Below are 70,329 nucleotides of genomic sequence, written 5' to 3' on the forward strand. Positions count from 1 at the left end.
CCTCTATTTCCTTTTACTTTCCTCTTGTCCCACCATCATGCTCAGCCTTCATTTGGGTTTCAGTAATTCTTCTTGGTTACATTGCCCTTGATCAAGCCCTACCAGGCCTCCTACACTCTCCTTGCCACCGATTTTGGATCACTTTTTGTTCCCTTGTCGCTGGGGTTCTTAACACCACTTCCTTTCCTCTCCTCCACCTCTCATGTCCCCCGTCCCAGTTGTTTTCACCTCCAGATTGTGTATCCTGCCTATCTTATCTAGATAGATCTGCAGAGATAATAATATGCACAAAAATAAGACAGCAAAACAAAACGACAAAAGAAAACAAAATAACAACAATAAAAAAACCAGTGACAAAAGGAAAGCTTGTAAATAGTTCAAGGTCTGTTTGTTGACTGATTCGGTGGAGTCTGATGGGTGCTATGCCCTGGCCCCAAAGTCTATTTTTGGTATTCCCTTGGGACTTCTTTGCTCTGCTCCCCTTGCTGTTCTGTTGCATGCCCTTAGTGTTTTGCCTCAGTGTGGTGTGGTCAGATTGGGCGCAATTCCCACACTGTCTCCAGTGTTGTCCCCTGTAGGACTATGGGTCAGTGAAGAATGTCGTGTCTTGTGGTGGGGCTGGTCAAATGGTCCTCTCTGTGCATTGGCTGCTCTGAGCAGGGATATCATCCTCAAGGCTTGGTGGGCCAGGATGTGCTCCACTCTCACTTCCTCCCCCTTCATTTGCTCCTGTGTTCTCTGATCAGATATGACCCTCTCCCTGAGCTGCAGATTCAGTGCTATCCTGTGAAGTGAATTCTTCTGAGGGAGGGGCGGCTATCCACGTAGTTGGGATTGGGGCCGGCCCCTCAGACCTCTCTACTGGTTTCCTGCTTCGTGCCGGTGTGTTGCATTCACATCTTGGAGCACAGGGTTGAAATCGGGTCCCTCTTTTCCTGTGGAGATATAAGACAGGCCTTTTCTTAAGCTGTGATTGACTTGGTGTTTTATCTAGGGCTTCCCATCGACCTGGTTTTCATTTGACCCCTTGTCCCTGTGTTAATGGAAGAGAATCCTTTACAGTGGTTCTAAATAACTGTTTGCAGGAAGCATGGGGATTGTCTTTTCTGTCGGAAGCAGAATGGCTACCACTGCCTGTGCAGCAGGCCTAGGCAATCCCAGACACAGAGATCTGATGTGACCCTCCCCAGAGCATCCGTCGTTAGAAGACAGATGTAGGGAAAGCTCGTTTTCCCCATCAGCATACTTTTAAAAGCATTCTTTTGGCCTAGCTGCATCTTCATTTTCTATTGAAGTGGAAAAGAAGCAGACAAGCTTTTGGCTCTTAGCATGGCAGCCCATTGTAATGGTCTGTGGCGGTAGCTGGGCACCACCTGGACTTCTGCTCTCAGGGTAGAAGAGGTGGTCGTTCTTTGAGACTGCTTGCTTCTCTGTGCTTTTAGATATCTTCGTTCTCCTTTGTTTCTAGCCAGTTGAGACTTGGCTGCTTTCAGGCCTTTACGATCTCTGTTGCTACTTACTTCACTAGCATGCAGATCATCGTTTTTTGTGAACTAAAGCCAGTTAACTGAGTTGCCCCATGAGACTCGTATTTAGACTTCAAACCCAAAAAACTAGTGCTGAAAGGTTGTTAATTATGTCTTAGGGGTAGGTGTGTGTGTGTTAAGTAAATATATGTGCCTGCCCCCACACATTTGTGTTTACATCGACCTAAAGAGACTTCTACATGTAGCTGTTGCTTCTTGCGATGGCAGGCCAGTGATCCTTACGACAACAAGCTATTGAGTCTGAAGGGTCTATGATATTGTAGTGTATTGGCCTTTCCTTGTCATAAAAGAGGCCTTCACGTGTATGAGTATTTTAAAGAAATCTATTGCATTGTTTATTAAGTTCGCTACAGACAGCTGCTTAAGTAGTGATTTGCATCAGCGAACTAAGATTCCACCATACTAGAGTCTCATCCCATCCCTTAAAGAAATGTGGATTTCTCTTGAGGTAGCCCAATTGATCAGTCTCTTTGGCATTCCTTTTAGTGAGTCCTCTTGTTACGGGGAGCCCTGGTTTCAAAGTAGTTACACATTGTGCTGTTAACCGCAGTGTCGGCAGCTTGAAACCACAGCCACTCCCCAGGAGCAAGATGAGGCTTTCTACTCCTGTAACGAGTTACAGTCTTGAGGCAGTTTTACCCTGTCTTACAGGTGGCAAAGTTGGAACTGACTCAGTGGCAGTGAGAGCTTCTTAATGGCGGGAAGTGCCATTTTAAAAATAACCAGGGGCATGAAAAAGTTCGTGGGAAAATGTCATTCTTCTTCTATTCCACTTTTCCATGAACTTTTTGAAGCTGCCTCATACACAAAACATCTACGAGTCCGTACAGCTCCACGTATTGGAAAGCTCCATTTGGTGAAAGGAGCCCTGGTGGTACATTGGCTTAAGCACTGGGCTGCTAACCACAAGGTCAGCCTGTGGACCCACTAGCCACTCTCAGGAAGAAAGATGGGGAGACAGTCTCAGAACCCCAGGGCCCAGGTCTCTGTCCTTCGGGTTGCTTTAAGTCGGCATTGCCAGCGGCGGGGTCCAGCTGGCGAGCTTGCCTGGTGATACTTAGACACTGCACCTGTCTCTTCAGCACGGCCCGTAGAGAGAGAGACTGGGGGGATGAGCTCTCACAGGTAAAGTTGGTGTATATCGTACACCCTGCAGTAGGCATACATAGCACTATAAAAATAGACCTAACATTTCCAAGTGAAGCTTATCTGGGAGTCACTTCCACTGAGTCAGTACCGACTCATAGTGACCTCCCATCTGTGAGTTTCCAAGACAGTAACTTTACAGGAGTTGAAATCCAGTCTTTGTGGAGTTGCTGGTGCCTTTGACCTGTCGACCCTGTGGATTGCTGCCCAACAAATAACCACTGCAGTGCCAGAGCTCCTGCCTTAATTTTAAGAGTTATTTTACTCTTAATGTAAGAGCAACAAAGGTAACTGGAAGCACTTTCTGGAGACTTTATAGTGAGGATGAAGTTGCACTGTCCAGCCCCATTGTGAATCTGTCCCGAAGCAAACTGCTGCATCTTTCTCCTGGGCAATTTTTAGAACTAACTTCAGGTGTAAGAGAGGAGCTCGGGTGGATCAGTGAGCTAGGTGTTGGACAGCTAGCCCCAAGATTGGTGTTGGGACCCAGCAGCTGCTTCATAGGAGAAAGATGAGGCTGTCGGCTCCCAGATCTGCTCCCATGAAGACCCGCCTTGGGAACCCTGAAGAGCATTCTGTCTAGTCACTGTGCAGCGGAGTCAGCTCAGTGGCTATAGGGCTGGTGTGGGTGGGGTTTAGGATGAAGACTGCTTTGATGAGTCCCGTTGATGACTGTCTGCAGAACCTGGTGATGGGAAGGGCTCCCTGTTTTGATTTTTACCCATGTGCAAAGACCGCTCTAAGAATTATAGAGAGGATCGCAAACACAGAATCAAAACTTGCTTTTCATGAAGGAAAAGAAACCCTTTCTGTTTTGTAGGCCTGCCGGTGGCAATTCCCAACCTCGGCCCCTCCCTGAGCTCTCTGCCGTCTGCTTTGTCTCTGATGCTCCCAATGGGTATTGGTGACCGAGGAGTGATGTGTGGGTTGCCAGAGAGGAACTACACCCTGCCCCCATCCCCATACCCGCACCTGGAGAGCAGTTACTTCAGAACCATCCTGCCTGGTGAGTAAGTAACCTGAGCAAAAGAGCCTGCACCTTAGAGATATCTAATGTTAAAAAATTTATTTTCCTATTTGTCCCTATTATATATGTCTGAGGTGAGAGGAAAATTCCGTGTCTATTTGTATACTTTGAGAATGTGCGTTACACATGTAGTAGTTTGGCTCAGCACAATTGCTTAATGGCACAAATGTGATGCTGTTCTTCTTGACGTTCTGTAATTGTATCATTGAAATCCCCACTAACCACATCTTGCTACAGTGTCCTAGCGATTATGAAAAATTATCTTTCTTTTATAAAAGAATTACATGTACATTTCAGGAAGTTCAGCCAGTAAGAAGGGAGGGGAGCACCCCCCCTTTCTGCCTCGTTTCCCACACGTGGCTGCTTCTGTGGTAGTCGTCATTGAGATCACACTTTCTATGCAGTTATGTGTGTGTCCACAGTCCTCACTCAATGATTTTCTCTGTTGTATAGTTGTTCCATGTTGCTACATTAGTCATCATTATCCTTTTGAGTCATAATGCATTGCATTCAACTGACTGGTTAGTCCATTATTAATCAACTTTATCATTATACAATTTGCTTTTCTAGTTCTATTTTTATTAAAATAAGTTCTTTTGTGTATCCGTGCACAATACATACAGACCATCTTGAGGGTAGCATGCCATGTGACATTCTTGTGCAGGAGGATGGACACAGTTTGGGGATTTGTAATGTACACTGTCAGATTCTGCCTCATCGGGTTGTGGTAATGTGCATTCCCACGGGCAGGTCAGCCAGTTCCATTTGACCACATCTGCCGAAAAGCAGAGAGGCTACACAATGCTTTTCTGTTTTGATCGAGAAGGTAGAATTATGAATTGTTTTGAAGATAGTTTAATATATGATGATACCCTGACAAGTTTAAACTTGGTTACATGTAGCTAACTTTTATATTTCACAATGGAAGCTCTACCTTTAATTGTTTCGAGTAATCAATGGTAGCATCTTCGGACTCAGGAATTGCCATCACATAGATATTAAAGGCAACCTTTCAATGATCAATTTTTAGTTAACATCAGAGGGATATAGTTAAGATTTTTAGATTGAATTTCACAGGAGAAATTCACTTATGGTGTATGTTTGTTACTATTTATAAAGTACACATATTGTTTAAGCCAAAGAAATGGGTAGAGAATTATGTTTTTAAAAATGTACTAAAAAAAACCCAAAAAACAAACCCTGAGCGCTCTCTCTGTTTTTCCCCCTCAGGCATCTTATCTTACTTGCCTGACAGACCTCCCCCTCAGTACATCCACCCCAGCTCTATAAATGTGGACGGTAACTCAGCATTAGCTATCGCCAGTAACCCCGCAGCACTAGATCCATATCAGCCGAACGGGACCGTTGGATTAGAACCAGGCATGGTGTCGATAGACTCTCGCTCCGTGAACACACACAGTACCCAGAGTCTTCATCCAAGCGACGGCCATGAGGTGGCCTTGGACACCGCCATCACGATGGAGACGGTTTCTCGGGTGACCAGCCCGATCTCGACAGATGGCATGGCAGAGGAGCTCACGATGGATGGTGTTGCCGGTGAACATTCCCAAATCCCAAGTGACTCCAGAAGTCACGAGCCTCTGTCTGTGGATTCTGTGAACAACAACCTTGCAGCCGACCCCGTAGGACACGGTGGTGTGATCCCCATTCATGGGAATGGCTTGGAGCTCCCTGTGGTCATGGAGACAGACCACATTGCAAGCCGGGTCAACGGGATGTCTGACAGTGCCCTCAGTGACTCCATGCACTCCGTGGCCATGAGCACTAACCCTGTAAGCGCGGCACTCTCTACCTCACACAGTCTCGCCTCCCTAGAGTCTGTCTCCCTCCATGAAGTTGGCCTCAGCCTAGAACCTGTGGCGGTCTCCTCCATCAGCCAGGAGGTGGCTCTGGGGACAGGTCATGTAGATGTATCTTCAGACAGTCTTTCTTTTGTGTCGCCTTCACTGCACATGGAAGACCCCAGTTCAAACAAGGAAAATGCGGCAGCCTTGTTTACCATTTGTGAGTGCGCTTAGTGTGTTTCTTTTGGAAGTACTGCTAGTAAGAGCCACCGAGGGTCTAAGAAGAAGTGTAGCCACAAAGTCCAGACATTGGTGAAGGAATGGTAGAAAGCAGCTAGACCTGGGTTTTTTCTTTGCTTTTGTATTCTCCTTTATATTCATGTGGTAACTTTTCCTCAAGAAAGTCAAATGACAATATGAACTTGTAGTTGGTTATCACAGCATCCTTCATAATGTAACAGTCATTTCTGTTATTTTACAGATAAGAGTAAGCTTCGCCTGGTAATATTTAAGGTATTTCAGTTTTAGACATGTTTAGACCTGTTGATGTCAGTGTGTGTAAGATAACCCAGTAGAGATGTCTAATAAGTAGGTTTGGGAAAACTGTGGGGTTCACCAACATGTAGATGTTAATCATGGCCATGGGAGTGGGTGACAGGAGAAGAGAGCAGGGCCCCAGGTACAGTCGACCAAGTAGGAGGGTCAGAAGGGAGGAGGAAGACAAGCCCTAGTGAGACCTTTTGTGACAACATCTCTTCATGTCGCAGGTTTACAGTGAAGTGTGATGCAGTTCGTCATTAATTTAGGAAAAGATAAGAGATGGCCTATGTAAGCTTACTGTTCTTAAGTTGGAACAGAATGCTTTGATTTGAAGTGTGCTGGGATTCAATCATGTAAAGTGTGTAACCCAGTAATTTTTATAATGTTCACAAGGCTCTGGCACCATCACTACTCTTTATTTAATTCCAAAACATTTTATCGCCTCCCAAGGAAACTCCATATGCATCAGCATCTGCTCCTTATTCTCCCTTCGTTCCCTGGCAACTGCTGCCTCATCGATGGCGGCATGCGTGGCCTCATACAACGTAGGCCTTCTGTGTCTGGCCGCTGTCACTTAAGCATAATGTTTTCAGGGTTGACGCATGTGATAGCAGGGGCTAAAGCTGCCTTTTCCTGGCTGAATGATGGTCCATTGTTTGAAGGTATCATATTTTGTTTACCCATCTGTCGATTGGTGGGCATTTGAGTTTGTTCCCACCTTTGGTTATTGTGCAAAATCTGCTCTGAATGTCTGTAGACAAGTTTTTGCCAGATGATGTTTCCCTTTCTCTTGGATCTCTGTATCTAGGGAGGGAATTGCTTTAATCTTTGAGCAGTGTCAGACTGCTTTCCAAAGTGGCTGCACCAGTAATGTCTTGAAGGTCCAGTTTTTCCACATCCTTGTTAACACTTATTTTCAGGTTTCTGGTTTTGTTTTTTTTCTAATCGTTCTAGTGATTGTGAAGTGGTGTCATTGTGATTTTGATTTTGCATTTCTTTAATGGTGAACATCTTCTCATGGGCATGTTGGCCATTTGACTATCTCCCCTAGACTTTAAATCACTTCCTGGACCAGTGGCTGGGGCAGTTTTAAAGTTGCAGACAATGTAATGGCTGTGACCCCCCTGAATAGTTCATTGTGGATGGTGAAACAAGAGGCACTAGAGTCCTGGATAAACTCACGCAGAGACCAGTGTCTTGAGGCTCATGGCAGACAGCGAAGCACCAGGAATAACCCAAGTTATGTCTGTGTGTGGGCTCTGTGCTCATAGCTGGCAGAAGCAGAAACTGTGGTGCCCGACTCCAAAGGTGGTAGCCGACTGTGCCATTTTGAATGTGTGGCTCTCCACAGCCCTGGCGGTAATCCAGCCTCACACATCAGACTTCGGAAAGGGCTCAGCACACTGCTTCTGAACCTCATTCCAGGGCTTTGATCCATAATTTCCAGTTACCATTTCATTTCAATCAAATTTTAAAAATCCAGGCCTACTCTGATTTTACCAAGATCTTCAATCAGAAATTGGCCAAACCTATAATTAAGATGCATTGATAGTTATTGGTGATTGAAATGCAAAAGTTGGAAACAAAGAGGATGGAACAATAGATGAAAAATACGGCCTTGGTGATAGAGCTGGAAGTAGCATGATAAAGTTCTGCAAGACCAACGACTTCTCTGTCGCAAATGGTTTTTTCAACAACACAAACGGTGACCTAAAACATTGACTTCTCCAGGTGGAGTACACAGAAACCTGGATGACAACGTCTATGGGAAGAGACAAGGAGAAGCTCAGTCACAGTTAAAACAAGGCCAGGGTCTGACTGTGGAAACCATCAATTGCTCATATGGGAGTTCAGGTTCAAGCTGAAGAAAAATTTTAAAGTGTACAAGAATCAAAACACACCCTTGACTGTATCCCACCTAAGTTTGCAGAACATCTCAAAAACAGATTTGATACATTGAATATTAATGCAGAAAACCTGATGAGCTGTGGGATGACATCAAGAACATCATTCATGAAGAAAGCAGAGCATTTCAAAGGACAGCTTGAGAAGATCATATAAAGCATTATAATGAAAGGTGCAAACCATGAAGGATGTGCTCAGCGTATCTCAAGATGCGTTCAGCACAGGAAGCATCAAACGAAGATGGAACGAATACACAGAGTCATTGTACCAAGAACAACTAGGTGACATTCCACCATTCAGGAGGTAGCATATGAGCAAGAACCAGTGGTGCTGAAGGAAGAAATTCATGCCACACTGAGCCAGTGTGGTTAGTCTAAAACCAGACTCGGGAATTGCTGGAATACCAACTGAAGTGTTCCAGCAAGCTCAAAAAGCACTCACTGGTCTGCCGGGACATTTGGAAGACAGCCAGGTACTTGGCCAACTGGCGGGAGATCCATATTTTAACTATTCCAAAGAAAGGTGACGCAATAGAATGTTCAAATTATAGAACGATAGCATTGGTATTGAATGCAAGTAAAATTCTGCTGAAGATCATCCAACAACAGTTGCAAGTAGTCTATTGATAAGGAGGTACAGAACCAGAGGTTCAGGCAGGATTCAAAAGAGGACATGGATGGAACAAGGGATATTATTGCTGATGTCAGATGGATCTTGGCTGAAAGCAGAGACTACCAGAAAGATGCTAACTTGTGTTTCATTGACTGACTATGCTAAGGCATTTGACTGCGTGGATCATAACAAGCTATAAAGAGCTTTGACAAGAATGGGAATTGCAGGACACTTGTTTGTGCTCATGCAAAATTTGTACATGGATCAAGAAACAGCTGTGTGAACAGAACAAGGGAATGCTGTCTGATTTAAAATCCAAGAAAGGTGTGAGTCAGGGTTGTATTCCTCTCACCATTCCGTTTGCTGAGCAAATCATCAGAGAAGCTGAATTATATGAAGAAGAATGCAGCATCAGGATTGGAGGAAGGCTTACTAGCAAATGCACATGATACAACTTTGCTTGCTGAAAGTGAGGAGGACTTAAAGTACTTGCTGATGGATTGCAACCTTCACCATAGATTGTGTTTCAGTGTAATGAAGACCCAAATCCGTAGAACTGAACCTGTAGACGACATCGTGATGAACAGAAAAGATCCAAGTTGTCAAGCATTTTGTCTTGCTCAGATCTACAATCTGTGTTTATGAAAGCAGCAGTCAGGAGATCAGACGTCGTGTTGGGTAATTGTGCTGCACTAGACCTCTTTAAAGTGTTGGGAAGCAAAGTTGTTACTCTGAGGACTAAGATGCCCTTGACCCAAGTCATGGTATTTTCAGTTGCCTCCTATGCATGTGAAAGATAGGTATTGAATAAAAAGACCAAAAAAGAACCGACGCATTTGAATTGTGCTGGCAGAGACTTGAAGAAATACAACCAGAATGCTCTTTAAAAGCAAGGATGCGAGACTCTGTCTCACATCTTTTGGACATCTTGTCAGGGAGACCCATCCCTGGAAAAGGATGTGGAGCTGGTAAAGAGGAGGGCCGTGAGGAAGAAGACCTTGACAAGGTGGATGGACACGACACAGTGGCTGCAGCAGTGGACTCGACCTAAGAAGGATTGTGAGGCTGGCGCAGGGCGGGGCGCTGTTTCAGTCTGTCCACAGGTCTTCATGATAGGGTTGCAGTGACTGGATTACACCTAGCAACAACATCCGATTGAGTCTCATTGACATCTGAACTCGTTTGACTGAAGTCTACAGAAGAACGATATGCACCTATTCCAAATTCAACTTACAGACACATTTAGGGAATGGCTTGCAACAAGGGGACTCTGTAGAAGTACACTGGCTGGTTTTTAACAAAGCTTAGTGTCTTCGGGGGCTGTCCGCATGCCTAAAGCCACTTTGTCCTGGAACATGGCCTTTCACTCTGCAGTAGTTTTCCCATTCAGAGCAGTCTGTTTAATGCTAGTTAGACCTGCAGTGACAAACTTTTGAAATGTCTCAGTTTGGCCATGATATTGATAACTGCCGCTACTAGGAGTGAAAATGGCAGTTAAGTAATGTGTAGCAAGAAAATTCAGATAGCTTATTCCACGACTCCCTCCAAAAGGATTTGTTTTAAGGGCCTGGTCAACCCTCTGAAAAGCAGGTGTTGGGTCCAAGGAACGCCTTGCGTGCATCTGCCCAGTGAGACGGACACTCAGGGCCGGAATTCAGCCCCACTGAGCCATTACATCCCAGTAAGGGTCACCCAGAGTATTTCTGATCAGTGCCGCCAATCTGACCAGCCACTTGGAGGTTCGCAAAGGAAGGATGCATTTACACCAGTGCCCTGTTGTTCTTGCAATGTGTGCTGCTAGGCTTACAGTCTTTAGTGTGGTTATTTATTCCCTAGACTCCTCAGTGGTGGTATCATGTTAAGTACATGTGTTTATCCCGTACTTAACAATAGTCACCCCATTGTCGTGAGGTTACCTAGTTCTGCATCCCTAGCTTGTCATTGTGAGGCCAGACCAGAGAAGATTGGCCTGTGCCTGGGCAGAGTGACGTGTGTTTTCCGTGCACTGTAGTTAGTAGTAGCCACGGTGCTTAACTTAAGGTTTCTATCTTTATGTTCAACTCGCCAAGAGTGCACCGCCAGCTGGTCTTGCCCTTTTAATGGGAGTTCCACTAGGGCAGTGGTTCTCAACCTTCCTAATGCTGCAACCCTTTCATACAGTTCCTCATGTGGTGGTGACCCCCTAACCATAACATTATTTTCGTTGCTACTTCATAACTGTCATTTGCTACTGTTATGAATGGGGGTGACCCCTGTGAAAGGCTCGTTTGACCCTCAAAGGGGTTGAGACCCTCAGGTTGAGAACCACTGCACTAGGGGAAGTGGGACCTCTGACTGCTCCGGGGCTGTGGTAAGGGCCACCCACGAACAACACGGATTATTTGTTTGGACCAAGTGGCACATCATCCAGGAGAGAGACCTGTGTGTCAGTGTCTTTTAATTAAGTTAGCAGGGTGCAAAGGGGAGAAGCATTCAGATAACTTTGTGGTCAGTTAACCTCTGTAAGGCACATATATTAGTATTGTAGTTTGCAGTACTGCCTCCTGCTGCTCAAACTTCGCAGGTTGTGGGGTCTTTTTTGGCTGTGTGTACCCTACCTCTCTGCCAAAGTAATCTCTCTTTTTCTCACAAACCTTTTCTTATGAACAGCACATGTTTTACCTCATTCATTGTAGTCACCTCAATGTAGGTAGCATCACCACCCCAACTCCTCCCTGTTTCCTGTGGCCCTTCTCCTCTCCTAACCCTTCTCAATGCTGTCCTAAGTGATTGCTGACTCCTGGGCCCCAGCTGGTTGATTAGTTTAAGCAGGCGTCCTCAAACTACGGCCCGCAGGCCACATGCAGCCCCCCAAGGACATTTATCCGGCCCGCCGGGTGTTTTTGCCCCGTTTGTTTTTTTACTTCAAAATAAGATACGTGTAGTGTACATAGGGATTTGTTCATAGTTTTTTTTTTAAACTATAGTCCGGCTCTCCAACAGGTCTGAGGGACAGTGAACTGGCCCCCTGTTTAAAAAGTTTGAGGACCCCTGGTCTAAGGTGTGCACATAATCAGTAGTGATATTATTCCCCATATGCATCTGTCTTTCCCTTTTTTAACTGAAAATTGAGCCACGAGGGAGAGTCCAATTCTAGACCCAAAAGAGTGACTAAGGACCATCGTTTTAGGAGAGCTGCCGCTGCCTCTCCTGCCGGCAAGCCTGAGCTCTGCTGTGATTTTGAGTTTTGTTCTACATTTTCTCCCACTTCATCCCAGACCACCTATGTGACCCCGTTCAGAGCGGGGGACTAGTTCTTCTGAGCTCAGGATGGTGGAGGCGGACGTGGGCCTCCGGACAGTGTTTCCACGCGTCTTCAGTTTCACTGCTCTTTTCTCCGCTGAATAGAGACCAATACTTGCACCTCCAGGAGCCATTCCTGAGCTTTGAAGGCCTCAGTCACTGCTCACCCAAGTGGGATGTAGACCTTGGCTACGTTACTGCCTACGCTGACGGGTCTCTTGGTAGTTTTTGCTATCAATATGGAGGGTAGGCCATGCACTGGTGCCAAACTCAGGGCCACCAAGAAACATGTGGGTCAAGTCCCCCCACCACAAACAAACAAACAACCTCCCCCACAAACTCCCTGCCATCGAGTTGATGCCAACCCACTGTGACCCTATAGGACAGGGTAGAACTGCTTCTGTACGTTTTCAAGACTAATTGTTTACGGGAGTAGAAAGCCCTGTTTTTCTCCTGAGGAGCAGCAAGGGTTCGAATTGCTGACTTTGAGCCTAACAGCCCACTGTGACACCAGGGCTCATTATATGGGCAATAAGCCCTGCCCACCCACTCACTTGGTACTCGCCACTGGCTGCCCCGATCTACCACCATCTGCCCAGGGTTTCTGTTGACCGACATCCTGAGTGCTAAGTCTGGTTTGGTAGAGTCCAATTAGGGCTGAGCATGGCTGATGAGGGAGGACTTCCCTGGCCTGATGCAGACAGTTCCCCAATTTGATACCTCAAATCATAGCGAGACGTGTGCTGTGCACCGTGGTTAAGCCTGTAATGTGCCGCTGATGTCATTCTCAGAGACCCTCAGTCTTAGGATGGATAAAGACACTGATAAGGAAAGGCAATCCGAGTGAAAGCTTAGGAAAATTAGATCTTCGAGATCGGAATGGCTCTGGGAAGACCGCCTTCCCACCCATGGTGGGAGCTTCCTGTGGGGCCTGCAGGGGGAACACCCTCCCTGCGGTGCAGGAGGAGCCCTGTTAGGACTCAGTTTGTTTCTGGAGGAAGCCACTTTCCCTTCTGCCTCTAGGGGCTTGCAGGACAGGTGAAAAATGGTGGCTGAGTCCTGATTTTCAGCCCATTGTTGGCTAGAAAAGCCAGACCCATGGTCACTGTTGATCTCTTTACACCTGCCTCAAAACCTGGTGGCCCCGTTTGTACAAAGTAGTGCAGAAGGCGACAGCCGAGCAGCTGGCTCTGGCCCGGCATGGCTAACACTCAGCCCGGCTTCCTCTGGGGCATCCGTGGCTTGTGAGTCTTGTCTTTGAAGGCATCCTTTCTGAAAATATGACGTGTGTAATGAAGGTCAGGAGACCGAACCTCGCTGACAACGCACTGTCCTTTCTTGATCCCTCTTCCTCTTCTGCACTGAGACACTGCTCCATTGTATGGGGGTAGGGGGTGGGGGTGGGGACTACAATTGTGATGCAGTCAGAAGGGGGAGAGATGGGAGCTGTGTATTCCTTAGTGTAAGAGTGGTTCTTTGATCAGAGTTTTGATTGGGATCTGGGTGGGGGATATGATTTTATTGCAGTCAGAAGGGGGAGAGATGGGGGCTGTGCATTCCCTAGTGTCGGAGCAAAGTGGTTCTTTGATCAGAGTTCTGATTGGGACCTTGCTGCGTACTCACATTTAGTACCCAGCACTTCCAGGTGAAAAGTAAGAGGTGGCTGCCTTCCAGCTTCCCTGATCCCATCTGTGTGTCTCCTGTGTGTCCCCTGCAGGGTGCACCCTCTGTGACAGAGCCTACCCCTCAGACTGCCCAGATCACGGGCCGGCCACCTTTGTTCCTGACACGCCCATCGAGAGCAGAGCCAGGCTTTCTCTCCCAAAGCAGCTGGTCCTCCGCCAGTCCATTGTGGGCGCCGAAGTGGGTAAGCAAAACGCCACCTCTGCTCCTGCCTGGGTGGAGTCCCAGACGCAGCCCTGTGAGACTCAGTGCGTATTTGGTGGCCGTCACATCCAGTTTGCTCCTTCAGGGAAGATCTGTGTGATGCAGCGGTGACTGCAGTGCCGCAGCTGGAGGCTTGCACGCTCCTGGAGGAGAGGCTTCTGGTGTGGGGCCTCCCAGTCCACTCCCGATCACCATGACGACATACTCCTGGGAACCTGGTGTCTGTTACTGAGACCTGGAAAATAGACTTAACGACCTTTCACCACAAGAGAGATTTAGATCGGATGTTCATAAGTTGTCTTTTGCCATTAAGGAGAAAGGAATAGGAATGTGGACCATGAAAGTACTTTAAGAACAAACTGAACCCACTCACGTTGATTCTGACTCCTAGCAGCCTCAGATAGGGTTTCCCAGTCTATTAATCTTTATAGGAGCAGCCTGCCTCATTTTTTTTTTCCTCTTGTCGAGTGGCTGGTGGTGGGTTTGAACTGCCCACCTTGTAGTGGACTGTGCAGCACTTTTCCTCATGTAAATTCAAGGACCCTGATAGTGGTTCCAAGCTGGGTTGAAACCACCAGCTGCTTTTTGGGACAAAGATGAAGCTTTCTTTCTACCCTGCAAAGAGTTCCGTTTCGGGAACTCACGGGGCAGATTTACCCTGTCTGCTGGTCACTGAGCTTGAACTGGAATTGTCTCGAGGGCAGAGTTTGGTTTTGGGTCTTATGTAAATTCAGCATGGTTTCGGAATGACTTTCTGTCCTTCAAAAACATGGAACTAGGTTAACCATTCTTCACCTGGTGCTTATGCATGAGCCCCCTTGAACTCACTGGACAGCTTAGAAGGAGCCTAGTGGTCCTTTGGGCTAAAACTCACCAGCCACTTCCCAGGAGAAGGACGTTCTGCTCTGGTGAAGATTGACAGCTGTGGAAGTTGTGCTCGTCTGCCTTGTAGGGTCTCCAGGAGTCGGATTCCCCGGGTGCCTGCGAGTTTCAACTGCAGAAGCAATGAAGAGCAGTGTTGTCCCCACACAAGGTTTTAGCAGTGTGCGGTATTTTTACAGTAACCACTTTCTATCTTTATGATAATCTTCTAGCCCCCACTTTGTCTGGTCACCCATGTCAGTCACATTTGCGAAACAGAGATTGTCACAGAAACGGGATCAGAGAATGCACAAGACTTGGTTAGCGCTAGGTGTCCTGGGATACCAGTGGCTCTTCGGTTCTGAAAATGGGTGTCTTTGCACGAGTCCTGTATCGCGCTCCTCTAGCCTCTTGGTGGCGTCAACCATTGATTGTGTCTTTGATGGCCCCCCCCTGCAGGTGTGTGGACGGGAGAAGCCATCCCTGTGCGGACTTGCTTTGGGCCCCTCGTTGGCCAGCAGAGCCACTCCATGGAAGTAGCAGACTGGACAGACAAGGCCGTTAACAACATCTGGAAGGTCAGTGTGGATGAAACTTTTCCATGGGTGCAACGGTTAGGATGAGGTAGTTAAAAGTGACCCGGGCAGTGCCATCTACCTGTCAGCCATTTAGTTACTATTGCGTCCTTACTGTTAAACCTGGGTGGACAAGTTATGATTGACAGGAAACACCACCTACTGGGTAGAGAGGGTAAACTCTTCATCTCCATTTCGTGAGGTGCCCAATAAGTCTATATTTTAATTAAGGGAGGAAGACAAGGCTTCTACTCCCCTGAAGAGTTACAGTCTTGGAAACCCACAGGGACAGTTTTACCCTGTCCTCTGAGTTGGCATCAACCTAATGCAGTGGGTTTGGTTTTTGTGTTTAGTGCGGCTGAGGCTATGAACGGTGTTTGTATGGGCGTCTTATTTGTAATGAATAAACAGTCGTGAATGTAGCTTGGGGAACAGTTCTAGAATCAGGAGCAAAGGTTCTTTCACTTTCTAGCGGGAGAGGTGAGAAACGGAAGGTTCGAACAAAAACCACCATCCCTGTAAGCTGCTTCTAGGGACTCTGGTCAGTGGCGTGGCAGTGATGCTCCCACGTGGAAGGGAAGTTGGGAAGTGAAGGAAGAGGATGCCAGTGGGAGTGGGGCTTAGTTGTGATATCCAGAATAGAAACCCGGCAAATGGAAGAGCCAGAAGTAGGGTAGTCCTGTGTCCTCAGCCCTCCCGCAGCCATTCACAACCTCTCTGGTAGCAGTCGATGAGGACAAGCTGTCGAGTCAGAAAGGGACACATCCGGAGCGGAGTCGGTCTACACTAATGGGGGTGGGGGTGAGACTTTTTCACCCTGAGGGGAACAGGGAGGCGGGGGAAGTGAAAACTGTCTAGATGGGGTGGAGGCCAGCCTTCATTTAGTAGCGCTTGGTGTGGCTTCAGTGCTGTGACAGGTCTGTACTGCCTCTCGCCGGCAGATCTTCCACAACGGCGTGCTGGAGTTCTGCATCGTCACCACGGACGAGCACGAGTGCAACTGGATGATGTTTGTGCGCAAGGCCCGGTGAGAGCCCGCCCCAGGGGAGGGGCACCACGGAGGGAGGCGCCAGTCCTGCCTAACCTCGCCCAACTTAGGGAACCCGAGGAGGAGGTCCAGGTGACCTGATGACGTGCTCCCAAAAGAGCCCGACCCCATGAAGACATAACTGGCTGTCAAATCAGTCCTAACTCAGCTGTCCTAAGACTGCTCCATAGGGCTTCCTAGACTGCGTATCTTTATGGAGGCCGACGGCTGTGTCTTGTCTTTCCCTCAAGGAGAGCGTGGTGGGTTTGAACCACTGACCTCTAGAGGAGCAGTTAACAGCCAAGGAGTACATACCCAGTACCCAGTACCCAGTACCCTACCAGGGCTCCAGCCTTGCGCTTCTGCTCTGACTCACAGGACCAGGGCTGCTGTGAGTCAGAATCAACTTGATGGCCCAGGGCAACAACAAGGCTGCTTCAGCTTTGTCACTTCCGTGGGGCTGAGCTCATGATGATTGCCGTTCAGAACACAAGAAACCAGTACCCTTGTAAAGAAACAGTTAGTTCAACCGAATGCAGCAGGGAATGATAGTTATCATTGGGTTACAAGTGGATACTTTCTTATTATGGCTCGATGGTTATTTCAGATTAGTATTATTTAGAGACAGTTTATGTAACTGGGCTCCCAGTCACAGACTGCCGTTTCTGACTTGAGGGCAGTCAGCTCATGCACAGGGTTAAGGACGGTGTGCCTGTCTGAGTCCCTGGGACGGGCTAGGGAGACCGGCAGGGGCTGTGGTGTGCTCTAGGCGCCTGGCGGCTGAATGAGCCTGATGTCTTCCATGTGACGACTCAGGCACCGGGAAGAGCAGAACCTGGTGGCTTACCCGCACGATGGCAAGATCTACTTCTGCACCTCCCAGGACATCCCGCCCGAGAGCGAGCTGCTCTTTTACTACAGCCGGGATTACGCACAGCAGATGGGTAAGCTGACAGGAGTCCTTTGTCTGCAGGCTTGCCAACACGTCAGTTAAAGCACAGCCGCGTGCCTCATCTGACCCAAGGGGAGGGTGTGGATTTGTGACCAGGTGCTGACCACCAAGCAGACATTTTAGGAAATGGACGTCCACGTCGGGGCTTTGCTCGGGGAATCCCATGATCCCGCAGCTGTTTCTGAGTCAGCACCACTGGGCTTTAAGTTCCTGAAGGACAGCAAAGTCCCTGGAACAGACCGAACCTGCCCAGGTGTCCTCCTTTCATTGTGTCATGCACGAGGACACTGCTGTGTGAGCGTTTGTGCCACAGAACTTACACGTTTGCCTAGGAAGGGACCTGACAACCCAGCATTTCCTGGGTGTCCGGGATGTCTTAATGCTCCAGGGCAGCGGCTCTCAACCTTTCTCATGCTGTGACCCTTTCACACAGGTCCTCGTGGTGGTGACCCCCAACTATAACATTATTTTCGTTGCTACTTCATCACTGTCCTGTTGCTACTGTGATGAATTGGGCGACCCCAGTGAAAGAGTCGCGACCCGTGGGTTGAGAACTGCTGCTCTAGTGAGAGAGCCCTGAGCAGGACTCTTACGTTTTACAGGGAATGGACAAGCAGGACATGTTGACGAGGGTGAGAAGTGCAAGCAAGAACGGTTAAGGCTAACAACTAGTTTTCAAACGTCAGTACCTGGCTACACTGAGTGAGCTTTCTCTCTGCAGGGGTTCCTGAGCACCCAGATGTGCACCTCTGTAACTGTGGCAAGGAGTGCAATTCCTACTCGGAGTTCAAAGCCCACCTGACCAGCCACATTCACACACCCCTGCCCAGCCAGGGCCCGGGCAGCAGCCACGGGCCCAGCCACAGCAAAGACAGGAAGTGGAAGTGCTCCATGTGCCCGCAGGCCTTCATCTCGCCCTCCAAGCTGCACGTCCACTTCATGGGCCACATGGGCATGAAGCCCCACAAGTGTGACTTCTGTAGCAAGGCCTTCAGTGACCCCAGCAACCTGCGCACCCACCTGAAGATCCACACAGGTGAGTGAGCCGGCCCCGGAGCCGAGCTTCTGCACCAGGGCAGCGTGGTGAGGGAAGTAGCTCCGCAGAGACGCAGATTGCAGGTAGAAGTGAGACGTGTGTGTCTCCCAGTGCGCCCCTCTGGCTGCCAGACCAGACCTTGGGGGTGGTAGACCCTTGGTGGAACAGCACGGGTCTGCCGGGGCTGTGAGGAAGATGCTCTGCGTTCTGTGCATCCTCCCCAGGGAAACTCAGGCAGGCCTCAGGAAGTTGACTTACTCATTGCCATGGAGTCGGTGCTGACTCAGCAAGCCTGTAGGACACGGTAGCACTGCCCCTGGGGGTTTCCAAGCCGATAACTCTTTATAGGAGTAAAACGTCCCATCCTTCTCCCCAAGAGTGTTTGCTGGTTTCAAACTGGGCTCCTGACATCTGGAGTTAAAGCACAGGGAATTCCTCAGCATGGTGTTCTGACGAATGCTGCCAGATTGGGGGTTTGAGCGTCCCCTGGCTATGTTTCGCTCTCCTCTCTGAGCTGCTTTGTGCCTAGCTTCTTGGAGCCACTAGCCTCTTCTGGAATCAGAGTGGTCTCCGTCCGTAGGTGTGTGTAGATAAGTGCTCAGAGTAAACCTCAGGTTCAAATGTCATGTTCTGCTGGAGCCACCCTGGCCCTGCCCTGCCTGCTTCTTGAACTTACCAAGCATGCTCCAGCCTCAAGACTTGCCACTTCAGGGCCCGGCCTGGAAACGTGCACCCCAAGGCTTGTGGCCGGCGGGGCGAGAGTGAAGTCTGTTCCCAGATCTCCACCACGCCCCCACCTGTGTGTTGGGGCCTGGCGCATGCCCAGGCCGAGGCTCACGTGGGTTCCCGTGCAGGCCAGAAGAACTACAGGTGCACGCTGTGCGACAAGTCCTTCACGCAGAAGGCCCACCTCGAGTCCCACATGGTCATCCACACGGGCGAGAAGAACCTCAAGTGTGACTACTGCGACAAGCTGTTCATGCGGCGGCAGGACCTCAAGCAGCACGTGCTCATCCACACGCAGTAAGTGGCCTGCGCCCCGGCTCTCCGTCGCCAAGCAGGGTGGCGACATGGAGCAGCCCTCGGTGTTGAGCTTGCTTTGGTCTCCTCGTGCTCCCGCTTCTCCTCATGCATGCGCTCACTCCTGACGCGGCACGGTTTCAGCCCCTCAGTGCCTCCAGGGACAGCGACAGACACACGGCACCTGCCCAGCGTGCTGCTGTGCTCAGAGGCCCAAAGACCACTGACCAGGCATCGATCAGTCTGAGGGAAGTCCGGGGGAGGCTTGCTGCTGGTGTGGTCATAGATAAGAGTGATTTTGAGAGGCCAGGGAGGATAACGATGGGAACATGCTTCCAGACAGAGAGCGTGGCCTGTGCACAAACCTGGATGCATAGACTGTCCAGTGCTGTCTCATTCAAGCCCCTGGAAGAACTTGCCTATTATAGACTGACTGAATCTGCACTCTTACCAGACCCCATGGTTCTGGTGTCTACCGGAGGCTCTGGTTGAAATGTGGATTCGGATTCAGTCAGTCTGGGGCGGAATGGCACATTCTCAGCCCTGCCTGTGAGAGGGTAACAAAGGGCAGCGGCCACGGCCTGCAGAAATGGGATTTCACTCTGGAGGTGCTGGGGGCCCCACAGGGCAGGCCTCTGGAGGTGCTGGGAGGAAGCAGTGGCGGCCAGATCCTGAGAGCCTGGCCAAGAGTGTGACTCCGTGTGGAATTCCCTTGCACATGGTACTCTCGGCCATTGAGCCCAGGCTGACTCACAGTGGCCTTCCGAGGGGTTCTGAGATTGTAACTGTTATGGGAGTAGAGAGCCAGTCTTTCTCCCAGGGAGCAGCTGGGGGTTTCGAACTGCTGACCATGCGACTCTTGGCCCAGTGCCTAACCACTGCGCCACCAGGGCTCCCTAGTGCACTCAGGAGAGAGGAGAAGGGACTTTGTGGTCCTCAGAGACCACAAAGGCAGGAGCATCATTACTCAGATTCTCCAGAGGTCCCTGTAGGAGTCCGTTTATAGGTGTGCCTCCTCCCCAGGCCGTCTGCAGCCTCGGGCATGTAACCACACATGACTCTGATGTGCGCTGGCCACGAGGCAGCTCATGTACCGTGTGCCTGCAGCCCCCCTTCCTGCCAGAGTTCACCAGCTCAGGAAATGGGGCCACGCTTTCCCCACCACCTCGACCAAGTTCCAGCACTCTTACAGGGGTTGTGTCCGGCCTCTCCCACTGACCTCCCACTTCTCCTTCTAACTTCCCCTGTCCGTGTTCCTCATCTCAGTGGCACACGTGCACCCCCACCTCTGCACGCCTGTGAGCCGATAGTGAGTGCCTACCCGTCCCCTCAAAGTTCTCAGTGGCTGCTCATCGTTCCTGGATGAGAAGCCAAAGGCCCTTGGGTCTCCCCAGGCTCCGCTTTAAATACTCCGGCCCTCCCCTGAGCCAGCACCCTCCGCTCAAGGCCTGTCACTGCTGGGAAAGTGCCCCGAGGACTGCTGGAAGGCACAGACCCATCACCGATGGAAAGCTCAGTCTTTCCCAGGAAACTGCACCTAAAGGCATTTCTCTACCTTCCAGTTTGTTTACTGTGAACTTTTGAAGTCTCTTGTGCGCGCCCGGGAGAAGCTCCCCCAGGTGCAGACCAGTGCAGTGTGTTCCATAGCTGCCTGCCTGTGCTGCACTGCACCATCCCGACGGAAAGCAACAGAGTGGGAGTTCCCGGTTGTCGGCGGGTTCACTGGATCAGGGGTACAGTGGTCATGTCAGAACCCTCCGACTGGGTGCTAAAAGCTGGCCTTCTTACTTTGCTTTGGCCTTGGGCAACTCAAGTTTTCATGCACATAACCAGAATTAAAGGTTTGGTTCAAGCGGTGGCTTTAAAATGGCTCCAGAGAACACCAGGGCTCTGCAGAATTCACCAGGGCCATCCCTTGTGATGGCAGTAGTCAGGACTCCTCTCTCACTCACTCCCGCCATTTCTCTGAGCCTGTGGCTCCATTTCATCCACTTCACACACTGGCTGTTCCCCAAGACGTAGGCTCTGCTGCTCCCAAAGACGTGTTCCAAAAGCCTGGCCTGTGTGGGCTCCGCCCTAAAACCACATTGAACACTGGTGACACTTGGAGCCAATGATCTTTGGTTGTGGTGCTGCTCTGGGCACTGCAGCCAGCCTGCTCATGTACCAGGTAGATGTAGTAATCCCCCACCCAGCCCGGTTCTGAGTGCCACCAGGGCCACAGAATCATCCCTGGTTGAGCAAGGAGACAAAACTTTTAAAGGCAATTTCATAGAAGTGGTCACCAGTGCACACCACACTGGGCCACCTCTTTGTACTGGCCAATCAGCAAAACGTTTCAAATTTGCCACTTCTCACGGTTGTAACAAATTGGATTTAGGCTGCTGGCAGCTGATGGACCATTGGCATTGTTTGATAGGGTCTTAGATGTACGTACATGTCCTTGACTCAGTTACATATTCTGCTCCTGGGGATACAAGGGTCTTTCTTTAAGAGGTTCCTGGGAACATTTCTTTACCTTCCAATCCGTTTACTATGAATTTTTGAAGTCTCTTGTGCATGCCTGGGAGAAGCTCCTCCAGGTGCAGACCAGCGCACAGTGTGTTCCATAGCTGCCTGCCTGTGCTGCAAGCCCCTGGGGCTCCCAGACCCCGCCGCAGTAGGCCAGTCTGTGTCACAGGCAAATCGGGGACGGCAGTGGAGGGCACCACTGCCCACACCCCTAACTCTATTGAGTTTCACAGACATCGTCTTGATGAAGGACGATAGAAAAGAAATGCATACGCAGTAGGATTCCATTTACATAGGGTTCCTAAAGATGCTGTGTAAGTCCACATATATTGTCAAACCATTGAGAAAGTCCCCAAAGTTATTATAATAGAAGGCAGCAAGATAGTGGCTCTTTCTGGCAGGGTGGGGGGACTTGGGGGTGCAGGGAATGCACTGTTCCTTGACCCTCAGATCACACGTTCTTCCGTGTGTCTTCCCTAGAGAACGCCAGATCAAGTGTCCTAAGTGCAGCAAGCTGTTCTTGAGAACAAACCACTTGAAGAAGCACCTCAACTCTCATGAAGGAAAACGGGACTACGTCTGTGAGAAATGCACAAAGGCTTACCTGACCAAATACCACCTCACCCGCCACCTGAAGACTTGCAGAGGGCCCGCCCCCGGCTCCTCAGCCCCCGGGCAGGAGGAGGAAGAAGAGGAGGAAGATGATTCCGAGGAGGAGGAGCTAGTCGACTCAGTGGGCACGGAAGACTGTCGGGGGGGCGGTGCTGTATATGCCACGGACGAGTCCCTCTCCGCACACAAGTAAACGACGGCCCGGGAAAGACAGGGATGGTCGGTTCTCCCCTGCAGTGGGTTTATACGAGGTGCTGTCTCATTGCCTGAAGCAAGCCCTTGGGCTCAGGTGGAAGCATCCTAGAGCAGAGAGGACACAGCAGTGGCCCTCCTGTGTCTGCATCCCCATGTTTAGAGCAGCACCTGCCTTAACCCTCCTGGCTGCACCTCTTTTCCTCACAACACTCACTCTTGGGAGCATTGGGATAGATCCTATGTCCCCAGTTTTCAGCAGGTGCCTGGAAGGCAAATACAGAAGGGGCTTTCAGACAAGAGGCAAAGATGGAGGGAAGAGGGCCACCTGGGTTACTGCCCAGGAAACTAGCTTGGCAGGGGGCAAGGGCAAGCCTCCTGGCTGTGGGCACTTAGGAATCTTTCCTGGCTTAGACATGTCTCCATCTGTCTCCAGTTCAGTCCCAGCCCCCCTTGACGAGGGGCCCGGGGGACAGAATGCCCGAGCAGTGGCTGCTGGGTTACTTCCTGGTGGCAGGCCATGGAAGGGAAGGGACTGATCACACACACACACACCCACACACCCACACACCCACCCACCTGGCTCAGTCTAGAGTCTAGGGAGAGTGCAGAGACGCCACTCCCCGTGGAGATGGCCCTCGCCTGCAAAGCCACAACGTGGAGCATGTGCTAGGGTTCGTCCCCTAGTTGACTCGCGGGGACCTCACTCGCTAAGCAAGGTAGATGCCAAGTGATCTGGAAGCTTGCGAAGGCTCCGTGGTCAGTGCCGGCCCTGTTTTCAGGGCTGCAGCTCAGCTGATGCGCCTGGTTCCCAGGATTGCAAGAACACACTCAGCTGCTCTCAAGGCTCAGTCCGACGGGGAGTGGAGAGGGCTCTGTACTGGGAAGGTTTTGCTGCTAATGTATTTATGGAATGAATGTATTTCATTCAAATCTGTATTCCTCTAGGAAGGATTAAATTCATCTTTTTGTAAAACATTGGATTCCTCTTATAATCTTATTTGGTGGGTGGAGGAGATGAACTGAGCCTTTTAATAGGAAATCAGGTACACTGCAGCTTTCTCTACGATTAGAAGAGAGAAGCTTCGAGGTAATATTCTCGTCTAATAGACCGCCAGCCCTCCTCTCCCATTTCTCCCCTGAGGAAACTCCTCCCTGAGTCTGGTTAGGGCACCGTGAGGCAGTCAGCCCTGTTCTGGGAAACCATTGCTGCTGGAATCTTGCCTTTACCTCAGTAGCACGCACTGCCTTAGCCCCTTCAAACCAAATGATTTTTGAATTCTCTGATGAAGCCTTGTATTTTCAGTTATGGAAGACATTTTGGATGAAACAAGGAGGAAGATTTTTGAAGGATTTTCAACCCCTTAGGACACATGCCCCCTGGGGGCTCACGGAATTGGGTGGGTTGGGCCCTATTCCTTAGCTTTGTGCAGTTGTACAGGCCTCCACTAGAGGGCAGCATGCGGGATAGACGTTTCCCACTAACTCCAGTGACGGGAAGTGTAGACAAGTGTCTTCCTTTTTTTTAATCGCAGCCTTAAATGGTATGTTCCTAACTCATTCTCACAAGATGAGTAAACACTAGAGCTGCTCCTGGGACAGCACTGAGCATCCTCTCCCTGGAGTTTCAGGCAGCCGGCAGCACCTCTGTTGGGGGAACGAGTGGGCTGTGCTCCAGGACCCTGCAGAATGTTCTCTCCTCTGGGCTGCTGACGGGTTTGCTGACCTCGTTCAAGTTCCACTTCCTGCCTCCACTCCCTCCCTTGGAGATGAAGGGACCCCTCTAAGGAGTGCTCATTTCCTGACAAGTCCTCCGTGTGAAGGCTTCCACTGAGCTCGACACACAGGGAACAGCCACGTTAGCTAAAGCGTTCACTTTTGGTGACATGAAACTCACCCGGTTTGCCTTGTCAAAGCCTCAAAACCAGTTTGTAGAGTTCTAGTAGAACTTGGTATTTCTTTCCTAAAGATAGGAGTTGTTTAGAATCCTTGTATCAAGGAGCCTTTAAACATTTCTTGGGAAAATCCCATTATCCTTTAATCCCATTTTTCCAGCAGCTTTTCCCGAAGTCACCTCATTAGGTATGCCAGCCTGAGGTCCCTAGTCTCCTAGGGGGGAAAGAGCAGGGGCAGGAATGAGCAGCAGTCAGACTCGACTCCCCAGCAGCCTTGTCAGTAGCTAGCACTGTAGCTGTGCCCCGAGAAGTATGGCCTCGCCAGGGCTGGTGGCCCCTGGTCAAGGGAGCAAGTCCCACGATCGGACCACAAACTCCTGTGCGCACAGGAGTCACTGCTGCTGAAGCAGGTGCACGCCGCAGCTGCGGATGGAGGGGCAGCTTCCAGAACAGGAATTGCAGTTGAACCACAGTTCACAAAGGATCAAGAGCAGCCTAAAAGCCAGTTATACTGTGTGTATAACCGCCTGGGCGGGTTTCTGGACCACTGACAGAGGTGGAACCACGTGTTGGATTTTTGCCCATGCACACTCGAGGGGCCCCATGGGCTGGATGGTCCTCGGACATGGAAATCCATCTGTGATGTCCCTGCAAGATTGGTTTTAGGTGTTGTAGGGGAAACAGCAAGCCCCTGCTCTGGGGCGTCCTGTGGAGCCTCAGCATGCGTGTTTGCACAGATGACTCCCCAGGGAGCTTACCCAGGCGCAGCCCCAGGGCACTGGTGTGGCCGGTTTACTTTAGTTTGAGTTCTGCTAGAACAGGGGCTGGCAGACTGGCCCGTGAGCCGTATGCAGCTCTTTTTGGTACGAGCATGTGATTCTGAAGTACAAATAAAAAATTTTAAGGATATCGTTTAGATAATGGTTTTGTTTGTAAAGATGTATTTATGGTGCCCTTCTCCACTGACAGTATGTCCAAAGGACGAGAGAGAAGTCTCGCCGTCCTTGCTTCTAAGGAGCATCGCCTGGCTGAACAAAACAGGTCTTGTCTGTCCTTCTGACAGTCTGTGGTACCTTCAGTGTCTGCCAGCACCTTACTCAAATTCATCGACTTTTATTTTTTGGTCTTAGTCAATGTCCAATATTCTCACGCATAGATGACTGAAAATACCATGGTTGGAGTCAGGTGCACCTTAGTCCTCAGAGTAATAACACCCAATACTCTGAAGAGGTTTGTGCAGCAGAGTTACTTAAAGCAGTGCGCCCTTTGGTCTCCTGACTGCTGGTTCCAGGAGCACTGGCTGTGGATCCCAGCAAGACAGAATCTCTGACAGCGTCAACCTCTTCTCCACTTGTGCTGTCTCCGATTGGTCCCGTTGTGAGGGTTGGGTTTTCTTTACAGTGAAGGCTGCCGTCCTCGACCTCATCTTGGTAGTGGATAGTAACCACTCACCTTGCTCGTGCCTTCAGAGCCTGAGAGCGAGCTCCCGGTCACTGGGACGAGGGCTGGGAAAAGGCTCTCAGGAAAGACCAAGAGGTGTATCATCTCACCTAACTGGGTTTTCTGAATACAGAAAGGAGGCACCATTACATGACCTCACACTAAGCCCCCGTGAGGGAGACTACTGAATAAGTGCTTGTGAAATGAAAAAGATTAAATCCTGCTCCTTCTAAGCACATGGCCTGGGTACCCATCCACATAGGCTGGGAAGAAGAAGACTTCAGAGAAAATGGTGTTAAGCAGAGCTTTGAAGGATGAAGGTGTTAAGACCAATATATATATATATATATATATATATAGAGAGAGAGAGAGAGAGAGAGAGAGAGAGGAGAGGAGAGGAGTAAACTGTTGCAGGCCGAAGAGATGCGTGGTCCTTCTGAAAAACTTGGAAGACTTCCACCTGAAGCGAAGAACACCACACTCAACACTTAAGGAGGTAGACGCACTCCCATGCTGTCCACTCTCACAATCACCTCCCACATGGTAGCAGAGATCCTAGTCAAGGAAGAAAAAAAAAAAAAGGCATTAAATTATCATTTAATTTTTCCCCCAAATGGATACCCAATGTCCCAATTCCATTTTCCTTCTCTGCTGGGTTCAGTAGTTTCTGGCCGTGGCCACAGGAACCCAGAACCCACACTTGCAGTTAAGTGATTGCTCGGCTCTACAAAGCAGCTCCTTTTCCAGCCAGCTTCTCCGATTCGGTGCAGGGGCCACACACGACTCGGAGCTCATGCTCCCGGGTTTAATTAAGGGAGTTAGCAGCTTACAAGGCAGGTGGAAATGATCGCTAGTTGTTTAGTCAAAACGTGACAATGTCCTTCCAGGGCTGCTCATAACTGCATTAACCCTCAACCCGAAGGCACCCACATTTCAGCTCTGTGGATCAGCAAACCCAGCTCCCCGAATTAAGTGCCCAGAGGCACCCACTCCACAAACTAGCCTTCTGCCCCAAAGCACTCCGCTTTACGTGTTCCGTCTCATGCCCTGGCACCTGGGTCTGCTGGTGCTGGTGCTGTGGTGCCCAAGCTGCCCTCTGGATCAGGTGGTTTAATGTCGGTCGGGGTCTCCGGGGTCCTGAAAGACGCGTTCCACTCATGCCTCTTCTCTCATGCTGGTAGTGAAACCCTCCTTCCAGGGTCTGAAATGGCTGTTTATACTCAGGAGTGCCCTCGCTCACAGCTGAGTCAGATCATACCATCAGTACCTTTGCCCGCTTTCTTTCCAGACCCATCAGAGAAAGGTCATTTAGTGGGAGTTAGAGACTCTGGTTGGGGGAGCTGCATTCAATAACTCACTGCCCTGCCTTGGTTTACTAGGGAAATTGAGAATTCAACTTGGGCCAGGAATGACTCAGAGGTAGCAGGTACAACTTAGGATGCAGTTCTTGATCAGAATCACTTCTTCCTGCCTCGCTGTTGGACCTTCCCTGGGGCCCTCTGGGGCAAGTGTTACAAAGCTCTTTAGCACCACTGGTAAGTGCCCAAGGTGTAACCTCACTCCACTAGTAAGCCTTGGCTTAATTGCTCAGCTTAATTGCTCCGTGGGCCAGGCTGCCTTCCAAGGGCCCCCTGGTGTGGCTGCCTCAGCTGCTGCCAGTTTCTCACCATCTGGCTCTAGAGCTCTGTCAGTCTTGGGTCGAGAAGCTTCTCAGCGCAAAACCCTGGCCCAGAAGTGGTTTGAGGTCATGGATTCATCGATGTCCCAGTTAATTTGCCTGATAGGTTTGGTGTTCCACCTCCTAGTTCATTGCTGGGCCATTTGATTCTCCAAGCCCTACAAGAAATTACGGTTCTTTTACACAGCAATAGTTCTACCCAAATTGACCACTACTGCATCATCGTGGTCCCACCTGGGCCCGTTCTCCTGCCTGTAGGTTAATGGCAATGGAGGAGCCCTGGGGCGCAGTGGTTGACGTACTCAGCGGCTCACCACAAGGTCAGCAGACCAACCAACGCTCAGAGGCCTCGCAGCCTGGAGAACCTATGCGGCCGTTCGCCGCCGCCCCATCGAGCCCCGGTGAGTTGGAATCAACTTGGTGGCCGTGGGTTTTCTGTCCATTGCTTTCCCTATCACCCAAGTCAGTACGCGTCCACCGGTTCACCATGTCTTCCTCTCCCACTCCTGGCACCCCTCAGAGAGTGCTCACATTTGTACAGTAGGGTAAGGTGACCAGATTTTAACATTGGTAAAGCGGGACACCATTGATAAAACTCATATCCTGGTGAAATAGCCACATGGCAGCTGAAAACCGTATACTCTAGCTTGTCGTGCATTCTTTCCAAAAATCGGGACTTTTAAAAAATGCCGCAGGGCCCGGAAAAAATTGTTAAAAAGCGGGACGTCTGGTCACCTTACCATAGGGGCCTCTTCGCGTGTCCTTTTGTGACCGGCGTATTTCAGTAGGCAGTGTCCTCTGGGTTCACCCACGTTCAAGTGTTTGGCAGACGTGGTCGCCCTGACCGTGTGCAGCACTCGGTGTGCGCACCCCCGGGGGGCGCCCATTCTCCGCTGGTGAGCAGGCAGGAAGCTCGCATCTCTGTTGCTGCTGTTGTGCCCTGTGCTCTCGGGGACCACGGGTGTGCGTGTCACGACTCTGATTTCCCTCAGACGTCCGTCAGTCTGAAAAGGTCTTCATTCATCTCTTTGAGGACACAGCTGTACTTGGCCAAGGTGTAAGATCCCCCAACGTTTTTAGTAAACATGCCAAAAACAAAACCTAAGAGCTGTGCGATAGTAACCACAGTCGTCTTTTAAAACATTTTGGTCACCTAAAGATCCCTCTCATCGATTTGCACTCACGCCCCATTCTTACCCCCGGTTCCAAGGTCAAAATTCACTGCCAGCGAGTTGACTTCTGACTCACGGCGACCCTTTATTCCCAGGCAGCCAAATCCAGTTTCTATAGACTTGCCTTTTGTGAACATTGCAGCTAAGATGGAATCCTGTTTCTAGGCCCACCCACTTAGTGTCTTCAAGGCTCACCCTGTGGGTGAGCAGCATGTAGCAGTGGTTGATTCTTTTACCACAGAATGGAATGGGTAGACCCCCTCGCTGTCATTGCAAAATATCAAAGTAGGGGTTTTAAGGAACGGAAGTTCATTGTCTCACAGTTCCAGAGGGCGGGAGTGCCAGTCAGGGCTTCCTCAGGTCCACATTTGCTGTCCTTTCTCGGGGAAGATCCTTCCTGGTCTCTTCCGGGACCTGGTAGCCCCAGGACTTTCTTGGCAGTTAGACCCATCTCTACATGGCTTGTCTTCAGAAGGCAACACTCAAACCAGGGCCCACCCCACTCCAGCGTGACCTCATTAACTGGTCACTTCTGCACAGAACCCATGTCCACACACGGTCACATCGACAGGAAAGGGGCTAGAACACCAGTCTATCTTTTGGGGGCACACAATTCAGTCTGTAATGGCATGTTTTGTTTACCCATCTGCTGGTTACCAGCCATTTGGACTTTTGTAGTCTGACCTCGGTCCTAGTTTCCAACCAAGGAATGTCTGTTGTCTGTGGTGGGCCACCTGGGCCGTCTGACAGTTTATACTGAGTGAATCATGCCAGACCTCTTGGACTCGGCCAGTCTAGTGCCCTCAGGTCGATCCCAACTCAAGGCAGCCCTGTGTGTCAGGGGAGACCTGTGCCCCACTGGTTTCCAAGGAGACTCAGTGGCAAGTTCTGGAGTGTGGGACCGACGGGAACGAATGGAGAGCGAGTGATCTTCAGGATGGTCAGAAGGTTCTAAAATACGACTGTGATGACTGTACAACTCGTTTTCGTTTGTGGCAAGTTTATTAAAATGCTTTCGGTAAATGATACCAAAGTAAAACTGTTCTATCAAAAAGATGACATCATCTTCAGGCAGGCAGACTTGATGGAAGTGGATCGCCAGGCGTTCCATCCGAGTGTAGGTTTAACCCCCACCCTTCTGGCTGGCAGTGACACTCTCGGTCATTAATGCCAGCCATGCCTACTAGTTGATCCGACTTTTAGGGACCCTACAGAACAGAGTAGAACGGCCCCTGTGGGTTTCCAAGGCTGTCAGTCTTTCTCCAGCTAGTGGGTTCAAACTGCTAACCTTGTAGTTAGCAGCCCACTGTGTAATCCACTGCCCCACCAAGCCACACTGATCGCTTTAGCGAAAGGACCAATAATGGGCTTAGAGGGTTGGCCTTTTGAGATCAGCCAAACTTCAGGGGAAGGAAGAGGGCAAAAGATTTCAGTTAAACCATATAGGTGAGGAATCAAGCATCATTACATCATCAGGCCCAATAAAGGTATTAAAAGGTCAGGCAAGCTTCTCATGTTGGTGATATTCCTGACCTTCTCACACATCCGTGAGCCCGGATGGTGGCATATCCTGACTCCACAGGACGAGGGTGCCTGAACTGTTTGAGCCCTCACAGAGGTTTACTCTTTGCTTGGTTCTCCTCTGTAGCATCTTCATATATGCCTTTGCTTGGTAAACAGAGCTTTCTTGAGTTTGGGGGCATGCAGGGTAGCTGGTGTTAGCTATCCTGGTGGGACCGCGTCCCCATTTTCATGGGAGGAACTCTGCTGCTCATGGATATTGCATGAGAGCCTGTGTGTGCCTGCTCTCCTTGCCCTGAGGCAAGGAGTAGACTTGCTGGCTGAGGTAGTTTATTGTGCCATCCTGGCCGATAAACACATGGGGTTAATTGAAGGGCGGGGAGATAAATGGCTTGGTGAGCCTCCCCTTTATAGTTCTCGGGTCTCTTGCTTTTTGACGGTCAGACCAGGGTGCAGCTGCCTTAGCCAGTTCCCTGCTTCAGCTGGCAAGGCTCACTTCCTGCAAGACATCCCCAAGGAGAAGCCACATGGACCTACCCCGATGCAGCCCTGGGTGCTGGAGCAGCCACGTGGAGACCCCTGCCAGCGCTGAGATGATTAACCTTTCACTGACTCGGCTTTCCCCCTGCAGTCGGCATCATTGCGTGTCTTGTGAGATGGAGGACTTTGTGGATTGGTGGTGGACATAATGGGATAATGTTGGACTTCTGGACTTGGGCAGCACGGGGTTGGGATGTTTTCTTGATGTGCACTTAACCTTTATATATATAAAACTCTTATACACGAGTTTCCGTAGTTTTGTTTCTCTAAAGTACCCAGACTAACACTGGCTCACCTGGTAAATCTACCATGTGGTTTTCAGGGCATTTTCTCAGGCTTTCCCAAGTGGTGGCCTCACTTTACACCCTTACCGCACAGCTGCACCGACACTTGCTGCAGGGCTTCTTTTGGTGACCGCCGTTCTCTGGATGAGCTCCCATTGGGCCCTTCTTTCCCGCATGAGTAATTATGCCAGCCGTTCCCGTGCTCACGGATTTGACGTTCTAAGATGCCGATCTTGATCTCTGAATATTGCACTCATTCCATCCCGGGGTCCACTTGCAAGATGTGTGAGTTTTGCGTCACGTATAACATGTAAAGTCCATGTGTATCGAGAGTATTACATGTCTTTCTTCCTTCCCCTTGGTACCACCCACCGAGGATCTTGTCTACTCAGGGGACCCTCAGCTTGGTCCAGCTTATCGAGGATCCAATTCCCAACTTCAGCAGTTTCATCTTCCAGTGTGAGCATTCCCATCGGGGCTTTGGAGGTCCCAGTTCTTTTCCAGCGTTCACTTTCCTTGGATGTATGATCTTGGCTGTTTTCAAGCGCAGCCCGGTATGTGGGTTCTGTGTGAGTCCGCTTCCTACTGTGCTCGGTGATTTTGGTGGACACGTGTAGACTGCATGTCTGGCTGGAGACTGGGTGGACAAACTAGCCTCTTCCCGAGATCACCCGCCTGCTCCTCTGAGGAGCGGTTGGAGTAGGGTCACCTCAAGCCAGTCAGGTGAACCTGTTAGATCTCTCTGGAGCTAGATATATACCCCGGCCCTTGGCTCCGCGTGAGAAAGAATTCACGCGGAAGCCTGGTTCGTGATCGAAGTGAGTTTTTTGAGAATTAGAAGTTTCAGGTTTACACGGCTTCCGAGGGGCTCCTCCCGGACAGGCAGCCTGGCCGGAAGCGGCTCAGCGTCCCGCAGTTCCGCCAAAGCTCTCTGCGCCTAAGTTCTCTCTCCTCCCTTCTCTGGGCTTCTGCCTTTTCAAGGATTCCACAGGGAGGCGTGGTGGAAGACCCCTGATCGACCCCATGGCTGAATTGAATTCACCTGGTCTAGGTGGGCCAATTCAAGTTCACGCCCACCCCTGCCCACAGGCGGGAACCCTGAGCATGTGTGGTGCGCCACTCCTTTGTTTCCCTAGCTTGGCCCTCTGGGCATGCGTTAACAGACATCCCCAGCCCTTTGCTAACCTACCTAACAAACCCAAGCAATGCAGGACCAAAGGCCAGTGCTAGCTCTGGATGGAGGAGCCCCGGCGGTGGCATGGTTTATGAGTTGGGCTGCAAACAGCAGGGTTAGCCATTTGACACCAGGAGCTGCTCCACGGGAAAAAGATGAGGCTTTTCAGTCCCATAAAAGCAGTTCTACCCTTGCCTCTAGGGCTACTATGCGTTGGAATTGACTCGATGGCAGGTTTTAAAATACTCTGGTTCATCTCCATTGCTGGGTTAGACTTCCCAGGGTCCCTGTTGAGGGCCTGGGGGAGTGCGAGAATACCCCTAGCACAGTAGGAAGGGGCCCTTCTCCCACCTTCCTTTCCCGGGGTCTTTGCCTGGCAGTTTGAGGGTCAACACCCAGGGTGTGGGCTGTGTGCTCTTCGCTTGAAAACCACACAGATGAAAGGCCGTGACCACACCCCCTTCTCTTGCCCAGCGTTTCAGTAGGTTGCAGCCCCGGGTCGGTGTTCGAGCACCTGTGCTTCCCACCGCCCAGGTACAGACTTGCTACTCCCTGCACCTGTGGCTCTGCACACCCGGATGGCGTTGGCAGGCACTTACTGGCACCTGGGTAGACTTTCTGAAGTGGTGAGTTTTTCACTCTGGCAGCATGGTCAGTCTGCAGCAGTCTCCAGCCCCACCTGAAGGACCTTTCTCTCCAGCCCTGCCCCTGCTGAGGCACCACCCCAGCCAGCCACTGCCCGAGGCAGCAGGCTCAGACCTGTCCATGCTTAAGCAGCGCACTTCTGTCCAAAGGAAGGGACAGGAGCCCGCTATTTGTGCTGCGCGCATTTCCGCAGGACTGCAGGCCCACGCAGCGTCTCTGGCCTCTGCTGCCAGATCTGCTCAGCCCATTGCTTGCTTCCGAGGTGCCTGCTCTTGGGGGAACTGAGAAAGGCCTATACTTTTCACCTGAGCTGGGAGGCCAGGGAAGCAGCATTTGGGGGAGCAGTTTTGAATGGCATTAAACAGAAACATGATGGGCAAGAGGCTTCGTGCTATCAGAAGCCTCCCTTTAGCTGTCAGTTTATGTGGCTTGGGCTTATTTTGGTATCTAATTAGGAGCCTAACCAAAGCTACCAAACCCAGTGACGCCATCCTCCGCCCTGCGATTCTAGGCAGAGAGCTTCTGGGGAAGCCGCACTTAGGACCAATGGGGTGACGTGCCAGGCACTCACTGCGACGGCTGAAGTCACTCCCTACGAAACCAGGCTAAGGCCTCCAGTCTCATCTTCACACACCCCACGGGCCAAGAGCCGACTTCCCAACTCAGCCACCTGTGCACAGGCTACTATCCGAGCACGTGGCACAGACGAGGTGGGCAGCCCACTGCGCTGAACGAGTGGCCATTTCTCGTGGGTAACACTCAACATCATGCAAAGAAACCCAAGGGAGGTCACTGTGAATCACCGCTCGCTCGGTTCCAGGTTTCCTCCTCTGTCAGATTCTTAACTGCCTCGGATCTGACCCACCTCGGTCACCTGGGACAGAGGCCCAGTTAAGGAATGACTGCTTCAAACCCTTTTTATTAGTCCTGGCCACCACAGCGGGTGCTCTGTACACCGTGTGTTTAAATGGCAAACAGGAAGCCGGGCTTGAGGGGTGTGGCTGGCCTGCCCTCACCGAGGGGGGTGTCCGGCAGACAGGAGGGGTCTTCCCCCCTTGGTCACTACCCCACTTCATGCAGCTGCACAGAGAACTTTTGTGGGCCAGCGTCCTAAGGCCCGGGGTTGAAGTCCAGAAACCAGGAAGGGATCCGCTTGATGCTAAGCCTCCATGGGCGGGTCTGAGCTCCTGCTCCCCAGCGGGCTGCTGATGGAGGAACTTTTTGGGCTGCCGAGCACAAGCCTCTCGCGTCTTCCAAATGCTTCATTCACTACAATACAGATAACAGGGAAGAAGCGACCAGGTCAGGAACCGAAAAGTCTACGGCAGAAAATGACACCCCCTCCCCGGGGAGAAACGGTTTATGACAATATGCTGAAGTTGCATTTTCTAAGCGGAGAAATAAGGAATCCACTCAGAAGTCCAAGTTAATGTTGGGAATGACGTGAACCCTGGAATAAGTCTTTTCTTTGGTTCTGGATTGATCCCATCTGGGCACAGTGGACACGGACCATCTCAAAAGAACACCCAGCAGCCTGGCTCACGTAGCAGGGGCGCAGGGGCCCTCAGGAGAGCTGGAGGGGCCGGAGGTGGGTGGAAAAAGGGGCAGATTTATCCACACTGCAGAGAGGGTCATTCTTGGAAGCCAGGCTGCATTTCAACTTTCCAAAAACAACCTTTTAAGATTCAAACTTCATCATAAATAGGTACTTTAAAAAGTGAATTGCATTTAAAATGAGACTTCATTTACGAGCTCAAACATTTCCAAAGACATGTGACGCATTTCCTGGCCAGAGGATGCTACAGGGTGGACGCCGATTCCCTTGCACCCAGGCTTGTCCTCAAGTCACACCTGGGGGACCCTTCTAGAACTCACTCAGGACAAGTGGGAAGCTGGGATCCTTACCTGAGGAGACTGTACTGATGTCCCAGACCCGGAGCCCCTCCTTCTGGCCTCCGAAGGCGTACATGAACGGCAGCTCAGGGCAGCAGGCAGCACAGAAGAGCACACCCTGAAGGGGGAGAGCCGGAGCTGGGAGTATGCACCTGCCCCCATGTCTAGGTCCCGCGCGTACATGAGGGCTGGGATCCAGTGCGTGCCCCACACCCTCAGCGGTGTCTTCCCTGAGCCCAGGGCACAAGGCGCTGCAGGCCGGGTGAGACGGCCACTCCGTGAGGACGGGAGGCCCCACTGAGCACCACCACTATTTCAGTTCTCCACGCGGACAAAGAAGGGTGGGCAGGCAAGAGGGCGCTGTGCAGTACATTTTTAAACCTCTAGTTCGTTCCTTCCCCTTAAAAAGCAAAACCACATCCGTCACGAGACAGTGCACTGCTGCTGGAGGCTGGCGAGCACATGTTGGTTCTGACCCAGCAGCTCCACGTGACAGGACACTGCCCCGGGGCGGGGGCCAGGCGGGCCGCTCTGAAGCCGACAGCAGGCCTTTCTCCTGGGTGGGTCAACATGCCAACCTCTGATTGCAGCCCCGAGCGCAGTGTGTGCCGGCCAGGCTCCTGAGAGGATGCAGGAGCGCGGCTGGAAACGTGAACGAGAGGAAACGCGACGACTGGAAGACAGCGGTCTCGTTGTGTGTGTTGTAAAGTTGTAGATCTCACATGTAAACCACACAAGCAGATGCTGCTTCTGTACGGCGCCATCAAAACCATTCTGTCTTCTTCCTCTTCCCATACAATCATCCTTAACCGCTACGAAGCACTCATCTGGTCACTGAGTTTATACAATGAATTCCCCACGATGAACGACCCGGAACAGAACTAGTTCTGTATACTTCGCCTCCATAGATAACCTGACCATGATTACAGCCATGGTGCCTGAGAGGTTCAAGGTTCCCTAGGACGGTCCTAAGGGTAGGGTCCAGGGGTGTGGTCACTGCACTTTGGCTTAGGAAACCCGCGCTCTCTCTCTCTCTCTCTCTCTCACTCACTCTCTCACACACACACACACACACACACACACACACACGGCAGAGCAGAGCTGCTCCTTTGGGTTGGCAGAGCCATAACTCTCCACTGGAGCAGAGAGCTTCATCGTCCTCACACAGAGGAGCTGGTGATTTGAACTGCTGACCTTGTGGTTCGCAGGCCAGCGCCTAATCCACTACGCCACCGAGGCTCCTTATGAACACCAAGCCACTGTTCATCATGGTGGTTGCAAAAGGAAACAGTCCTTGATTTGCCTCCTAACTGTCCTATGTCATTAAAGAAAGGGCAGGGAGACCTAAATCTCCCACCAAAGTTGACCAGGCCTGAAACAAACCACCTTTCCCAACAAATTCCGACTCTTTAGTGCAGTGGTTCCTCTACAGGAGGACGGTCATCCAGGTGGAGACAGAACAAACAGAAAACGAGAGGCCCTGGTGGTTCTTACCATTTTCATGTCCCTCGAGTGGACCAGACTGGGCCTGTCCCCCAGGATGTCCCAAATCTTCACGTGCTTGTCGGCTGAAGAAGTCACCAGGCAGCCCTTGACCTGACTGCTCAGCTCCAGCCCTGCAGGACGAGCACACGGTTGGGAGGAGCCACTGAGGCAGGGCTCCGCCGCTGTCGCCAGAGCCACAGAGCCCAGGCCCTCCCCCTCACCTGAGATCTCAGCACTGTGAGCGTTCAGGGTGAAGACAGGCTTGTCGCAACGCGCATCCAGGTTGTACACAAAGCCGTCCTCCGTGCTGACCTCCAGGGAGAGACGGGCAAGGTCAGACTACTCCGGGGCCCCAGCCTGACCCACTGTGCACAGTGTGAGTGCAGCCCGCTGGGCCGTGCCTGGGGGTTGGTCTGACGTAGACAGGCACTCAGTCTGCTTTTGAATCAGCTGACCTGGCTGCAGCCAGCTAGTGAGCCTGCAGGCTGCCGGAGAGGGGAGTGAGGCTTCCAGAGCTGGGCAGCCCTGAGGGAGGGGCGGTGCCCATGTGGAGGCAGAGAGAGAAGCCCCGAGGGCACGTCCCCACAGTGGGTGGCCAGCCAGCTCCTGTGTCACAGACCTCCAGGGCAGTTAGACAAGGACACGGCTCATCAGGGGCTGGAAGTGAGAGGGTGGTGGTAGTGCGGGGGTTGTTGAAGGAGAATGCCAGGAGCTTCTGGAACTAGGAAGGATCCACACGGCCACAGCCATGGCAGAGGCACTCGTGAGGCGGGAAGGAGGGCAGGCCCTGGTAAGCTGCTACACTTGAAGGGAGGAGGAGACTGGAGCCTGTCAGCAGCCAGGTGGAGCGAGGGCGCAGGATGGCTGTGGGCAGGACCTGCGAAGGCCCGGCAGGGAGGAGACGGACCATTTTGTTCAAATCACTTCCTATTCCCAGAAAGAGCTGTGACTTTAGGACCAATGGCAGAGCCAGCGAGTAAGTGAGTGTGTGTGTCAGAGGGCGCTGTCCAAACCCTGCTGGGCCCTCTGGACACCTGGCTCCAGCTCACGCCCAATTCACTGCCATCCCTCAGTTCTCACTGGTCATTGTGACCCTGGAGGACAGGGTCGAGCTGCCCCTGTGGGTTTCTGAGACTGTCACTCTGAACAGGAGTAGAAAAGCTCTTCTTTAACTTGAAGAGCACCTGGCGGTTTTGAACTGCTGACCTTTCAGTCGGCAGCCAATATGTAACCACAACTTTGGAGACGCTGCTTTAAAACATGGCACGACCATCAAAACACCAAACTTGCTCACAAACCCCAAGCAACCGCGACCCCCCACAGCTCACTGCAGTGAAGTACCACACACGGCGGGGCACCGCGAAACGTGGTACGCAGGACAGGAACTGGAAGTGAGTGAAGCATTGGCCAGGCATGTGATCCCGGTTTTTCTGGCTGACCCGCTGCTCCCCTACTAGAAACCATCCTTGTTAGTTCTCAGGCTGAAAACCCAACCGCTGGCCCAGTTAGGACAGAGCCGGCTTTGCTGCGAGCCTCCGTGAGCATCCACGGAAAGCATGCCGTTAAAAACGTGGAGAAGCAGCAGAGTGGTGGGCGACACGGGGCTCTTACCAGAAAGTGATACGGTGAAAAGTGATTCCAGGTCACCCGCTCCACCTGCCCGCTGAAGCGCCACACGCGGTGGCTCTCATCTGGACTGCGGCAGTCATACAGGGCCACGGACCTGGGCACAGGGGACAGGCAGGTTTGCAGCGCCCACTCCTCTGAGAGTGCGCCCCTATCTTTAAATGGAACTCAAATAATAAAACACTACCGGGAAGTTCAGAGGCAGCTGCCGGAATGTTCTAAAACCTAACAGCAAAGGGGAGAGTTGCACACACTGGTGGCCTCGGCCCTTGTCACAAGAAGGCCCCGGTGGCTCTGCATGTCACAAGTGGCTTTGAGAAGCAGGTGTGCATGAGCTGACATTGCACCTAACCCTGGAGAGCCTGGGTCTCACTCCGGGGTTCAGACCCGGCCACAAGGTCTCGACACAGGCCAGACAAGTCTGATCAGCAGCCACAGGCGACACCCGCGTCTGGCTGGGTTTCTGGAACGCGTTTGGGAGTGGTCTGCGTCAGGGCACTGCGTCCAAGCAGCCGCCAGCTCCCGTGATGACAGCAACACATCCCTTTGCTGATGGAGGACGAAGCAAAGGAGACACGGGTGCTCCTGCCCCCCCCCCCAACCCGCATGTCCCACACCAGTCCCCTGGGGTGAGGGTGGGGGGCTCTCACTTATCGTAGGATCCAGAAATCAGGGTCTGAGCTTCAAAGGGGTGGAACTGCAGGGTCTGCACCTACAGGGCGGAAGCAAGATGAACCGGTGGCGTGTGGGTGTGCCCAGCACCAGGCTTCCCGATGACACACAGGACTCTCCAGACGCGCAGGGCCGTGCTGCAGGAGCAGGGCACACCCTCCTCCCAAACTCGCGGGCCTGCATTTCAGCAAGCACTTCTGGAGTGCTCCCTGGCAGACCACCATGCCCCGACACACAGGGGCTGCTAGGGCTGGGGGGTCCGGCACGTGTGCCCAAAGGCCTCTAGAGCACACACTGGCTTGCAGCTCCCCAGGCACTCTGTCACCTCACCAGGTGGCAGATGGCACCACCACTCTCTCTAACCCTAGCTAACACCTCACTCGCCCAGTCTGCAGCCATTTTCGCTTCCCCACAGCAGGCATTACACTGGCAGTCCCTGGGTGAGGAAGGACGCCTCATCCACCCTCATCCTGACCAGCCAGCCCGTGGAGAGCCTGCGAGACACACTGAGGTCCCTGCAGCAAGTGGGCGGCACAAGGTTCTTAAGCGAAACGCATCCCGAGTCTGTGCAGTTTCCTTATTGTCTCGGATGCAGGGACCGGAAAGGCCCTCTATACACTAAGACCAAAGTTTGACCACCTGATGTTCAATAGCAACTATACCTAGCCTTTCCGACCTACGTACAAATTCAATTTCACAAAGGGACTCGCTCCTATCTGGGCTCTGCCTGTCTCCTCCACTGGGTGTTTAAGGGCTCAGTAAGGTACCAAGAGTCACGTCGGGGCCTATCTTAGCTAGTACCATCCCCGTTTTAGGATCCTCTCCGCCCACTTGCCCACTGTACCTTGTCTGTGTGCACTGCCAGGCTGGCTGCTGGCTTCCCCACAGCCATGTCCCACAGGATCACGGTGTTGTCTGCTGACGCACTGGCCAGCACATTCCTGAGTAGGGGAGGATGTCAGGGTACTTTAAACAATTGCTAGCATTAAACATAAAACACTGTTAGAAAAATAACAAAGTTTCTATTTGCCCAATTGAAAAAAAAAATCAATAGCATTAAATGCAAGAGAGAAATCCCATCTACAGCAGCATCAAACAGAATAGATGACTTAGGAAGGGGGAACAAGACTTGTGTGCTGAAAACTACAAAGGCTTTCTGAAAGACAGCAAAGAAGTTTAATCCAAATAGGAATACGTTCCATGCTCATGAATTGAAAGACTAACGATGGAGCTACAGGTTAATTGGCAGATACAACCAATCCTTTTCAAGTACCCCAAACTCCCAAGTGGGCCTTGGCATTCTTAAGGAAATGCAAGAGGCCCAATACTCTTGAAAAATAAAAGGTTAGAAAACTCACTTCCCAAGGTCAACGTTTACTACAAAGTTACAGTCACCATGCCGTGTGGTGCTGTCACGGGGCCCAGAAATAATTCCGTTTACAGTCTGCTGACTTTCCATAAGCCCGGCTTGTACAGCCCTGCCTCTCTCTTTACCTGACGAGCTTGTTCCAGGACAGGTCAAGGACGGCATCGGTGTGGCCTTCTGCCGAGGACACCTGGAATCATGGTCCTTCGTGACTTTCTGTATTGAAGTCCCGTCCTGCCACCACCACGCCCCTTCCCCACCACACAAGTGATTCTTGAAAAAGCACCTTGTTTCCTTCTAGTTCAGACACCGGGGATACCCAGTTTTGACAGAGAAGACACCAGTCGTTCTTAAACTAACTGCTCCAATCTATAAATTCAACATTCCCATAGACATTTCGAACTGAAAACACGAAGTTAAATAGAAATTTCAAAGGTCCCATGTCACTAGCATTTTATCTCTTAAAGGATTAGCTGATTTTAAGCCATGAAGGACCCCACAAAAGAAACACTGAAGGATGAGAACGGCTACTTAGGAAGGTTAAGTGCTTTTCAAAAACGACTCTGCTCCCCCAATAAAAGTATTTAATAATAAAAAAATTGCCCTGCTGCTTTACATTTCGATTTTAGGCTTACGAAGCACACCCAGTGTACAGAGCTCCTGAGGACACTGTGTTGGGACAGGGCAGGTGCACATCCCTCGGGCTGATGTGACCAGCCCGGTGTAGGAGGGGGACGTGGCCTGAGTCATCTGCTCCGTGGGAGACCGAGGACTTTCCAGTCATCCTCTCTGCCTTTGGGTTAGCGTGCTGACACTAGAAGAAACGCCAGTCAATCCACAACGACCGGCCTACCCGGTCAGGTGGGGACGAGGCACTTGGCTAGTCCCTGCTGCCTCACCTCCACCCCCATTAGCTGATGTCCACTTGTCTGACAGCTTCGATACGTCGGTGAAGTTACTGACCTTCTTTCCTTTCTTCTTCTTTTTGGATCGCTTACTTCCAAGTGTGAAGATCGGCTCTAGCGAGTCCACAATATCGAGGTCCCACACTTCAATCACGGGGTTCATGCTTCCCACAGCGATGTAGTTTCCTGCAGGAGGAAACAAGGCACTTATTCGCTCTCGCTTTCTCTCTCCCAGAAGCAAGGCAATTATTCTCTCTCTCGGCAATTATTCTCTCTCTCTCTCTCACACACACACACTCACACACACACACACACACACACACACACACACACGGCGACTCCTGCTCAAGTACAGGACGCTGCAGCACAGAGGAGCAGTGCCTCTGAGGGAGCTCCCCATGCTTCCACAAGGCTGTGAACCCTCAGAATGGTGTTAAAATGGAGCCAATCGCACAACAGTTGGATGGGCTGGCTGTGAATCAAATGGCCGGCAGTTTGAAGCCATTAGTGAGGGACAGCACCTGGTGACAGAAGCCTAGACACTCTTAGGGGGCAGCTCCCTGCCACATTGGCTAGGAATCAACTTGCCAGCACCTGGCAACCACAACCAGCTCCCGATGACGTCAATACTGAGGTTCTGGTCCACGGGCCAGCATTCAGGTCCCAGCCTCCTCTGTCTTTAGCTAGGACAACACCCGCCCCTCCTCTACGGGGCTCTGTGAAGGGGAGGATCAGCAGGCTGTGAACAATCGTGTCCTTAGCTCCCACCCCCGTGAGGAAGAGGTACTAAAAGGACGAACATGGGGGCACACTCCTATCTCACTTGCTCCAAAGCTGTTACTTGGCACGCCTCTTCATTCGGATTTTGCCTGAAGTTTTTGAGTGAGGATACATCATTCTAAACCGGTTTTATGGGAATGCCAGTCCGCTCCGCAGCCAACGTGCTCTCAGCCCTGCCCAGACCGAAGACGTCAAGGCCCCACATCGTTAAGGGATGGTTTCGGGAGTTCGAAACCAGCAGCAGCTCTGAGGGAGACAGACGGGGTTTTCTACTTCATGAACAGTTACAGCCTGGGACGCGCACGGGGGAAGTTCAACCCTGTCCTATGGGGCGGCCATCGCCTCGACGGCAGCGGTTTGGTTTTCTGGTTTCTGTTTCAGTAACTGCGTCACTGGGCAGCGATACTAGGAGGGGTGGGTGGGGCAGTAAGGGGGACTGACCGCAATGATCGACATATCGCCCCCATCCCAGGGGGACGGAGAGCAGAAAAGTGGGTGAAATGAGACAGCAGTCAGTGAAGACATGAAAAAATATATATGTATAAAGTATTCAAGGGGGAACGGGGGACGGAAGGTGGGAGAGGGAGGGAGAAAATGAGGAGCTGATGCCAGGGGCTCAAGTAGAAAGAAAATGTTTTGAAAAAGAAGACGACAACATGTGTACAGATGCGTCTGACAAAATTGATATATGTATGGATTGTGATAAGAGCTATGAGCCCCCAATAAAATTAAAAAAAAAAATTGTGGCACTGTAACGTCCTAAAATGTCTAACAAGTGACTTCATAAGATACCGACAAGCACTCTGAAAACATTCACACTTGCACCTGAAGCTCGTGGGGTTTGGAAAGGCCCGCCCTTGAACTCTCCCATTACCAGTAGCATCATCTGGGCTAGGATCAAAATTCAGCCACTCCACACTCAGAGGATACGCAGACAAGATGATATCATGGTGGACATAAAACGAGTCTTCTTCTTGATTGTAGACTGCAAACAGAGGAAAAGGGACATCACTGCAATAGAGCAAGAGCCACTCCAAGCCACACCCCGTTCAAATGAACAGATTCTCCCCATCAAATGGACGGGAGGCACGATGCCCAAAGTGTGGCCACACGACACTTACAAGGGGACACTTCTGCGTGTGAAATACGAGGGCACACCAGGAAGTTCCTGGGAATCTCTCTGTTGCAAGTTCCGCAAGCTTTTGAAGCTCCCTCACATATTCCATCACCTGGCCCGCCCCACAGGGGAACATGGACATCACAGAGAAACGACTGCTACTGTCTGAACACCCGACCACGCGTCCCCCAGCAAGACGGTCCTGTCTTTTAGTTCACTCGTGACAGAAACTCGCAGGGGGAGTGTCCCAGCTGTAGTCTCTGAAGTTCTCACTGAGCAACAAGTGGTGACAACAAAAACCATACGGGGGGATGGGGGTGGGGGAGATCCACGTGGAGAAATCGAAATGCTTGTCCGAAACTACTCTCCTTTAATATTTTACCAAAACGCAGAACCAGCTCTTTACCATGGACAGTTAAAACATTAGAGCGCAAAAATGTTCTCAAAGTCCGTGGCTAGTCTTTCAAAAATTACACAAACCAGTAAGACCCCCAAGAACTGGGGCAGTCCTGGCTCTCTCCATATAGTTTATTAAGAAAGGCGCCCATGAGAAGAATTGTTATTTAAACTCTTTGGAGCTCTGCTTCAGGGAGCATTTGTCTGCCAATCACTGTGCTTGGGGAAAGCCTGCTCAGTGCATGAGCTGGCGGTCCTGTGAGAACCCAACTGCACCCAGAGCACTGGGTTTCCACAGTAACAGAAACGATGCTGAGTTAACATGGGCTCTCTCTTACCTATTCCAGATCAGCTTTAGAATGCCGTTCTGCAAGGCTTCTCGCAGGCACATGGTCTGCGTACTTGGCAGATCCTGTGCAAATCTCAATCGTGAAGGCCCTCTGTGATGACCTGCCCCAGTGAGCTCACCCCCAGCAGCCACCAGGAGGCTGGCACAGGACTCTGCTGGTGGTGGTGTTGGGGGTGGGGGAGAGGGGGGACGTGCACGCAGGCACATCACAATCACAACCACCACCACCACCACCACCACCACCACCACCGTTAGCACTCCAGGTGTCCTATTTTCATTCAAAACCCAGGTGCCAAGGTGACACACCAGACCAGGAAATCTGCAGCTGGGTAGGATTTCGTCAGATAAGCAACTCACGAGATGCCTCAGGCTCTCACCCCCGTTCAGCCAGACGTGGCCCTGACGATGATGGTTATTTCCAGGATCATGCGCACTTACCGTGCACCTCTAAATTGCACTGGTCCTGTTCAGCTCTCCCACAGACGATGAGGTTATCACTGGGCTTGATCAGGAAATCGTCCTGCTCATACTGCTCCTGAGGGGAAAGGGGACAGTCCGCGTCCAGGAGCAGCTCCCTCCAGAAAGAACCACGAATCACCCATCTCTATGCACTTGCCTATTCTACATCATACACCGTGTGCCCTTGGTGGCTGACTCCTTTCACTCAGATTCATGAATTCCGCAGCACACAGCAGAATGTCCTCTCTAGGGCCAAGTACTATTCAACGGTACATCTACAAGGGTGAGTCAAATGAGCACCGCTACACAAGCAGAGAAACCTTTATCAAACCAACAAAAAATAATTTCGCTGCAAAGCCATTATTTCTCCACCTAAGTCTGTAGACCTTTGAGGATAGTTTCTCGCGCCCTTGTCCCCAGAGAAATGGCGCTCTTTAATGTGCACCATACCCAAGCAGGTGGGCCTGGCATCTTGCACAGGAATGAAAGCGTGTTCAATGCCAATGTTCTTTGTGTTTGGGGAGCAAAGTGAAGTCAGGGGTGGGTGGGGCAGATCAGGGATGCCGGGTGGATGGGGAGAGGTGTCTGAATGCTTGAAGGACAGTGCTTGCTACCCTCGAATGAGCAGCGCACTATCGTGATGGGAACTTAAAAATGGGTCGTTTGAGAAAATCTGTCAAGATCATCACTCTGGAGTCCATCCTCCCCCAAAGTCTGGATAAGCTTCGTAGCTGATCTCCTTGCGTTTAACTGGCCCGCCCAATAGCTTTGAAGGCATCCTTAGGAGATCGAGACCACTGCATGACCGGAGAACCTGTCTGCTGCCATCCCTGGTCACAGAGACACGTGTAAACACGTTTTGTTCAGAGTAAACATGTGTCGGCAGGCATGAACTGGCATCCAGATAGCGATACCTTTCGACTTGCCCTCACATGCTACACCTCGCTTATCTGTTCTTCTCTCCAGGGAGACTCAGGTAGTTGTGAATAGTGCTATGAGCACTGGTGTACAGCCAGGCTTCCCAAAGTGGGTGACGCTGCCCCACGCCCAGGGGGCGCCGGAACTATGCAGAAAACAAATCCAAACTCACTGCAGTTAGAGCAGCCCGATGGGCAACCACTATGCCCACAGGCCCCTTATCCAGGGGGCTGCAGAAGCAGACACCTACACTCTATCCTGGAGTCACGGCCAGGGGGCACAGAGTAATTTTTTTTTTCTCTGAAAAGGAGGTGGTAGGCCAAATAGGTTTGGGCACCAACAGTGTCCACCTTTCTGTTTGAGCTCTTGCTTTCAGGTCTTTCAGTTGGGTACCTAAGAACCGCATTGCTGGGTCACATGGTAGTCCTGCTGTTGCTATGGGTTAGGCACTGGGCTGCTAACAGCAAGGGCAGCGTTTCACATCCACTAGCCTCTCCAGGGGAGAAAGAGGAGGCTCTCAGCTCCCAGAAAGGTGTACGGCCTTGAATACCCTCTGTCGGGTGGCGACGAGTTGGAATTGACGTGCTGGCAGTGGGTTTGGGGTTGGGATGGCAGTTCTGCATTTCACTTCAGGAAGAACTGTCAGGTTTCCCACACACGGAGGAGCACAATGAGAAAAGGCATGCAAACACTTGCCGTGTCTTTCAGAGTAACATACGGGTCCTGGTCGTTGCTCCCATAGACGGTCAGGCCCAGGAGAGATGCACCCAGCGTCTCAGCCTCTAGGAGAAGGATGCACACACCGAGATGAAGCCAACGGTCCTCTGGCATAAGCACTTTCCTAAGGCATCTCCTCTCCTCTTTAGCTCAGATCCACCCAAGTCTTGGGAGCAGCCGAACTCGGGAAAAGAAAACCGTGGAGGGGAACACACATGCGTGGACAGCAGACACCCCCTGGAGCTCACAACTCTCCCAATGAATGAACGAAGCCAAACTGCACGATCTCCTTCTAGGAAACAGCCACACTCCCCCTGCCTCCCTAGCTTGCCTTTCCCATCATGATTCAAGAGCGGTGGCCTTGAGCACCCGGAAAGAAAATGACCCTGAAACTCAACATCAACACAGAACGGATCAGGGTTGTCTGGTCGTACAAAACGGAGACACGCCGACTCTCCTAAGCAGCTTTCTTCACCACAAGATGTCTCCCCTCTGCTGGCATGCTGACGTACCTCATGGAGCCAAACTTCTACCTGTTCCCCTCAAGGGATTTGAAAGTGGATTGTTTTTAAAACACGGCTCTTCTTCTGGAGCAGGGGTCAGCAAACTGTGACTCCTGAGCCACATTCTGCTTCAAGTACAGTGGAAAGTGACAACAGAATGATGATTCAGAGAATCGGGATTTCCTTTGTTTAGAAAAGTACATCTATGACTCTAATAATTCTTAACTGTTGTGAGGGACAGGTTGGCTCTTCCCTGTTCCTGACTCCTGTTCTAGAGTAAGAGGGTACACCTCATGGTCCTCATTTTTTCTAATTATTGTCAACCACGAGGTCTCCAAACACTGTTCACATTCCAAATAAAAATCACTGTGGCTGAGGCAAAGAAAGTCATCCAAGTCCAAAGACAACCTGGGGACAGGAGGTGGTGGTGGGGGAAATAAATGGAAGCTCTTATCAAAGAGTTCAAGAAGAAAGAAAATGTTCTGAAACTGATGGTGGTAGCAATTGTACAATTATGCTTGAACCAATTAAATTATGGACTGTTATAATATCTGTGAGAGCTCCCAATAAAATAATTTAAAAAAAAACAACCAAAATAACCCACACCAGGCAGAGGGGTTGCACATGCTGTACATACCCAGTACCCTGCTGGGGTCGGGAGCTCAGGGCTTATTTTCTAATCCAGTTTGGGAAGTGGGTGCTCTGCCCAAGGCGCAATTGACCAAAAGGGACAAGAGCGTCTCCAAGGACAGCCCACATGAACCACTCACTGCACACGGGGCTCGACTCCAGGAGGAAGGCACACCCACCTGGGTCGCTGTCCTCATCGTATCTGTCTAAGTCGTACTCAGCCAGCTCGTCATCGGCCAGCAGTCTGTCAGCCTCTGGGTCACCATCCTCAGGGGGTTCCCTGGGCGGAGCCTGGGTGCGCCCACTCTGCACGCTGTCCTCTGAAGGCTCGCCGGTCTCCTCTTCATCACTGTCACCTTCTTCCCTGGGGGAAGAAACCCACGGCCCAAAGGGCACCATTCATCACGAGACCACCTGGGCAGCATTCTCTAAGACACATATCCCATCTGGAGCTGGACCCAGAGAGCAATCACCCCCAAACCAAACTCATTGCCATCGAGCCGATACCGACTCACAGTGACCCTGTAGGGCAGGGCAGGCTGCCCCTGTGAGTCTCCCGGACTGTAACTCTGAGGGGAGCAGGAGTTCTTTCTTCTGCAGAGCAGCTGGTGGTTTCAAACTACTGACCTTGTGGTCAGCAGCCCCACGAGAGCCCTTTAGTTGTCCCAAACTTACTGCAGCTTCTCCTTGGCTTCGTTGATGAGGCGTTTTACTTCTTCTTTACTTAGTTCGACCTAGGAGAGAGCACACACGTGCTGAGATTTCAATGTCCCGGAAAACCTGTGGGAGGTGGAAACGGCCAAGGAAGGCAAAATGCTAAAGTGCTTCTCTTACCAGGAGTGGTGGGAAAGGGCTAAGAGCACACACACCTGTGAGAGAGCTGGAAACAGAGCTGCCCTGGCACATCCTGCCTCTCGCAGGGGCCACTGGGTTTAAAAAGACCACCACAAGTCTCAGAACTACAATGAAGCTTGCGAACAACGTTGAGCATAACTTCATGGGGCGTAAGACGTTAACATAACAGCTGGTGAAGTGACCCCAACTGTTCCATAGGGTTTCCAGGGTTGTAACTTTATACAGGAGCAGAAAGTCTCATTGTTCCCCTGTAGAGGGGCTGGTGTGTTTGAACTGCTGACCTTGTGGTTAGCAGCCCAATACACAGCCCACGACACTGCCAGGGTTCCTTGCAAACATGGACAGAGATGCTAATTTTAAGGAAAACGGGAGCTTTCACAGTTCCTTCTATTTACTAAGATCCCTTCCACCGTAAATTGCTTCAAAGCACCCTAGTATACATGCCCATCAAGGAAGCAAATATGCCTTCTGCTTAAGTTACATCCCCAGCCATGAACAACTCAAATGTCTCTGAGAAAAGACTTCAGTCATCTTAATCCACTCCTTCTCACGCGTCCCATTTAGCTCCCATCCCCCCGTCGCTGGCATTTCGGCAAGAAATTCAGAATTCAGCTCCCGGCCTCAAGAGTGACGTTTCCACACCCGCTTATTCTCCGCGACTGCTGTCACCCCGTTTACTCCTCGGGCAGCCAGTGCTCTGAGCGTTAAACGAGTTTGCACATAGGGGTCCCCCACTCCTTAGAGCCTGAGGAGGCCCGGGGGTGGGTGTGGAGAAGCTGTGGTGCTAAGAAGGCTTGGGGAGGACTCTGGTCACTGGTGGGGGGAGTTCCCCCCCGAGGCCCTCCGGCCGGAGCCGCGATCACCATCAAGCCAGCCCCACGGGAGTCCCGTGTTAGCGGTCCAGCTTCCCGGAGGCGCGGTAAACCGGGCGCTCCCCTCCTCCCTGAGCAGCAGGGCCTGGCTCACCTTGTCTGGCGTCTCCTTGGCCACGCCGCTGCGGACCCACGACACACACGTCACCTGCCGGCTGCGGTTCATGGTCCTCGGCTCGAGAACGGCTCGTCCGAAAGACCGTGTCTGCGCAGGGCCGAGCGCTCAGCCAAAGCGCAGCCACAAGCTCCCGGAAGCACGCGGGGCGCCTCTCTGAGCAGCGCGCAGGCGCGTGCGGTCCTGCGCGACCTCGGCGCGCGCTCTGACGTCATTCGTAGGCGCCAGTGGGAGAGGGGCGGGGCGGTCCGGAGCCGCAGGGCGAGCGTGACGAAGGAAGACGCGGCCTCCCGGGCTGCCCTGCCGGTCCCGCCGTCGGCAGGCCTCGGGCAGGCGAAACGACAGTCCTGGGAAGTGGCTTCGCTAGAGTCTGCCACTCTAGATTTCATCTGCAGCGCGATTTCCAGCTGACAAGTGACAAATGGTGGCGTCTCTGTGTGAGGGAGAGGGAGGAGTGTGTGTGTGTGTGAGAGAGAGATCTGCTAGATGATGTGTGTTTAATCGGGTCGTGTGTGTGTGTATTGCATATGTGTTGTAAATCCGGACTAAAAACTTTCTCCGAAATGAATCCGTCTTTCAAGGAGACACTCGCGCCCTTCCGCATCAGTACATTCTTGATAGCGTACACAAAGCCCTTGTAAGGTGGCAGGCACTGTATGTACTGTTTACATCTTAATCCCTTGTGGTAGGCGTATTCTTATTTTACTGATGGATCAATTCTCCAAAGCCACGTGGTGCAGCCACGGCTGGAACCAGTTAGGGTGACTCCGAAAAGCCCCCATTACCCACTATGTCATACCTCAGGTAAGGGCATGTTGTGTGTTGTTTTTGCCACCACCACCACCCCCCCCTGAAATGCAGGTATTTTACCCCAAAGTGGTTCAGCCAATTTACCCCCTCCAAATCAGAGGAAGAAAGAGATTTTTATTTAAAAGGAATACCTGGGGGGAGTCCACAGCAGGGCACAGCGGATTGTGTTGTGTCCTGCTAGAAATCAGAATCCCTAGAGGCTATCTACCTTTGGCTATGGAATCCCATAAAGATGTTTTACATTAACTCAGGATTCAGGGTGACCATGGAAACAACCGTTGACCCGGAGCAAGCAAACAGAATCGTAATGTTTGGTAAGTCTTAGATCATCTCAGGATGATTTTGTTCAGTAGACAGCGTCTAGTCAGTAGCAGGTGAATAAGAGAGTCCTGTCGGCATTATCTGGCCCTTTCAGGTGACACCGCATCTAGCAAAAAGGTGCCTGCTTTTGAGCCATGTTATTTAGTTGAGTTATTAAAATTCCATTGAGTCTGAATTAAGCGAAGTTACCTTAGGGTAACTGCACTTTACAAGGGGGCTCTTTCTACCTATGTCAAATAAAATAACGGGTTACAACAGGGAGTTCATCCTGAACGCACAATGACTTTTTTGTGACAGAGCCAGCTTCTGGGTGGTCATCTTCAGGGGAGGAGACCTCCAGGCCTTGGCCCCACAGAAGGGCTGAGGGTCTCACCCACAGTGCTTCTATTAGCAGCCCAGTACGTAACCACGGTGATCCCAGGACTCCAAGCAAAGGCCATCGTCATACAGAAAATGTCAGCGGCTGACACTTGGATTCTCCCAGGCCGGCTTTCCTTTGTCCAATTGGGGTGGCAGATGGGATTTTCTCAAAGGTGACTGCACTTAAATAATGGGGCTTCAAAAAAAATGTATGGAAAAATCCCATTATCTTTGAATCTCATTTTTCTATGAACTTTTTGAAGCGCCCCCCCCCCCTTGGTATTCTTCTATTGTGTCATCTTGCTGCCTCATCAAAAGGTGGGGCCTGATGTCCCTGCCCCTTGAGTCTGGCTGCGTGGTGATTGCTTCGCCCGGTGGAATGTGACCAAAGGCTGGGATCCGTGGAGGCTCCACCACGAAGGGCTTGACTGTGGACTGCAAGGTCAGTTCCGATCGACTTCCGACACCCCCAGTGGTTGCGAGGGAGAAGGGCAGGCCATCTGCTTCTACCAAGACGGCCGCCAAGAAAACCCGAGGGGTCAGTTCTGCTCCACCCGTGGGGTTACTATGAGTTGAAATGGACTGGACAGAACCCAGTAACCACCTGGAGGCCGCCATGCTGCAGGAGGGCAGAGCAGGCAGGTAGGCCGCATGGAGCGCCTGTGGCACATGGCCCCTGCTTTTGGGTCAAGCTCGGCAGGTGAGTGAAGGCTCTTCAGTGATGCTGGCTACCAGGCGTCCACGGACCCCCCCAAGCCGAGTTCTAGACACTGTGAAGCATCCACAAGCCATCCCCACTGTACCCTGATGGAATCCTGAGCTCCAGGATCTAGGAGCAGGAAAAAATGGTTGCAAACCAAGCAATTTTGAGATCATTAGGGGAAAAAAACGTATTGTGAATTAGGTAAAGGTTTACAGAGAAGATGACCCATTTTACAGTCAACATTTCATCCACCTTTTGGGCCAACTCATTTGCAGTCCCCTCGCTGCACCATCATTGGGCCCACGTCCTCCCTGCGTCTCCTGTTTCCTAACCCTCTGAACATGGTCCCTGGGTAGAGCTGCTTTGTAATCTGAAATGGCTGTGATTCTAAGCAGGGACAAGTCCAGTTCCAGGCCTAAAGGGACCTTTGAGCACCATAGTCTTTTATCTGACTAGGAAGCCTAAGCTCTTTTGTCATTTTGAGTTTTTTTCTGCATTTTTCTGCCCAGGACCTTCCAGTGTGATCCTTTCCAGAGCAGTTGGCAGTGGCAGCTGGGCACCATCTAGTTTTTCTAGTCTCAGAGCTGTGGAGACTGGTGTTTGCCAGTTCCTTCATCCACAGGACTAATGGTTTCCTATTTGATTGTCATCACTCTTCTTTCCTCCAGCTGGAGGGAGGCAGTGGGTGCAATCTTGCAGGCTGCTCCACGGCATGTAAGACCCAGGTCCCTATTTGAGCCCAGTTTTTATGCAGCAGTAATAAGTGGAACCGGTGCCATATTTAGAACAGAAACCATGAACTAATGTGTTTGCACAGGCTGAGTTATTAACTGTGGGGTATCAACCCCCACAATTGAATGGGTCCAAAGGGCGATTGTGTAATTGAAGGGTAAAATTAAACAGACATCAGACAAGATCAAGCATAGGACTGCTCACCCCCGGGAAGGCAGTGACTGCAGCAGGCAGATCCACAGAGAGAGAGAATAGATTTCCAACCAAGGCTAATGTATACTCGGGGTGTGCAAGCCCCCCTAATTACAGGTAACCACATAGGTAACAAAATAGGCCGTACCCTAACCCTAAAGGTCCCTGAGTATATTGGAGGAGGAGCAACCTAACACCAGTGCCTGGGGCAGGTAAGGGGAAGTGGCTGTCTTCAGAGCCTAGAGGGCAATAGCACATGTCTGCTCCTAGAGAGAGAGCTGTCAGCTACACAGCGAATCAGCCACGTGCTTGAAGGAGGTAACTTTAAGGTAGCACTATTATGGGAGGATATTGTGGGAAACAATCTTAATTATGAGAATGTGATTGGGACTCACCTCGAACTCACAAGAGCGAAGGCCTCCCTCCGTCCCAGAAACCCAGCCTGCCAGGCTCCTTAATATATGAGACTAAAGGATTCATCTGTACACACTCTCTTCCCATGCTCCGCGCCCCACGATGGACAACCGGCTGGGCTTAACCAGGTGTGCGCCCCTGACATACAGGCCTGTGCTTGGGGTGGAGTGTTTGCTTCTGGGTCTGTACCCCTGGGTGTTGCCCCTTTCTATACCAGCTTCTGCTTGGCAATGGCCCAGCCCATGCCTGTGTGGTTCCTGGCTGCACCCCGCACGGTGCCAGGTGCAGAGGGGTGCTCCCGAATGCTTGGTTAAATGAATGAAGAAAGTATCGAAGAGGAGGTGGGCTAGGGATCTGGTTATTTTGGGCCTGTTACATTTCACACTCTGATTGGGCTACTTTCTGGTCCCTTATTCCCTTTAAATGAGAAAAACCTGGTTACAGCTGGGAGTATTTGCTCCTGGGAACAAGAATTGAAACAGATCGAGTTAAATAGGTCTGTGTCTAGGCCTGATTCTCGGGAACCCCGATGAGCATGTTTCACTCAGAAAGGTCTCTTTGCCAGAGGCAAAAAATAGGACTTGATAGTAAGTTGACTATTCTTAGAGTTAAAGGTTCCACCGGGTTGGCCTAGGCCTTGCAGCTCTTGGCACATCCTCTAGCTCAGCACCGTGGGTCATTACATGATGTCTAATTGGCCTTGAGCCCTGTGGGAGGAAGTGAAGTCGGTAGCACCTTCCTCAGCCGTCATCCTAAGCTCTCTTTCTTTCCCTGCCTCTAGCTAACACTAACACCGCACTGATGAGGAGCTGGAGAAAACAAGCCAACCTCACCGCCATCGAGTTGATTCTGACCCACAGCACCCTAAAGGAGGAGTAGAACTGCCCTTGGGGGTTTCTGAGACTGTTAGCTTCTTATGGGCGTAGAAAGCCTCATCTTTCCCCCGTGGTGGACTGATGGTTTTGAATGGCTGACCTTGCAGTTCGCAGCCCAACATTAGCCACCAGGGCTCCTTTAAATCTTTGCAGGCATAGACAGCCTCAACTTCCTCCTATGGAGCAGCTGGTGGCTTTGAACCATCAACTTTGTGGTTAGCAGCTCAGCGAGTAACCCACTAGGCTACCAGAGCCCCCAAGGAGCTGAAGGCATAATAGTAATAACTGGCATAGTGGTTGTGCATAGAGTCACTATAGGTCAGAACAGACTCCATCTCACCCATAACAACAATTGCTCTGGATGGCTGAAAAATATGGCGATAGAATAAGTGGCTCCAGGCATAGCCGGATCAAGGAGCTTAAGCAGTGCCATGAGGAACGAATCTCTCTTCCATCTTTGTCACCTCCTTCCCACGTGGTGGCTCTGTAGGCAACTCAGGTTTGGAACAGCCTTGACTCAGAGCCCAGCAGACAAGTGTCCACTGTTGTTCATCCCCTTCTCTCTGTCTTACTTGTCCCTCTGGTTCTGGATTGCTACTTGCTCATCCCTGCACTAGTTGCTGTTTCGCCCTGGAGCCTAGGAGGGAAGGAGTCAGCCCTGTGTGGAGCAGGGAAGGACCACTGGGAGGCTGGCAGGAACCAGTGCTGCCCAGAGTGTGAGTGAAGAAGTTTCTCCACCGTCTTTGAGTAGAGCACTGCTTGGGAGACAGAGATGACTATGGCCCAAAGGTTCACACCTGGACCAGTAGACAACAACATGATCAGTGGAGAAAAGGCTGAAATTGTCAAGGATCATGTCTTGCTTGGATCCACGATCAGTGCTTCTGGAAACGGCAGTCGAGAGCTGAAAAGACATGTTGCTTTGGGTAAATCAGCTGCACAAGACCTCTTGGGAGTATCGAAAAGTAAAGAGGTCCCTTTGAAGACTGAGGTGGGCCTGACCCAAGCCATGGTATTTCCAATCGCCTCACAGGCACGTGCAAGTTGCACATTGAAGAAGGAGGACCGAAGAAGAATGGATGTGTTTGAATGATGGTGCTGGAGAAGGACACTGAAAGCACCATGGACTGCAGCCAAAGGACAAACAAGCCTGTCTTAGAAGTAAGGCCAGAGCGCTCCTTAGAGGGCGAAGATGGCAAGACTTCATCTGCCAGACTTTGGACGTGTTGTCAGGAGAGACCAGTCCCTGGAGAAGGACAGCCTGCTTGGTAATGTAGAGGGGCAATGACAAGGAGGAAGGCCCTAGACGAGGTGGACAGACACAGTGGCTGTAACGATGGGCTGAGGTATGGGAACGGTGGTGAGGACGGCACAGGACCGGGCAGGGTTTTGGTCTGTTGTTCCTAGGTTTGCTGTGAGTCAGAACCGACTCAGCCACCTAACTACAGTAACCACCACCTCCCTGGGTGGGGGGAGTTGTATTCTCACGGACAAACATGGGTGGGAGTTGGAGGAGACACATTTGGAGAGCGAGCTGCATGGGACTCTCCTGAATTGCCTAATGAGAGCACTGCGCAGTGCACTCAAATCGACTCTGCCTCCCTCGGTTTCCCAAGGCTGGCTGTCTCTGTAGGAGTGCACAGTCTCATCTTTCTCTCTGGGAACAGCTAGTGAGTTTGAGCCAAAGACCTGTGATTAGCAGCCCGATGCGGAGCTCACCCAAACCAAAACGATCCTGTGACTGACTCCTCTTGAACTGATTCCCGTTAGTAGGGGCCTACGCAGGGCTTCTGAGTCTGTGAATCTTTTTTTTTTTTTTTTTTTTTAACATTTTATTAGGGGCTCATACAACTGTCATCCCAATCCATACACACATCAATTGTGTAAAGCGCATTTGTACATTGTTTCTCAAAACATTTTCTCTCCATTTAAACCCCCGACATTAGGTCCTCATTTTTCCCCTCCCTCCCCGCTCCCCCCGAGTCTGTGAATCTTTATGGGAGCAGACAGCCTCGTCTCTCTCCCAAGAAGCAGCTGGTGGGTTTGAACAGCCAAGCTCGCAGTTAGCAGCCTAACGCTTACCCCCACTGCCCCACCCAAACCCCAAACTGCACTCCCACTGAGCCGATTCCAACTCAGCGACGCTGTCGGACAGAGCACGACTGCCCGTGTGTTTCTGTGGCTGCGCTGGTCGACGGGAGCAGAGAGCCCCCTCTTTCTCCCACAGAGCACCTGTTGGTTTCACTCTGCTTGACAGCTGCCCCCATGGTATGCGCGAGCCTGTTGTTCCAACCGCTGTGTCAGTCCACCCCCTTGGCCTTCCTCTTTTTTCGCTGACCCTTCCCTCGACCAAGCCTGATGTTCTTTGCCGGACACTGGCCCCTCCTGAAAACGTGTCCAAAGTATTCAAGAGCAAGTCTCCACACCCTGTCTTCTCTGGACCATTCTGGCGGGGTTTCTAAGACAAGCTATTTTTGTTGTTCTTCCAGCTGCTCAAGCCATGGTCAATGTTCACCAACACCACGATTCAGATACCCCCAATTGTTCTGCCACCGCCACGATCCACGTGCAGCCGTCACAGGCGTGGGAGACGGCTGAAAACACCATGGCTCGGGTCACGCACACCGTAGTCCTCAAAGCCATGCAACAGAAGTGCCCAATGTCATTCTCGCGTGATTGCTGGCCGGCGGCTGCTTCCATGAATGTGGATTGTGGATCCAAGTGAGGATGAAACCCTGGGCAGCTTCCATCCTTTCTCCATTTCCCACCAGTAGGGGGAACCATTAGGCGTCTATTGCAGGAATTTTGGAAGCGATGCCGGTGGCTTGGACAAGAGTGTGGCTGGCAGTGGGACAGAGGGGAGTGGACTCCTGATGGGAAGACGGGGAAAGGAACCTGGGGCAACAGACCCAGAAAAGGGAAGCTTCTGACGTAAAACTGCACGTGGCTATCAAGTTGGAGCCGCGGCCTCCATCTTCCGTCCTGCAGGCCCCCCCACCCTGCAGCCTCTTCTGGGAGGGCGGGCACACAAGTGCCAGGAGGAAAGTGAGGGCAAATCTCTGCTGGAAGACTCTCAGGGGCCAGGGAGGGCACAGGACTGGGACCCAACTGTTCCCGTGAAGCAGAGGATAGGACAGTGTGGGGAACCCTTTGACCTCTCTCTTTAGGATTCCAAAGGGGGACGGGTTTGCATTTAAGCTGGAGCACCCTGGTGTGCGGCTGGAGCTTGCGCCGCACGCTTTCTTCTCCCATGTTGCCATCTGCCTCCCTGGCTCTGGACTCTAGTGACCCCCACACGCCACAACACAGCCCCGTGTCACCTCTGCGATGGCTTGCTGATCACTGTTGCATTCCACAGGCTTCTCCTTGCATGCTTTTTGGAAGGTTAGGGATTCTGCCAACTGGGCACTCCTGGGTACGGGTAGGGGAAAGCCCAACCAATCAATTGGGGCGAAGCCCAGTGACACCTCGGTGGAATAAGCCTTTTTCCTGAGAGACTGAGCAGAGTCGAATCCTCTTTGGCCCTCTGCCTCCTTCCTGAGCTGGGCCCCCATCTCCTGTTGTGTCACCTGCCGGTCCCAGGAGCCGCCAGCGGACCACCAACGGTGGATTCATTCAGCCGACTTCGGACCTCTGCATCCACCAGCCTGTGCCCCCATCCGTCTCTGCCTCACCATCCTGCTTCCTGGTCATCAGTTTCCACATGTCAGGAGACGCCTGGTTTGAACTGGACTGGACTTGAACCTATTTCTAGCAACAGGATAAGCCATTTCTTGATACAAATAAATCTCTTTGTATATAGAACACGTCCAAGTGTCCTCAATTTTGTTTCTCCAGAACACCCAACTATCTTACCAGGTTTTCTTCTGACTCTCTCTCAAAGATGCCCCTGGAACCTGTTTGCCATCACAGCAACCCACACACCTGCACTGGCCAGTGGGTGGCAGCTGGGCATGAGGATCGTTGCTGGGAATCTAACCTGTCTTCCACGTGGAAGGCCAGAGTTCTCCCACTGCACCAGTGGTGCCCTCTGACGACGTCACCATCACAGGTCCTGTATCCCCGGGGCTTGGCAGGGAGGAAATGTCCAAACACATGGAAGCACGAGGCCACTGGACACGTTAAGGGTGGAGGTCAACTTGACTCAAAAGCAAAGCGGAGCAGAGACAGGGGAAGGGGACAAACAGGGCACCCTTAAGGGGGGTGGTGACTCATCAGGAAAAGTGTCACCGAGGCCACCAAACAATCTGTGTGGGAGTTGTCTAATGGGAACCTATCTTGCTGTGTAACCTACCCCCCGCCCCTCCAAGACAAAAACACTCTGGAAAAAAGTATTGTAAAAGGATGGAGTGAATGAGTGATGTGTGGCTTTGCGCTTGGTTATAATTGCAGATTATAATTGCAGCGTTCGTGGCTGTCTTGTTCAATGCATGGGGGGGGGGCGAGGGGGGGGGTCATGCTTAACACAGAAGGTGCCCTGTAAGTACTCATTGAATGCAGGAGTGAATGAGTGAGCGAACGAATGAAGTTTCAGGCTCCTCTCTGAATTTGGGAAATCTCTGAATGCAGATATGTGGTTCCACCTAGTGGTCCCTTCCAGAAAGACGCCTGGATTGTGCACACGTCCTCTCTGCTTCTTTTGTTCCTTCCCATTCAGGTAAAATATACCCAAGGTCGTCTTTTGGACCCTCTTGGACTTGCTGTAATTTTCTTCAGCTCCAACTTGAACTTCTACAGGAACCGTTGATGGTCTGTTCTACGATCAGTCCCTGGCCTGGTGTTAGCTGGTGAGATGGAGCAAGACCTCTTACAGATGCAGGCAATGGGATTTCCATGCATTCTGTCTGGAGAAGCAAGCCCATGTGTATAGTCCACCTTTTGTGTTGCTGTAAAAAGATATTTGCAATGAAGAAGTCGTTGGTCTTGCGAAACTCTGTCATGCCATCTCCAGCTTCGTTTCCATCACCAAGAAAGACCATGTTTTCCAAACCGCACCTTCCTCTTTGTTTCCAACTTCTGCATTTCTAATCACCGGTAATTATCAACCCATCTTGGCTTTCTGGTCCATCCATTGCAGACTGAAGACCTGGGTAAAACCCTTTAGCTTCCTTTGTGGTTGGCACACGAATCAAAAGAAACAGAAAATACTGACGTTGTCAAGGACTTCATCTTGCTTGGCTCCACACTGAGTGCTCAGGTCAGAGTTCACGTTAGACCCTTCAGGGTGAAGAAGGGGTGGAGCCCAACCTATCAATCAGGTCGCAGGATGATGACACCTCCAGGGGGGAGTGGTCTTTTGGGTAAGAGATGGGCCCTAAGCAGGGCTGAGTTCTCTTTTGCCTCTTTACCTTCTGCTGAAGCCGAACCCTGTGTCTGCTTCACTGCTCTCCTGGTGTGTTGCCTGTCAATCCCGGAGCCGTCAGTGGGGTGCCAACCTTGGCTTCCTTCAGCATCCAGCCGACCTTGGATTAATTTACCTCTGCATCCACCAGCCCGTGGCCCTCCTGCTTCACCAGTTTGTTTTCTGTTCATCAGCTTTTGCAGCCACGCAAGTCAGAAAAGCCTTCAGCTCACATCTGAAGTACCGGGCCTCCCTGTCTGTAGGACACCAGGAATTGCTATATGGAATTTAAGAGTCTTGGCAGTTATTCTGTGAGTGGTACAAGAGCATTGCATTCTACGATAGGAGGTTGGATGCATTGGATGCAAACATTAAAGGCCACTTTCCCATTTCTGTGCTCTGGTTGGGAGCCTCTCTCGATGTTTATCCTGGGAGTGTCTGAAATGGACATGACCTGAAAGACTGGTTTGATGCATGGACACCATACAAGGGGACTTCAAGAAGCTTGTGGCAAGTTCACCATTTTCCCAAGAACTTTAGGAAGCCCCACCCCACTCCCACCCATCCCCGGCCCTAGGATCCATTGTTTACAGAGCGAGCACGGTGGGCAGACACGTGTGTTTCCGCGTCCTCTCTGCATCTGGACTGGGAAGGACGTGATTCTCCTCTCCTCTCAGCTTCGTGCTGTTGTGGCCGTCAAGCACCGTCGAGTGGACTCCTCCGGCTCACCGAGATCGTGTGCACAACAATGAAACGCCCCGGTCCTGCACCAGCCTCGCCGTTGGTCTTCTGTTGGAGGCCCATTGCTGCAGCCCCTGTGTCAGTCCATCTTGTGGAGGGCCTGGTCTCCCCTGATAACACGTCCAAAGTCTGTGAGACAAAGAGTCCCCCTCCCTGCTTCTAGGGGGCATTCTCGCCGGACTTCTTCCAGGAGAGACCTGTTGGTTCTTTTGGCCATCTGTGATATGTTCAATATTCTTTGCCAGCACCAAAGATAACCGGCAATGAACCACTCCCTCCCCAAGGACGAAGTCCTTGCTGGTAAAGAGTCGGCCTCCTGGCCTTGGGTTCCTTTTCCACCTCGGGTCCTGCTTGGACCCAGGTGACTCTCCGTGTGGGGTGGATTTGTGGAGTGAAGTAAATCCTCCAGACGCCAAGATCCTGAGCTCAGCAGTCCCATGCTGATCCCATGTCACCACTAGAGGCCTCTTCCCTCCCTCCAGTGACTTCATTCCGACTCAGAGCCACCGTACAGGACAGGACAGAACTGCTCCGGTAGATTCTGAGATTGTTGCTGTTCACAGGAATAGAACTCCCCGTCTTTCTCCTGTGGAGCTAGGCGGTGGTTTTGAACTGCTGACCTGGCGGATCACAGTCCAATGCATAACCACTAAGCCACCAGGGCTCCACTGGTCATAAAAAGCTCATGAACAACCATGAAGCGGTCTTCAAACAGGACACCGTGCAGATGAGTAATCACAACATCACAGAACTCCCGGGCATGCCCACAGCCCCGTACCTGGTCCTGTCTTCTCAGGGACGCCTGCTGAGAGAGAGAGATTGGCAGAGGAACAGGCACGGGGGGCTGGGAGGTGTGTGGCTGTTGCCAGCTGCCATTGAGGTGGCCCGTGGCTCGTGGTGGCCCCAGCGCCATGGGACGAAGCCCCACAGCTTGGCCTTAACTGCATTCTTGTGATCAGTTACAAAGGGCACTATTGTAACCCAGACGGTTTTCATAGGCTGATATTTGGAGCCAGATCATCAGGCCTTTCTTCCTAGTCTGTCTGAGCCTGGAAGCTCTGCTGAAACCTGTTCAGCCTCAGGACAACATGTAAACCTGCAGTGGCAGATGGGGTGAGGGTGGGAGTGGGGGTGGGTTGCCCTCAGTAGTCCCACACCTGGTTAAAATGCAGATCCCAGCGCAGTAAGCCTAAGAGTGGCGGTGGGGCCGGGCCTTTCCACCAAACTCCCAGTGATGTAAATGCTGCTCTCTGGGACTCCCCCTCTACCGCCCTGACCCCCCCCACACACACTTTGAGAAGAGGGCAGAGAGCACTGAAGTTGAAAAAGCAACAGACACACGGATGGAGAAACTGAGGCCAAGTAAGGAAGTTCTCAGACTTGCCCAAAGTTGGGAGTCCTGGGACGGTGAGTAGGAGGTGGGCCTGGGCTGGAGACCAGACCGTGCCGGCTCCATCATTCCAAGAAGTAGAAGTGGGTCGTGTAGCACGTCCTGCTGGTCAGTGAGAGGGTTTTACCCTGCGATAAGAGTACTTGGCCAACTCCCACTTGGGTGAGCCATTGTTAGCTGCTGCTGTGGTGTCAGCTGTCGTGATGTTGTTAGCGCCCAAGGGAACCGGACCGTGGTAGTCCCCAGGTTTCCCCTGGCTGATTTTCAGAAGCACATCACCAGGCCTTTCTTCCTAGTCTCCCCTGAAGTGTGTTCAGAGCATCACAGCAACAAGCAGCCTCCATTGACTGACGGGTGGTAATGAGGGACCCTAGCACATGAGGTATCCTAGCTGGGAATTGGGCCCTGGTCTCCCACAGGAGAGGGGAGACTTCTACCACAGAGCCACGGACAAAAGAACACGCAACAACGAAACAACCTCACTGCTTTGGAGGTGATGCCGACTCATAGCGACCCTATAAAAAGGGAGAGAACTGCGCCTCGAGTTTCTGAGACTGGAACTCTGCATGCCGAGCGCCCTTACTCTGCCCATGGGTCACAATGAGGCCTTCCATGCCCTCGCCTGGCGCTGCCTCACTGTCTGAGCAATTTGCCCGCTCCCTCCCAGGCCCTGCCATTGAGTGGCTCTGGGTTCACAGAAACCCCCCCAGGGAAGGGCAGGCTTGCCCCAGGGGGGTCTCTGAGACTGGAGATTAGGGCTGGGGGACTTTGTTTCTGCCCAGGGCCACTTGGATAGTTCTCACAGGTTCATGGGCCATCCAACATGATCTGTTGGAAAACTAGCCAGCTAGATTTGGCCCAACAGTTGATGAACTCAGCCCTCCGGGGATGGCTGGACCGGCTCCTCTGTTGAGGTGCGTGATGTGAGCTGGAGCGGATGGTTTCTTGGGGGGCCGGATGCTCCCCACCCCTGCTGCAAATGTCTACTGCAGCTGGAAGCCTCGTTTCTCCTGAAGGACCCGCGCCCTGAGCTTTCAGTCTGTCCTTGCTCTCTCGCTCCCGGGATGCAGGTGCTCGGAGGCGAGGAATGCACAGCGGAAGATGGGAGAAGAGAGAAACCCTCTTCACAGCGTGACCCACTTCACACCAGCCAACCAACCACCGTGGCGAGGACAAAAATAAAAAGGAAATAAGAGAGTGCTGACGGAGCTTGAATTTTTTTGTGGCTTATTCTGGGGGCACTTCTGAAAGGTTGCAGGTCAGAGCACCTTTTGTGTTTACAGCAGGCTCGGCAACAGAAAGCAGATGATCGGATCCCTGGTCCGAGGGGCAGCTCGATCTGCAGGAACCGGACCATTGAGCGCACCTTTGTCCTTGGAAGAAACGAGGCCACCTCCCTCCGCAGTCGTTGCGGGCCCACCCAGTTCTTTGTCTTGAGAGGAAGGTTCAAGACGCGGTTAACTCTTTAAAGTCTTGCTCAACTCTAGCAAGAACCTACCAACCAAATGTAGGAAAATCAGACTGCACCGGGGATACAATCCAGTTTGGGGTTCAGCCTGAGCCCCTGGGTGGTGTAGATGGCTCCTATGCTCAGCTACCAACCACAAGGTTCGGGGTTTGAGTCCTCCTGGAACAGCCTGGGAAGACGTGCCTGGTACCATCCTGGCCCCCAAAGATGCGGCCGCTGCAACCTCCGTGCAGCCCAGTTCTATTCCGATGTACGTGGGGCTGTCACAAGTCAGTTACCCAGACAGACAAACAGACAGACAGCCGGCTTTGTTGTTATTACTGTTGTGTGTAACACAACAAGCCCTGCTTCCGCCACCCCCACCTGTGCCTGGAGGCAGACAGGGAAGCCAGAGGGTCACTTCCTAGCTGTGTTCCCTGGGACAGGTGTGCACACCATCAGCCTTTCTCGAACGATCGCCAGATGCTTTCTCTATTTGCTAACAAAGCTGAGGACCCAGGTCGGTAGGACCTTCACAGAACAAAAGCCCAGCAGGCTGACTGGGGACGATGCAGGCTGAGACCCAGGGGCTCCCCCGTTTATTTGAGAGCTTCCTCTGAGCATGACCCTGGCAGGCAGGAACCCAGAACCACAGAAGAGGGGACTCCAGGGTAGAAGTCTCCCCTGCCATGCCGGATCCCTGGTGGCATCATGGTTACGAGTTGGGCTGCTAACTGCAAAGTCAGAAGTTTGAAACCACTGGCGGCTCTCAGGAGAAAAATGGGGCTTTCTACTCCCTGAAAGAGTTAGCGTCTCAGGAACTTATAGGGGAAGTTCTACCCTGTCCCACAGGGTCACGATGAGTCGGCACTGACTCGGTGGCAGTGAGAGTGGTTTTGGTGCCGGGGACCCAGGTCCCACGAGGGTCCATGCCCTTCACGCACAGCCACGAACCATCTTGTCGGTGCAGGCGTGAGGGTAGCAGTGGCTGAACAGCGGAGCTGCTAGATGGAGCCAGACGAGGTAGAAAGGCCTGGCAAAAGACTTCCGAAAGTCTGCTACTGAGCACGCCGTGGAGTACGGTGATCTGGTCCATAACCGGTCTTGGGGTCGGTGCAGAACTGGGTGGACAACAAGACAGCTGACCACAGCAGCACCCAAGAAGGGTTGGGACAGCAGGCCTACCTCTTCACAGCGAGAGTGGGAGGCGTGGTATGAGGTGTCCAGGCTGTGGCCATGTGTCCGGCAGCACCTTGAGGGCACCTGCCTTGCTTGCCAGGGACCATCCATGCCCCTTACGTGTTCAGTCTTGCTCCCCCAGACAAGACTCACACTCAGACCCCAGCCACAGAGACTGGCTGGTGCTGGAGCGCATCACAGGTGCCTGGCACCAACAGCGGTCTTCACCCGTCAGGCTTCGTCTCCCTCCGCCCAGTTATGGGAGCAGCCACTTGTGTCCCGCCGGGGACAGCAGTGTAACCCCCCTGCCACTTCTCGAGGGAGCGTCAGAATCCGGGAGGCGCGGTAAAGAGGAAGGGCTGAGCAGTCAGACAGGGAGTCTGCGTTCCAGCCCTGCCACTCACTGACAGTTTTGTTTTGCTGGCTGAGCCTCGGTTTCCCTCTCTGGAAAATGGGCACAAAAATAACGATCCTGTAGGATTTATGGTGAGGGTCGGGGCACCCGCTGACGGAGGACATAGGACAGGGTTTTGCATCATGATAACGATCCGTGCTACTAACCATCGATGCTGTCGGGCGCTGTCCAGTTGGCTCTGACTCGTCTTCACCATCCCATGCCCAACACAGTGAAACACTGCCCCATCCAGGGCCGTCCACACAACTGTTGCCATGTCTGAGCCCACTGTTGGACCAGAGACAGCTCTTCCCCAATCACGCTTGAAGTGCCGTCCAGCCGGAAAGATTCATCTTCGGATAAGGCGACCAGCACCGTGTCAGATGATGTTGCACCGCTATTTGTGAGGTTTTCATTGGTTCTCTTTGTTTGCTTTACCCCCTCCTAAAGTATACCACCCGGTCTTTCTTAGCCAGCATGCTCCTTAGAGGCAAGGATGGCGAGACTTCATCTTACTTACTTTGGACATGTTGTCAGGAGAGACCAGTCCCTGGAGAAGGACATCATGCTTGGTGTGTTAGTCTAGGTAGACTAGAGCAACAAGCTCGTGGACACACACACATCTATAAGGGAGAGGGTTATATACAAGAAGAATTGAACATTGAAAAAACATCCCAACCCAGTCCAGTCCAAGGCCCTAAGTCTGATATTAGCCCATATGTCCAATACCAATCTGTAAAGTCCTCTTCAGACTCATGAAACACATGCAATGAAGCCAAATGCAGGACGATCACAAGCCAGCGGGTAGAAAGTCTTTGGGTCCAGTGGCGTTGTAAGCACCTCCGTGCCTGCAAGGGTCTCTCTGTGTGGCTATCTCCATATTGACCGCCCAGACTCCACCCCTAACGCTTAATCCTCAAATTGACACACGATTACATAACTACCACACTTGGTATAGTGGGAAGGTGGCAAAGAGGAAGGCCCTCAAGGAGATGGGCCGACACAGTGGCTGCAAGAACGGGCTGGGCACAGGGACAGTTGTGCAATGGGGCCGGGCTGGGCCGTGTCTGTCCTCTGGTGCATGGAGTCCCCATGGGTCGGAACGGACTCGATGGCACCTGACAATGGTGACACGAATTGGAGTCGTCTTGATGGCCGTGGGTTCTTCTGCCATTGAAATATGACCCCTGTCATGGAGTCGATCCCAACTCATGGCGCCCCCATGTGGTAACAGAGCGGAACTGTCCCCGTAGGGTTTTCTTGGCTGTCATATTTAAGGAATCGGATCACCTGGGCCTTTGTTCTGTGGGGCTGCTGGGTGCATTTGAACCGCCAACCACCAGCACAACCCCGGCTCCTAGCACTGAGAACAGTCCACTGCGCCGGCTCAGTCACAGAGACGGTGTCTCTGGTGTACAGTCCCTGGAACTGCCTCCCCCGGGATGAAATGTGACAACTACTGACAGGCACCGAGCAAAACGCAAAGCTCCAAGCGGGAAAGGAACAGAATGCTGGGACCCCCGGGGCCTCCGGGGAGGGAGGCTGTCAAGAGTGTCAGAATTCAGCTGGGAACTTGGTGGGGGACGCCTCATACCCCACAGCACAGGAAGAGCAAGGCAGAGCCCCTGCAGGCCCTTGGGAACCCGAGGCTGCTGGGGAAGTGGACTTGACCAATCAGTGTCAGATTAGAGGTAGCCAGTTCTAGGCTGTGAGCAGTCCTGAGCATCCCCCTAGTTCCTTCCTGCGTGTACAGCCGTAGGTGAACACGGAGTTGGCATGTTGACAGAGCCCTCCTTCGGTTGTGGGTTATGCATTGGTCAGCAGTTCAAACCTACCAGCCGCTCTGCAAGATTAAGAGGAGGCGTTCTGTTCCTGTCAAGAGTTACAGCCTTGGAAACCCACAAGGGCAGTTGTACTCTGCCCTCTCGGGTGGCTCTGGCTCAGAATTGACTTGATGGCTGGGGGTTCTGGGAGCTGGCTTCTTCCCACCATTGCCGATAGGCAGTCAGCTCGTCTTCACTCCCGGGGCCTGTCAGGCCCTCCCATCCATGGGTGGGAAGACTGGGGTTGACGGTGAGCCACGGCTTGTGGCCAGACTGATGCAGGGCCTCTCTCTCTGTGGCTCTGTGGAATCCAGTTCTTAAAAGCTTCACAGGGGGGGCGCTGTCATATGCAGTGTCACAGAACGATATCTCGTCCTGCTTTCAAAAGTGATCCTTCCCTGACTTGAGCTCCTCATGCAATCTCATCTCTCTCTCTCTCTCTCTGATAAAAAGAAGCACCATTTCTCAGGGACTGAATTGCTTCTAGCTCCTTTTGCTCTTTGCAGCTGGTGAGGGTTTTTAGTTTGGGCTCATTTCTCTCTATTAGATAAGTAAGAATAATGAATTGATCTGCTGCCTCACTAACTCTATGAGGATAAATAGGGTGGCAGGCTCTAAAGAGACGCAGCAGAGGACCAAAAAAGGAAGGCAGGAACGTTGTTATAGATTCTACTCAAGATCTATCGAGATGGATGCCATTTTCCGAAGCCAACTAGGTGATGAGGAGCAGGAGGGAACAAATAATGACAAAATTCCCTGAGTTGTAAAGGACTTTAGAATGCTGCCTCCCCCGGGGTGGACTGGGAGCGTGTGACAGTTCGGATGGGCTGCGCTGTGCTGTACCTGTGGTGCGCACAAACTGGTCTGTTTGTCTATGTGCTATAAGTAAAAAGGGGATATAATAATGAATCAATGAAATGAAATTAAGAAGCGCGAGATCACAGCTTTGAGGCCCCTTTTCTCACCCATCAGCTCTAAACACTGGACCGAGTGGTTATACAAGGAGGAAAAGTAACACCGAAACTGACTTCAGTTCTTCTGTGACACACAGTTAATTTAAAAGAATTTGGGGAGGGGGGGCGCTGGGAAAGAAAGAAATGTGGTATCTCCTTTTATTGTTTGAAGCTCTATCAAGTGGTTGGCCAGCATGTTCTTGGTTGCTTCCTGTGATGGGGGACTCATGACCCTCGAGATGCCAGCTTCCATCTGTGGAAGTCTTTACTCTGAAAGTTCTCCTTGGTCCTTAGGTAAAGCCGGGGTACTCAGAGAGCCCATCTTCCAACGGCTCTCATCCTCATGGCCCCATGACTGGGGGGAGTTCCTCTCACCCACGAAGGTGCTTTCCTTTTTAAAGGACGACTGTGATGGTCGCCCAAGGAGCCCTGGTGGCATTGTGGTTACTATCGTGGGCTGCTAGCTGCAGGTTCAGTAGTTCAAAACCACCAGCCAGCTCCGCAGGAGAAAGACGAGGGCCCGTACTCCCTTAAAGAGTCACATCTGGGGAGCTCGCAGGGCAGTTCTACCCTGTCCTGCAGGGTGGCTATGGGCTGGAATGGACTCAATGGTCACCCCTGGAGGAACGGATGCACTGGATCCTGGTGTTGGCAAGGAATACAGAAGGTGCCACGGACATCCAGTAGGACAGACATCAATCTTGGAAGAAGTACAGCTAGAAGGTTCCTTAGAGCAGGGGTGTTGAGCTATCTCACGTGCTTTAGGCGTGTTGGCAGGAGAGACCAGTCCCTGGAGAAGGACACCGTGCTGGGTAAAGCAGAGGGGTCAGACCGCAGCAATAGGCTCAAACCTAGCAGCCCTGGTGAGTGTCCTCAGGACGGGGCAGTGTTCATTCCGCCATGCATTGAACTGCTGGGAGCGGGAACTGACTCAGGAACCTGACAACAACGGAGGTCGCCATGCCTTCTCTTCTTCAGGTGCTCTCTCTCCTGCCCAGGGGGCGCTGTTTTCTCCGTGATCTTCCTTAAGTGCAGGGACAGTTGTCATCTTCCTGGATACCCGTCCTCTCTATTTGTAAGGACCCCACCGTCAATGTCCTGTCCCCCTGCTGTGGAAGAACTAAAATCCCCAGCCTCCGCTGTGGCTGACACCGTCCCATCGTGACTTGTGATTGTCGCTGGGTGTCCTCAGTTGATGGTTCCCACTCACCGCCACCCCATGGGCGGCGGAACAAAGCCCTGCGAAGTCCTGCGCCATCCTCACAATCGCCCCTTTGTGGAGCCCCTTGGGGCAGCCAGTGTCCATCCAGCTCACTGTGGGACTTCCTCTTTTCCGCTACCCTTTCACTTTTCCAAGCATGATGTCTTTTTCCAGGGACTGGTCTCTCCTGACAACATGCCCAAGACACGTGAGACGAAGTGTCACCATCCCTGCCTCTGAGGAGCATCCTGGTTGAACTTCCTCCCAGACAGCTCTGCTTGTGCTTCTGGGGTCCACGGTCCCTTCACTGTGCTTAGCCAACACCATCCCTCCAATGCATGGCTGCTTCCTCGGTCTCCCTTATTCACGGTCCAACTCCTCCCCCTGCACATGGTCATGTGACTTAGTTCTGTCCGTCGGCTGCTTTGGTTTGGAAGGGAGAGACTTAAGGACCCAGGCCCTCCTGTTTTGCTAGTGCAAGGAGAGGTGGGACACTGGGTTTTAATGGGCAGAAAAAATGGCGGTGGGACTATGACAGCAGCAATCCGTGCAACCGGCCCCTGTAAACAACAGCCACTGCTGTCAAGTCCGTGCTGTATCGTGGCAACCCTGAAGGAAAGAGTAGAACTGGCCCGGGGGTCTTGAAGGCTGTGATCTTTACGGAAGCAGACTCATCCACCACATTCTCCTGTGAGCAGCTGGTGGGTTTGAACTGCCAACCTCTCAGTGAGCAGCCACCAGGGCTCCTTCCTGGTAATGACAGAACTGCCGAACCAGCCCTGTGTGGCTTAGGGCGCTATCCCTACAAGCTTTGTTCTCTCGACAATGGCATGAATCCTCTAAGATCTCAGAAGGATTCTATCTTCTTAAGTCCTGACTCACACAAGCCCCAAGAGGAACGCATAGCTACGGTGGAGAGAGGAGAAACATCACCTCCCTCATTCTCGCTAGCATGCTTCTATTAATGCAGCCCATGAGCTACATGAACAAACTCTTCCAAGGAACCATGCCAGTCAGCTGACTTCTGGACAACCCACCTGTCCACAGGAACCCTCCCATTTTGATGCCCTCCCTGGTCCAAGGACTCTCTGGAAGAACAGACGGTGTGTGGTTTCTCAGGTTTTTAGTTCTCTTCTACACAGACTCATTATTAAAAAGTGATGCCTGCGCAGTACTGGTACTGCAGTCATTGCCGCCACAAGGCAAGAAAGGCCTGAGTAATTGTCGGTAAAGCCTTCCCCCTCCTGCCAGTTCCCCACCTACTCCTTCCTCAGAGGGCACAACTGACCAGGCTCAAGGTCATGCTGGTGGCCCCTGTGAACCAGATACAGGTCCCGTCCCTCTCCACCAGCCACGTGCTTTGAAGTGAATGTGGCAGGGACAGCTGCCTTTGATTTTTCTCTCCTTGCTCCTCCTGGGTGACCCTGCCTCTCCCAGGAGCCTCTGCAAGAGCCAAAAGAAGCCTCTCAAACAGTCTTAAGAGGACCAAGAATCTGCCCTTCTCCTCGGACCTGCCAATCCCGAACGGGAAAAGGAGCAATAAAGGATGCGGAGGTTGCCCAAGGCCACTGGCGGAGGGGTGTGTGTGTGTGGGGTGGTGGTGTGTGTGTGTGTGTGTTCCTGGTGCCTTTAAAAACAAACAAACCAGCCCAGTGGCTGAGAAGTCAATGCCGACTCCCAGCTGCTCAGAGCAGAAGGGCTCTGCATGGCTGCCATCTCTGTGATGGCAGATTGCCAGGGGTTCCCCCTACGGGGCGTCCAGGCAGGTCTGCACTGCCCACCGCCCACCTGGAGGTTCACTGTTGAGGTTTGATGCCTTCAAGTCACTGTGACTTGTGGTGACCCACGTGGGTCAGAACAGAACTGTAGAAGCCGATCAGCACACCTTTCTTCCAAGTGCCTCTGAGTGGGTTTGAACCACCATCCTTCTGGCCAGTAGTCTCGAGCTGACTGATTTGCACCATCCACAGGCCGCTATGCAGATCAACCCCCTGATCAACACCTGTGAGATGACTTGATTCGGACCACCGACACACTGCGGGGAAAGGTGAAGGTAAGAAGGAGTTTCTTCAAACCCTCTACCATCATCCAACCGAAGCCGGCTCACCGTGACCTTACAGGACAGGGTAGAACTGCCCCTGTGTTTCTGAGACGGCAACTCTCTACAGGAGTAAAAAACCACGTCTTTCTCCCATGGAGTGGCTGGTGGTTTTGAACAGCTGACCTTGTGGATAGCAGCCCAACGCGGAACCAGAGATTCTCCAAGAATGAGCTTGGCTGTGTCCATGACTTCTCAGGCTTATTTCCGGTGGTTTGGACTGAATGATTTTCTCAGCCGTCTTGCTAAAATGTCTTCAGGGTCTGGGTTAGAAAGAAAGGCTCACAGGAGCCGACGCGCTTGCGATTCTGGAAAGGCCAGGTGATGGATCAGCCGTCACAGGCTGCCCTGCCCAGAGAAAGGGTTTTAGATGAGTCTCAGCTGGGCACGCTCCATTCTCCCATCACTCAGAGTCTGGCCCCGGACCAGCAGCAGCATCGCCACTGTTGGAAACAGCGGATCAGAAGCCCCGCCTTCACAAGGGTCCCCATGAATTGTGAGGAGCACCATCCCATGCCACCCATGGCTGTCATCCACCCCAGAAAGAGGCCCCATAGAGCGGAAAGGACACCGCCGTTAGCCCCAGGGCCACGGGCCACTGTTCTACCCTCACGTCATGGCAGTCTTCCTTCCAGGTAGCAAGGACTTCTTTGTTGACCTGGGCTGCAGAATCAAGTCATGTCCAGTTCTCAAGGGTGGAGCGGGGGGACATCACTGTGCTCTAGCAGATATGGACCACAGAGGGGTCCCAGGTGGTGCACACTGCCGACATGTTTGGCTGTGACCCCAAAAGTTGGAACGTCCTCAGAAG

The 70,329-nt window shown here is 51.9% G+C and overlaps 2 protein-coding genes across 2 annotated transcripts in view; one reads left to right on the plus strand and one right to left on the minus strand.

Moving 5' to 3' along the window:
- The window catches only part of PRDM4 (PR/SET domain 4), a 31,266-nt gene extending 7,751 nt beyond the window's left edge, over positions 1-23,515 (plus strand). Inside the window, exons 4-12 of the mRNA XM_004700324.2 lie at positions 3,514-3,699; positions 4,951-5,745; positions 13,582-13,731; positions 15,072-15,190; positions 16,129-16,214; positions 17,031-17,158; positions 17,888-18,202; positions 19,057-19,225; positions 22,214-23,515. Coding sequence (XP_004700381.1) covers positions 3,514-3,699; positions 4,951-5,745; positions 13,582-13,731; positions 15,072-15,190; positions 16,129-16,214; positions 17,031-17,158; positions 17,888-18,202; positions 19,057-19,225; positions 22,214-22,538 — 2,273 coding nt within the window. The 3' untranslated portion in view covers positions 22,539-23,515. The remainder of the gene's footprint in view (positions 1-3,513; positions 3,700-4,950; positions 5,746-13,581; positions 13,732-15,071; positions 15,191-16,128; positions 16,215-17,030; positions 17,159-17,887; positions 18,203-19,056; positions 19,226-22,213) is intronic.
- Positions 23,516-33,785: 10,270 nt separating this feature from the next.
- On the minus strand, positions 33,786-48,679 carry PWP1 (PWP1 homolog, endonuclein). The gene is made up of 15 exons (XM_004700325.2): positions 48,524-48,679; positions 47,378-47,436; positions 46,882-47,066; positions 45,549-45,634; positions 43,914-44,010; positions 42,488-42,598; positions 40,892-41,019; positions 40,057-40,118; positions 39,407-39,503; positions 38,541-38,602; positions 37,876-37,987; positions 36,486-36,576; positions 36,274-36,395; positions 34,792-34,897; positions 33,786-34,155 (listed from the first exon to the last, which is right to left on the minus strand). The coding sequence occupies exons 1-15, from the start codon at positions 48,593-48,595 to the stop codon at positions 34,046-34,048; spliced, it is 1,500 nt and encodes a 499-aa protein (XP_004700382.1). The 5' UTR covers positions 48,596-48,679; the 3' UTR covers positions 33,786-34,045.
- Positions 48,680-70,329: the final 21,650 nt, after the last annotated feature.

Source organism: Echinops telfairi, unplaced genomic scaffold (assembly GCF_000313985.2).
Source record: "Echinops telfairi isolate 266 unplaced genomic scaffold, ASM31398v2 ScPeMD7_2;HRSCAF=8, whole genome shotgun sequence".
In the NCBI taxonomy this organism is placed as follows: domain Eukaryota; kingdom Metazoa; phylum Chordata; class Mammalia; order Afrosoricida; family Tenrecidae; genus Echinops; species Echinops telfairi.

Coding starts and splice junctions, on each gene's coding strand:
- PWP1 (XM_004700325.2), bottom strand. CDS start 48,595: ATGAACCGCAGCCGGCAGGTGACGTGTGTGTCGTGGGTCCGCAGCGGC. Junction 47,437..48,523: donor CCAAGGAGACGCCAGACAAG/GTGAGCCAGGCC, acceptor GCTCTCTCCTAG/GTCGAACTAAGTAAAGAAGA. Junction 42,599..43,913: donor GTGCAATTTAGAGGTGCACG/GTAAGTGCGCAT, acceptor CTCTGTTTGCAG/TCTACAATCAAGAAGAAGAC.